At 35.5% G+C, this 72,089-nt stretch overlaps 1 protein-coding gene across 1 annotated transcript; it reads right to left on the reverse strand.

Moving 5' to 3' along the window:
* Positions 1-1,333: 1,333 nt before the first annotated feature.
* On the reverse strand, positions 1,334-50,473 carry LOC148952238 (uncharacterized). The gene is made up of 3 exons (XM_089088885.1): positions 50,328-50,473; positions 10,058-11,552; positions 1,334-1,560 (listed from the first exon to the last, which is right to left on the reverse strand). Exons 1-3 carry the CDS (start codon positions 50,342-50,344, stop codon positions 1,405-1,407), a joined length of 1,668 nt encoding a protein of 555 aa, XP_088945011.1. The 5' UTR covers positions 50,345-50,473; the 3' UTR covers positions 1,334-1,404.
* Between the last annotated feature and the right edge of the window lie 21,616 nt (positions 50,474-72,089).

Consider the following 72,089-nt stretch of genomic DNA (forward strand, 5'->3'; position numbering starts at 1 on the left):
AGGACAAATCACGGCCCATTGTAATAAAAAATTAGACAAGACTGGCTATTGAAAAAAATGCCGCTTTTTATTCAGGAATGGTAAGTATTATCTAAATCAGTCTTAATAGTTCAATATTATTTTGATACCAAATTATAGGAATTTTAAAAAATAGCCTGAAAAAATAGCCTAGAAAATGACGTCAGATCGAAACAAAAAGTACATCATTGGAATTGCCGACAACCAGAGTACAGGAGGCTTACAGCCCTTTGGCTTGAACAAAAAGGAAGACAACTTTTTTGCACGGCTATCACTGATGTGTTCTCTTTTTTCCTTTTTCTTTACTGCGCCGCTTGCGGATAATTGGAACAACATAAAAAAAACTGTTTATGGGTTCATTTGAAAGTAAGTTGCAATATCTACGTGTTCTTCTATTAAATAAAACGTTATATTTAGAAAAAACGTAATTTTTGATAAAAAAAGAAGAAATGACTGTATCTTTATGTATACGATGATATAAGACATTTATCTTCTGAAGATTAATTTTCCGGGATATGATGTCATGTTTGAGTGACTCTACTGCCTATCTCCCTTTCGTTTGTTCTCTACTAGATTCCAAAAAAGAAAAAGCCGAGGGATTTATCCTGTGCTATATAGACAATCTAAAAAATTATATTCAAACATTATTTACCCTAAGCAGTTCCTGGGAAAATTACTTTAATATGTATATAGGACACTGTCTAAACAATAGGTTAATATTTGAAATATGCCTAGAGGACGGCCCAAAAATAGCTATTAAACAGTTGCTGAAAATGATTCATCGTTGGAAGAACAGCAGCTTGGACTGGGTTTTGGAGTTATAACAACGGCTAGTTTGCATAAATCAGGATAGTTTCTTAGAAAGTGCAAAAGAATTTATTTTTTAAGAAAATATGTATTGGGTTAGGCTTGTTAGTTTCAAGAGTGGCTTGGGTAAATTTTTTTTCAGTGTGTGATATATATTTAAATGAATTCATTAAAATTGTGCCCGAGCAGAGTAAAGTGCAGCTTCACATAGTGCAGTATGGCAAAAACCTATAAACAATGTAAATAGAAATTACGTTTTTGCTATATTTTTATCTGCTTCCTGTTGCTCAAATGTCATTGATCTGCTTCAAGTTGCTCAAATGTCAGAACTTTTTGTTACTTAATCCATATGTGAAATAACAGAACGGAGAAATGATATTTTACTCAACAGTGAAAGACGTTGGTGTTAATATTTTTTCTGGTAAAACAAAAGAGGCAATTAAGGAAACTCTTATAACGCTATGAACAACTCTGTAAACTTGTATCTTCCAAAAATGTAAAAAATAAACTGTATAAAAATATATTTTTTCGCAAAACTAACAACATTGTCAATTATTAAAAATAGTTAAAAAGGCTATGTTATGACTTTTCTCCTTCTACTGGATAATACTTTTCTGAATCAAAACATTTCACATTGCTCTTCCAGTCACATACGTGGTGTCTTTGATTGAACCTTGTGCCGTCAGGACACGTAAAAGTGAATTTTCTGTCTCCTGGTGTACACCAATGCCATGCCTATAAGAAATATACTTTTTGATATTTATCTTACTTTGGCTTTCCTGATTAGAATAAAGACTTGTCAAATGGAAAAATCATTAGGAAGAGCATTGAATTGTTTCAATGGGTTCACCTTGCTCGAGTGTTTGGTGTTTGGGGTTTCTTTTATTATTTCAAGCAGAAGTGGGCCCTTGGCAGCTCTCTTCTATCCCTCCCCTCCCACCGCCAGCGTCTCAACAATAAATTTCTAATTTTTGTGTTTCTAATTTAGACATTTTTCAAGGAATTTTTGGCCAAAAAGACAGAGTGAAGCGATTTTCAGAAGCCTGTGCCACTTCTGAAACCTACCTATCTTTTCTATTGAAGTGCATGCATTCTTAAGAATTTTAGTTTTTCTTCAAGACAAATCATTTTAAATAATTTTTAATAATAAATTTTTAATAATAAAATATTGATAGAGGGGCTAGCTAACAAAAAATTTTAAGTTCTAGTACCCATTTTATGTATAGAAAAGAGATCGCACCACAGCAAAATGTCCTATTTTTCCTTTTAATGCACTAAAAAAATTTCTTTTTTTGCCCGAATAGAATTAGAAGATTTTAAAACGTATACAAAGTTCTTTCAGTCTCATGGTTTCCTTAAACATGCACAGAAATTGAACAGTCATTAGAGTAAAGCAGTAATACAAACACTTATATAGTATTTCATAGCAACAAACAAACTATTACGAGGGAAATTATTGGATACTTTTTTAAAGAAAAGGGTATACGGAGCATATTTGCACTCTTTAACGTAATTATTTACTTTCATTGGAAACCACTCTTTTTTATTTAGTTGCTAATCGCTTTTACTATTGAAAGAAAATTTATAATTTTTTAAAGGGGGGTGTAATTTTTTCAAATTCAGGATTGTAAATTTACAACTTTATGACACGAGTTGTGACACGGTTGTTAATTAAGGTGATAGAACTTAAGACTTCCACCTGAAAAAGCCCTTTCTTAACATTTAAAGGCCAATGATTTGATACATTAGCCCGTGGGGGAAAAGTAACAACATACAAACAAACGATTACGTATCTCTGACTATCCATCACGGAATAAAAACCATATTCCATTTTTATTCTAGATAGTGGTTTATAGATCTACTCTAAGCTCACAGAAATAATAGATTTTACAGAGCACTTTTTATCAAAATTAAAATTCCTCAGGGGTATTTCCGATTTATTTAAAATTAAATAAGTTTTCCAGCTCTTATAATATTCGAGGATTAAACTCAATGAATTTTACGTATTTTGAATCAACGTAAAAAGTAAATTCCTTTGATACACGCATTTTATTCAAAACCTAAGTTATTAAGAATTGGAAAACTATAGAAATTGGTTGTTCTGTACTTACTCTTCCTCATCATGAACATAATAATTTCACTTGTATGACGGCATGTTCGCTTAGATATGAATGCACCACCGCGCGGAAGTAGTGCCTCTGTGTCAGGAAGAATTAGTTGTTGAATAGAATTAAATTAATTGGCTATTGTAGATTTTTTTTTTTTTCTGTTCGACGCAAATTTCGCTCTTTTTGTCAAATTTTTTATTTTGACAAAAATTGGCGGAATTAATTCCTTTGCTACGGTGTCTTCTATTTTTTTTACTTTATGCTTTCATTTTGTTATAAATAGCCGTTTTTCTAATCCCCCTCACATTATTTTACATTATCAGTTCGATGCAGTCACTCTTTCGGAAAAAAAGAAGCAAAAACGAAAAAACAATGAATGCTGTTTGATCGTCCTTTTCGGGGACAATACGAAATTTTAAGACAGTGTGAAAACTTAAGCCCTCCTCCGCTAATAAATAAATAATCCTCAGCTATAAAGTCCTAAAGACTGGTAAAACCCAAGGTCCGGATAACATTCAATCAGAGCGGTTAAAATCAGGTCCAGAAGAACTGGTAGATATCTACCACAAGATCATAACAAATGTCTAGGAAATGGGAATTTTTCCCGGGTCCTAAGTGAAAGCCACCATTGTTCCCCTTTTAAAAAGAGGTTAGAAGCTGATTGTAATACTTATAGACCAATAAGCCTGACAAGTCAACCGGCAAAGATCCTTACGAAAGTACTCCTTGATCGACTGAAATCTCACCTAAATAATCAAACAGTTCGTGATAACGAACTGTAAGGAGCGACCCGGTTCAATGGTAACCGAAACTCTAGAAAACGGGTTTTTGATACCAAAAGATACATCAAAAGAATCAGATTTCAATCCTGATTTCAAATATATAACTATCGTCAAGTTTAATAATACCCATCAATAGTTATGCGCCTGAGAAAATTTGGCGGATTTTCAAAAAGAGGGGGAAAGACCCCCTAAAAGTTATAGAACCTTAATGAAAATCACACCATAATATTCAGCGTATTAGAGAACCCTACTATAGAAGTTTCAAGCTCCTATCTACAAAAATGTGGAATTTTGAATTTTTCGCCAGAAGAAAGATCACGGATGCGTGTTTATTTGTTGTTTTTTTTCCCCAGGGGTTATCCTATCGACCCAGTGGTCCTAGAATATCTTGGGAGGGCTCATTGGAACGGACACTAAAAGTTTTAGTGCACTTTTTAAGTGACAAAAAAAATGGAGGGCAACTAGGCCCCCTCCCACGCTCATTTTTTTTCCAAAGTCACCCGATTAAAATTTTGAGATAGCCATTTTGTTCAGCATGGTTGAAAATATGGTAACTATGTCTTTTAAGATGATTTAATCCCCCAAAGTCCCCAGGAGGAGGGCTAAAAGACTTTACCCAATGTTAACATATAGTATTGGTTATTGGGAAGTATACAGAAGTTTTAATGAGGGTTTTTCTGGTTGTGGGGGGGGGTCGGGGGTCGGGGGTTATGTTGGAGGATCTGTCCATGAAGGAAGTTTTCATGGGGGAAGGGAAATTGCCATGAAGGGGGCGCCGGACTTGCCAGCATTATTTATTGGTTATTGGGAAGTACACAGACATTTTCAGGAAGGATTTTTTCTGGAGGGGGGCTGGAGGAGGGGGTTACTCGGGAGAATATTTTTGTGGAGGATGTTTCTTTGGGCTAAGGGACATTTCTATGAAGGGGGCGCCGGATTTCCAGGCATTATTTAAAAAACGATCAGAAATTAAATTTAAAAAAATAAGTTTTTTCAACTGAAAGTAAGAAGCAACATTAGAACTTAAAACGAACAGAAATTATAACGTATATGAGGGGTTTCTCCCCCAAGTCAATACCTCGCTCTTTACGCTACAGTTTTTTTTAGTGCTTTCAAAAGAGCTATCTATTCTAATTAAACGACCTTTGTGATTCAGGGGTTTGTGAACTAAATTTTTTTTAACTTTTAAAGTAAAGAGCGCGGTATTGATGAAGGGGAGAACCCCCTCATATACGTAATAACATATACGTAATAAAAAAAACAATAAAAAAACAAGCGATACGGCTCAAAAGTAATCGAAACTTTTTAAAACGGAATTTTGATGTCAATAAATGTATCAAAAGAATGGGTCTATAATGCTGATTCTAAATATATAAATTTTATTAAGTTTAGTATTATTCATCAAAGGCTACGAGCCTGAGAAAATTTACCCAATTTTTTAAAGAGGGGGAAAACATCCCCTACAAGCGAAAGAATTTTAATGAAAATCACACCGTCAGATTCAGCGTATCAGAAAACCCTATTACATAGGTTTCAAGCTCATATATGCAAAAATCTGCAACTTTGTATTTTTTGCCAGAAGAAAAATACACGAATATAGAAGTTAGTTACGTAAATTAATTTGTAAATTACGTCATAACCAAATTTAGAGACATCCATTTAGCAAAAGAAAAGTAAAATTTTTATGCAAATTTTGTTTACTTATTCAATGACGGCTAAAAAACGATCAGAAATTAAATTAAAAAAAAACAAGTTTTTTAAACTGAAAGTAAGGAGCGACATACAAACTTAAAACGAACAGAAATTGTTCCGTATATGAAAGGGGCTGTCCCCTCCTGAACGCCTCGCTCTTTACGCTAAAGTTTGATTCTGTCTCACAACTTTATTTTTCAAAATAAAAAAAACTTTAGCATAAAGAGCGAAGTGTAGGAGGGGACAGCCCCTTTCATATACGGAATAATTTCTGTTCGTTTTCAGTGTTAATGTCGCTCCTTACTTTCAGTTTAAAAAACTTGTTTTTTTTATTTAATAACATAGAGGAATAACAGGTCGGTTTTCGAAAAAAGTATGTTAGACGACCAGGAGATTCAGAATTGGCAGCGTGAAGTCGCAGCCTCGAGGTCCCTTAGAGTTTATCGGCAGCGGAACGAGGTCTGGGGTTATGATATATATTTTGAAGCAGGTTTGAGTACTCATGAAATTAACTGATACATGTCAGGGAGGGGTAATTTCTTTAGCACTTGAAGAATGAAGGATATATTTAGGGAGGGTAATTTATATCCTGTTTGTAAAGAAGTTGACGAGAATCTGCTGCACTTACGTCCCTTTGTTCCAAATTACTGGATTTAAGAAATAATTTATTTTCAAGCAAATTGGGGTTAAATGTGTCGTTTTTTCACTATTCCTAATGAGTTCGAATGATTTTGGGACAAATTAATTGCAAAAAATTTAAATTGGGAATGACACAGAGAAAAATATTATAGAAAAAGTGAGGGGGAATGGTTAAAATGTTGTTGTATGGATGTAAGTTTTTTTCCCCCTCTATTGTATTTTGTATGCGTTGTTGAATTGCTGTTATGAGTGTTAAGAGTGGTATTTTGTGTGTTGCCATAGCCCTGTGGCTATTCAGAGACAATGCTCTAGCGTTGCATATAGTAAAGAGCCTTAAGGCCTTGATGAAAAACATCAAGGTTTTCAAAAGGTTGCATTTGCAATATCTTGGCGAAGTTGGCTAAGCTTGAAATTAAGTTGGCTAAAGTTGGCACTACTTCTTCTACTGCTGCAACTGCAACTGTGACTACTTGCAATTGCTTCTTTGATTGCTTGCTACTTTGACTACAACTACTTGTGACTGCGGATACTTGTGATCATGGATACTTGAGACAATAGCTTTGACTACTGGCTCTGACTATAGGTATATTAATGGAGATTTTAAACAAAATCCAAATATTCTATGTGCATACTGGTTGTCAAAATCTCAGGAACTTCTAAGATTTTTAACTTTCAGGAAATGTGGATCGGGATGTTGAATTAAATCAACAGACACCATAACCATCCAGCTTGTCAAAATGGAATGTAATATCTCTGGAACTGCTATGGGTACTGATTCAGAACTTTTAGAGAATGTGAGGGGAATGTTGAACTTGATCAAAACACAATTTTGTGCATCCCGCTTTTCGAAAGATAATATCTGAAATATCACAGGAGCAGCTTATGGCATTTAGTTGGAACTTTCAGGGAACATTGAGGGGGGATGTTGAACTAAATTGAAAGATAATATGTATATCCAGGCTATTAAAATGGCGTGTGCAATATCTCAGGAACATTTAGGGATATTAAGTGGAAACTTTTGGAGAATGTTGAGAGGTGTTTTAAATTTAACCAAAAGAGATAATGCGCATCCCAGTTTGCCAAAAGGGCTTATCTGCAATATGTCAAGAAGGGTTAATGGTATTTAGGTGAAACTTTCAAGCAATGTGGAGGGGATATTTTAAAATAAATCAACAGACATTACTTGGATCCATGCTGTCAAAAGGGTGAATGTGAAATATCTAATAAACGACTAGGATATTAAGCTTGAACTTCGAAAGAATGTTAAGAGCGATATAGAACTGAATCAAAAGACATTTTTTTGCATCCAGGCTATCCGAATGATATTTTTCCGCACCACACCCTGCCAGCGCTAATGTCAAAGTCACAAACGAAAGAGTTTAAAGCGTCAGAAATAAAGATAGTTGAGTGTGTTTCTGATATATAAATCATTAATGTGTCATAAGCATTTCTTTTTATATTTATTACATCGAAAAGAGTTACAGTTAGACAGAATCTTAAATCGAGGACATTTCCAGGAATTAGTGTCATTATATATCATACTTTCAGTTTATTTTGGCTGGTTCTTCTCAGTGATTATTATAATGATTATTTTTCATGTTTCGTTGATGTTTTAGAGAATTTTAGCACACTGTTCAAAATACATATAGTTTTCAATATAGCACAAATGACGCAATAGACTTTAAAACTTTTACGGCTATCAGAGGGAGGGTGAGTTGCAGTACTCAAAATCTAACTGACTGAATTAAATCTTTGCTCATTTTTGGGTTTATTTGTTCATCTTTTATCTTTATGTTTAGTGTGATTGTTTATTAAAGTTTTGTTCATTTCGGGCACAGTTTTGTTCATTTATTCTTTGACAGTTATTTCTGGTAGTTTTAAGGGTTCTAGGCGTTTAACCCCTTGGCGATTACCCCCCCCCCCCCACCGAAAAATACCTTCCGGAAAATACCCCCTGGAAAATACCCCATGGGAAATACCCCCCCCCCTACCACGGAAAATCACCCCGGTAAATACCCCTCCCCCCAGAAAATACTCCCAGTGGAAAATAAGGCTTTCCAAATTTGAGAATTCTATTTGATTTTTTTTTTCCGTTGGGTGAAGGAATTTTGGTACTTGTGTATTACGCGCCACTCACTCAAGTCACCGCTGTGTAGAATTCCAGAACACACCAGTTCTTTCATTAGTTTCTTTGTTACCTTAGAAACAAATTTGGGCTATAGATTTGCATATTAGGGGGGCGGGGGCTAAAGTTTAGCGGGTCTGCATACAAAATTTTCTTGGTACAATTAATCTGCATATTGGATAGATAGACAGAGAAGTGTATTTGAAAGCCAAATATACGGCCATGAACATAGTAAAATAACATAAATTGGAAGGCACAAATAACATAAACTTTGATCAGCGATCATCATAAAACACTTAAATGAAACACTACATTAACCTAATATTAGTACTTAACTCTTGAAAAAACGGTCATTGAAAAAAAAAACACTGAACACTTGGAAAAGACACTTAAATGAAACATTACATTTACTCTATACTGGGACTTTTTTTTTTTTACAAAATTTCCAGATACCTCGTTATTCTTCTGTAACATTTTAGTGGCCATACCTAGAAAGAATTGTTTTCCGACTTCAAACTTCCAAATACTTTACCCCCCCCCCCACCTTCCCAGTTATGTGCAAATATATAGCCCAAATTATATATTTCCCATATATTCTGTCACTTGTCTTTGTCTTGTCTCGTGCTAAGCTGAAAAAAAAAACTAACGAAGAAACCGTTTTGTTCTCGAGTTTTATACACCGTAAACTTGAGTGAGTGGCGCATAATACACAAGCACCAAAATTCCTTCCCTTTTGGGAATAAAAAAATAAAACTCAATTAAAATTCTCAAATTTGGAAAGCCTTATTTTCCACGGGGGGGGGGAGGGAATTTTCTGGGGGCTATTTTCTGCGTGGGGTATTCTATCAAAAATAACGAATTTCACGTTTTTGTATCAAGCACAAACCAGTTTGTTTAGGTTTTAAATAAAAATAAACTGTTTCTTTCAACTGAAATTAAAGGGTAACATTAAAATTTAAAACAAAACAAAAGAATTTTTTCCAATTGTGATGGAGGCTTCCCCTCCCCTGAGCCCCCACTCTCTACGCCAAAACTATATATTACTTTAAAAATACTTTCAATTCAAATTCAACGGGCCTTGTCTTTGAGCAGTCGTTCTTAAAAAATCCGACCAAATGTCAACTTCAGCGTTAAGATCGGGCGGTTGAGGAGGGAGCAGCTCCCCACATATACGGAATAATATCTGCCTGTTTTAAGTTTAAACGTTGGTCTTTACTTTCATCTGAAAAAGTTTACAATTTTTAGTATTTAATTGGAGTTGATTTTTAACAAAGTGCCCGTAGTTGCCCTTAGGAAGCTACCGCTCCGTTAAACACAGTTCCTTAAATCAAAAGGTAACTTTTGCACAGCATGCACAGCAAGGCTTCGAGAAAAATAGCTCGTTTGGTGCATTTGCTTTTCAAAACAAAGTATAACCGTCAAGGATAAGCGATTGTCTCAGTAACAAGAAGGTGTCTTTGTCCCTTCAACATTCATAATGCACGTTTCATTCTGTTATCCTATTTTAAACCCCATGTAAATGTTTTTTTAAGACCAGTTTACGAGTCGATGAGTTTTTTTTTGTTGGGGGGGATGGGGGGGGGGTTGAAGTCTGGTAACTTCACCAACCTCTGGGAACACCCCTGAGCAGATTCTTATTTATTTTTGATTAACTCTAAAATCATGAGATCTCATGGAAACAGTTCCCAAAGGTCCCACCCACAGTAGAGGTCTGTTGTTCGATCACTACATTTTTTTCAGTACTGTAGAAACTTGTTCCATTCTAATTCGAACTTTTACCCAGTGATGAGCTGCAAAAATTCCTTATAGTTAAGTAAGTTTTAATCTTTTAAAAGCGGTTCTTTACACGCAATTCGTAGGTCATTACATACGTAGTTAAATATTACCTTGCATTCTGAATTGACATCTGCATAATAACCTTCAATTCGACCTTGACAAGAAAATTTTGCTGCCAGCAAAATTAAGTCCAACGGTTTTTCATTTGGATGATTTCCAATACCAGTTATAGGACGAATATCGTTGCTTAAGGGGTCAAAAGCAGCTGTTGAGGCTAAAACGAGAGAAGGTGCTTTTTGTGTTGTTCGAGCTTCATCAATTTTGTTTTCAATAGCTGTTTCCAGCTCAACTATAGCTCCAAGGGGCTCTTCTGAAAACGGTTCAAAGAATACAGGAATATTTTCCTCTGTAGTACTTGCTAAAAGGGATTGCAGTATGACGCTCTTAGTGGTTGGAAATGATTGTGACACAGCATTTTGTGTGTTGGTAGTCGCTAGTTCCGTTTGGTGTTCTAGATTTGATCCTATTTCAATTGCCTGAGAATCTAATAATGTTTGAGAAGTTGTTTGTGTCCCATCAGTGAAAGCTTTAGTAGTATAAATTAAATGTTCAGTCTCTGAGATATCTCCATCAGTTTGATGTAAGGAAACAGATGTTGGCATGACAGAATTAATTGCCGTAGTTAAGTTATTAGTAGTAATTTGAGAATCTGAAACTGGGTGGTGTAAAGTTTCATGTCCATTGTCGTCACCAAAAATTGTTTCAAGATTATTTGCAGGCCGTGTATTATCTGATGACAAAGAAAAAGATTCAGGAGGTTTTTCAAAGACGAGTACTTGATGTGATAGTCTTGGCTCGCCTTCTTCTTGGTGACTATGTGTGGTATTTTTGTTGATTGGTTGATGATTTTCTTCGATTTTATTAACAGATTCTACTATTTCCTTTGGTTGAATTCCTGTTTGATCCAAGTGTTCAAATGTGAGATCTTTTTGAATTTCGGTCACTAGTTCTTTGTCTTTAAGGTCAACTTCTTTTTCTTCATCGATTTTCTGGTGAACGATAGGTTTTATCTGCACTTCCTCAGATTTTACTTTTTTGTTTTTTCTCGATTTTTTCTTATTTTTTCTGGAAGTTTTTCGCGGTTGCGTTGTTGGTGCAACGCTAGTAGATTCTGACAATTCTTCTAATTTCTCGAGCTGCTCAAGTGAACGTGCTTCATCTGCTGGCTTAAGCAGTTTAACACTTTGATTTATTGTAGACGTAATTGAGCTTAAAGGCTGTTCCGGTGGCAAGGACATAGTTTTGTTACTAATAACGGGTTCAAGAGTCTTTGATGTGACAGTCCTGAACGAATCTGTCGTACTGTGAGCAGAAGTTTCATCCTTTCTCTTTTTCTGTAATAGTTTCTTAAAGGAAAGAAGATCATTGTCTTTTGACTTAGGCCTTATTCTCTGACCAAACTTGGGAGTTAATATTTCCTTTGCCTCCCTATTTTGAGCTTGTTGCTCTTCATTACTTCCACCCTTTGGACGAATCTTCACAACTTTGATTATTTTCCTACCGTCTGGCTCCGCTGTTGTTAGTGAAACGATCATAAACATTATCCTAAAATAAAAGGCTATGAATTATAGAATATATTTGAGAGTAATAATAACTTATCTTTGACAAATTTATACATTTAAAAACAACGAGTAAGCTTTTGCTTAGTCCGTAAAACTATACGTGACATTCGAAAGCATTAATAAATTTTAATTTATCGTCTATCGTGGCATTATGAGTCATGATTTAATAATAAAATAAACGTTGTCAATAAAGCTGCACAGTTTTTAAAATTGCTCATGCAAATAAGCTATACTATTGGAAGAAAACTGCACCAGCTGTGGCAATTTTAACTCTTGCTGTAACTATTTTAATATAGGTACTACTCATTCACGTTTGCAAGATGGCCAAACGGACCCCCCACCCTCTATCGCTCTCCCCCAAATTTAAACAAGCTGCGAGTTTCCCATTATTAAAAAAATCTTTTTTTTTTAATTTTATTTTTCTACCTATGGAAGTTCTTGTAAAAAAAAAATAAAGACTTTATCCTTCCCCCCTATACCCACCATGGGAAAATGTACGCAAATACCCAAAGGTTGCTTGCAAAAATTAAAGAAATTTAAAAACTGGAATGCTTAAAAAAAAAATCAAAGCCTGACAGTATTGAGGCTATTCTTGCTGACACATTCCGCCGTTTCCCTTTTTCTTAATCAGTTGTTCCCATGCAAAAAAACTCATTTCTTTTGTCGTTCAAGGTGGAGGGCTGTAATTCTCTAGTATATGGCTTTTGACAATACCAATAGTGGGATTTTCATCTTGATCCCGCACACCTTTCGAAAGGTTTCATCCTCCTTTACAAAATTATTTTTACAATAAACAAATGCCAGAAATAAGAACTATCTTAAATATCTATATAACTTTTCGTGGTTTAGTGGTTGCGCCCCCTGAACCATGGGTGCCCATAAGCTGAATTCCAGGGGGGGGGCAAACTTCGTCTAATTGGTACTTTTATTGCTATATAATATAAATCTCAGAACAAAAATATAAAAATAAGGCAGCATCATTCAGCCAGGGGGGGGGGAGCCCCCCCCCCTCCTGGCCCCACCATATGGGCGTCCATGCCCTGAACCCCTCCCATTCTTTACGATAAAGTCTTACAGTTTTTTATGGTGTAAGGTAGTGTTTAAGTAGTAGTTTTTAAAGAATTTAGTGTCGGGCAATATTCGATATCGATATAATACATATATATATATATATATATATATATATATATATATATATATATATATATATATATATATATATATATATATATATATATATATATATATATATATATATATATATATATATATATATATATATATATATATGCGTCTTGAAAAGTCTTCGAAAGTATAAACAAAATCAAACTGAATATTTGATATATAATGACATTAATTCTTGAAAGATAGTGATTATGGTGTAAGGTAGTGTTTAAGTAGTAGTTTTTAAAGAATTTAGTGTCGGGCGATATTCGATATCGATATAATACATGTATATATATATATATATATATATATATATATATATATATATATATATATATATATATATATATATATATATATATATATATATATATATATATATATATATATATATATATATATATATATATATATATATATATATATATATATATATATGCGTCTTGAACAGTCTTCGAAAGTATAAACAAAATTAAACTGAATATTTGATATATAATGATATTAATTCTTGAAAGATCCATAAGTTCAAGATTTTATTTCACTGTAATTTTGTTTTCATTTTCAATGCTGTAAGAACTGGAAAAAAAAAATTTGTAATATAATTAGGTTTCAGTGAAGCGCCAATGACGTAGTAGCCTTTAGGTTTTTACAGTTAAGGAAGGTGGCAGTATCTAAACCCTTGTTTGTAGTGAAACTATATTCGTCTTGAACAATTTGAGAAAGAACTAATAAATTAGACTGAATATTTGATTATAAAGATAGTAATTGCTGAAAGCTCATCAATTCAAAATTTTACTGTAATTTTAATGTTTATTTTCAATATTAAGTACAAAAAAAAATATTTGTAATATAATTCGTTTTCAGTAAAGCGCCAATGACGCAGTAGGTTTTAGACTTCTACAGTGAGAGAAGGAGGCGACACCCAAACTCTTGTTTGTAGTGATTTTTTTTTTTTTTTTGCTTCAAGCTTGATTTGGATATTCAATTTAAGTTTCACTCTTTTTAAGATTTATTTATTCATTTACATTAGTATCTATTGTACGTTTTTTGCATTGATTGTTTATTTAATTTCTGTTTGTTTTGGGCTTCGTTTATACTTCAATAGCAAAATAATTTTTTTCGCTTTAAGCTTGATTTACATATTCAATTTAAGTATTACTCACTTTAAGATTTATTTATTCATTTATATTATTATTTGTTGTATTTTCTTTGCTATGATTGTTTATTTAATATCTGTTCGTTTTGGGTTTCATTTATTCATTAATAGTAATTTCTGGTCGTTTTGAGTTTTAATTTTAACAGTTATTTGTATCTGCTGATCCTAAGTTTAAAATGCCCTTTACTTTTCTTTGAAAAAAATCTTTTTCGGAAAGTTTTTTTTTCACTAATTGTACGAAAAAGGTGGTTCAATCCCCCTTTCTAGGGCTATAATAAAAGAAAGGTTGTGATGGCCAGAGCATGTCTTATGTATAAAGGATGAGACATTACTAAAGATCTTCCTTGTGCCAACTAGCTACCGTTGCAACCCGGATTATCTCAACAATTACTATGGGCTTGAGTTCGTTCTTTATTATAACTTTCAAAGAGGATTTTCAATTGCAATTTTGAATATTTTTTGTAATCCTGGTAAAATATTCGTAAAATATCTCTCAATTTACGAAGATAAGCTTGGATTTTTGCCAACTTCTTAGACTTCTGAATGTAATTTTTAACTTTGTTCTTATGCGTTCTTTGGTACAGCCTCGCAGAGATTTTAATTTTTCATTATAGATTTTGTTACCATAGTATCTACCCATCATTCTGCTAGCTTTTTTTTCTTATTTTGGTGTAGTTGTACCCGCAGCGAATGGCTTAGTTTTAATTGCAACTGCTGTCCTAATTAATTGCAGCTGTTGGCTTAGTTTTAGATGCAACTGTTGGCTTAATTGTCTGCAGCTATTGGCTTGGTTTTAGATGCAACTGTTGGCTTAATTTTTTGCATTGTTTGGTTTAGTTGTCCCCACAGCTAAAGGCTTAGTTTTACTTTCAACTGTTGGCTTAATTGTCTGCAGCTGTTGGCTTAGTTGTAGATGCAACTGTTGGCTTAATTGTCTGCACCTTTTTGTTTAATTGCACCAGCAGCTATTGGCTTAGTTTTACTTGCAACTGTTTTCTTAATTGTCTGCAGCTGTTGGCCTAGTTTTAGATGTAGCTGTTGGCTTAATTGTCTGCAGCTATTGGCTTAGTTTTAGACGCAACTGTTGGATTAATTGTCCGCAGCTTTTGGTTCACTTGTACACGCAGCTAATGGCTTAGTTTTACTTGTAACTGTTGGTTTGATTGTCTGCAGCTGTTGGCTTGATTTTAGATGCAATTTTGGGTTAGTTGTCTACAGCTTTTGGTTTAGTTGTACCGGCAGCTAATGCCTTAGTTTTACTTGCAACTGTTGGCTAAAATGTCTGCAGTGGTTGGCTTAGTTTTAGATGCAAATGTTGGCTGAATTGTCTGCAGTTTTTGATTTGGCTATACCCGTAGCTAATGGCTTAGTTTTACTTGCAACTGTTGGCTTAATTGTCTGCAGATGTTGGCTTAGTTTTAGATGCAATTGTTGGTTTAATTGCCCGTAGCTGTTGACGTAGTTTTAGTATAACAGAAACTATTTTACACTATCTTAAAATTGTGTCCTTGAAAGCCTGCGTGGTGCAGCGTATAGCGTGTTAAAATTCTACTCCGAAGGTTTCAGGTTCAATTCCCGCCACGGGCAGTTTTTACATACTTGTCAATTTAAAGTCTAAACAAAACTTGTGTTAATAAATACTGCCTGAGATTCTCTTGACTGACATCATCTATGATAAACTGTATAGATCCTGTATGTGCTACCGCTGCCATCGGGATACAGCTGCAACTATTAATCAATATTTCAGTTAATATGAGCTAGCATTCGTTCTTCATTATAAATTATAACAAAATCTATTTTAATAATGGTTTGTTCAAAACCTGCGTGATGAAGTGCATAGCGTGTTGGAATTTTACTCGTATACTGGGAATTTAGCATATTGGAATGTTGCAGGTTCAATTCTTACCGCTGGCAATTTTGCTATGGGCTATAGTTAATACTTCCAGTGTTACGGGATAGAGTTCATTCTTCAATATGAAATTTGAAAGCCTGTAGAGTGCAGTGGATAGTGTGTTGGTGTTCTAGTCATAAAGCCGCAGGTTCAATCACTGCCACAGACAATTTGTACACGTTTGTCAAGTTAAAGTCTAAACAAAACTTCTATCAATAACTAATTGACTAACACCATTTATGATGAACTATATCGATCTTTAAGTAACTACCGCTGCAACCTGGATTACAAACAGGAAAAAGCCTAAGTCTTTTTCTTCTTTAGAACAGTAAGAGACGAACCTCCAAGATTCAGACAGCTAACTAAGTCCATAATTTGTCCTTTAACATAAACTTCATTATCAGATATTTTAATATATCTTCCATAGTCTAGTGGTTGGGATAGCTGGCCGTCACCCAGTTGGTTCGAGTTCAATTCCTGGTATGCGAAATTTTTACTAATGAGGATTAATGAGGGATACAGTACGTTCCTCAATGTAGATTGACCATGAAAATACAGTTTCTTGTAGAAAAATAATTTTATATTAAAAATAACTTTTTACTTACAAAAGGTTTTTAACCCCATCAATTTCCTTTAAAATGAACCATTAAATAGCTCTCTGTTATTTTTCGGCGCCGAGCTAGCTGAGGAGAAAAAAAGAAAAAAGAGGATGCTCTCGATGCAGAATATCCTGGTCTCACCCAATTTTCTTGATTTTCAAACCGATATATTTCCCTTGTTGTTCAAGCCAAGGGACGGTAAGTTTCCTATATAAGGGTTTTAGACAAGACGGTTCTAATGGTGTACTTTTTGTTTTGATCTGACTCTAGTTTTAGGAGTTATGGGTTATTATATTTTTAGTATTGGACGTGATAGTCTCTTACTAGGTTGCTAGCTACCGCTGCAAGCCGGATGTTGAAAAGTAGGTCGTCCCTGAATGGGATGGAGAATGTTGTAAGGAAAGATTTAAGGAAAATTGGAAATTATTAGGAGGATGTAAAGTGGGAAGCTTTGACTATTTCGATTTGGAAAAGGATACTTAGGTTTTCTATACGGTCGAGATAAGAAAGCAACTAGAATTCTTTGCCTTGACACCCTTATGTCAAACCTACGAATTAGCTATGCTAAACTGGCCCCCCTGAAGTATTCATACAATCGGCAAATTCTGGCGAGGCTATATAGAGCGGTGGCACTCCCACATATTCTTTACCTGTCCCCTGTATGGGAATGGTTTACGGAAACAGAGCGACTAAAGAATAGATCTGCGTTCTGCAAATATTTAAAATTTCTGTTACGAGTACCGCTGTTCGAGAGAAATACACTTCTCTTGGACAAGTATCTTATTCCAGAGCCTCGTGAAGTTGTGGTAATGCAGGAAACCAATGCTAGAAAAGGTGCACTGGAGCACCTTTACGATATCCTTCCGTTGCACGTCATGTAAGAGCTGTGAATGTATATAGTGTATATAATCTAATCGTTTATTTTTGAAGTAATGTTTTTTTTTGTTTTTCCCTTACTCCGCCATGTTTTTGTTATTGGTGGGCTAAAATAAACTATCTATCTATCTATCTATCTATCTATTGTGTCCAAAAGTGCGGCTTGGTGCTGCAGTGAATTGTTACTAGAGGTAGTAATATACAAAAATGTTTGAAAATGGCCGAGAAGAAGAAGAATAACGTATTGAATCCATTTACTTATATCTACAGATACGTATCATGCATATCTATATCCATAAGTTGGCATAGCCTGGTTTTACACTAAAACTAGGTTTAGTCAGTGAGGACTCTCAAATGCTGCTGAGGAAATACAAAAGGCTTTGCTGGACAAAATACCTTCCCTACAGAGTATATTGTCCAACAAAACACCCTCCTTTGACCTTCGATACGGTCGAACCCGTTACTATTGATCCACGCTTAAAGAAAATGCACATCTATAGCAAGATAGCAGGAGCAAGTGCCATGAGAGTCCACGTGTTTCAGCCACAACAGAATAAAGCCAGTTTGTGGGGTTCACACGACGAAGTTTCTAGAAGTCAAACCCAGGCATGCTTCACCAGCTGCTGAATCTTTCATAGCTCCACAGATTTTTTATATAGTCTACAGTTAAAAAAGGAACTGATTGATTCAAGTCCCGTAATATGGGATTTCAAAGATACCCATACGAGATTACCAAGAAACTAATGTCCGTCCCGCCGCCAGTTTTCCCTCTTAGAGTGTTTTCCAAGGTTCTTAAGTTAATCATTAAAAAACGGAACTGGCCCTCAGAGAAAAATTGACATGTTGCTTTTTTAATAGCCAAAAGCAGCCAGTAGTTTATTTTCCTTTGTCCTGGGTCCTTAATTTCATATCTGGGTTTCTGTGATATCCATTTATCTGATCAAAGTTTCTTTTTATTGTTTCAATTTATATCACTCGGAGTTTGAAAAAAAGGATGCAAAATACTCTTTAAATCCAATTTTTGTTATTGAACTTTGGCAAAGTAAAGAGTTAATCTGAGCAGAAAGTTAATCTGAGCTGATTGAAAATTGTAATAAGATATATCGAACATTAAATATCAAAAGTAAAACTATCGATATATCGATTTATGGGTTAATAAAATTATCACCAAACGCTAAAAGAAGTGAGATCAAAAGTTAAACCTTAGCGTAGAGAGCAGGGGATTATTTTTGCTCGTTTTAAGTGTTAATATTGATCCTTGCTTATTTTTAGTACAAGTAACACTACAAAAAAGTGAAACCGGACTTAAAATGAACATAAATTACAATAGAAAAACCTAGTATTATAACATTTCAAACTCCCAATAGACTGGATTGTCATTTGAGTTAAAAAGATTATTTGGACTGAAGATTTTATTTAGACATTTTCATGCTGTGCATTTGAGTAAAAGGGATTGAACAGAAGAAAACAGTAATAAAATAAGATCTTTTTAGAATCGCAAAACTGAGTTATCTTATAGAGAAGTTTTATCAGTCAGGTAAATAGTCATTGTGATACAATAAAAATAAAAAGATAGAACACCAATTAAAGGACACAAATCAAGTTTTTACCCCATGAGCAAACTTGTGTAGGGTGAAGTAAACCAACCAATTCAAAGTTCTAAATTTATCTTCGTTTATTCTTCTCTTCCTATTCGTTAAAAAAAATTTCAGTTGCAAAAACAAGTACGCCAGTAGAAAGGGGGGTAAAGGTCCCACGATAACACCATATATGGGCATAGAGTCCCTAGGGGAAATGGATTTCTGGGAAATTGATTGCGTAATCGATTGGGAATTTGGAACACCTGTGCTGTCAGTCATTAATCAAATTGTTTCCAGGCAAATTTTAATAATGTCTGACAGGTACTGTCAACATTTCTCCAGGAATAGATCCAAGTCATTAATGTCTTTGTCTCGGAAACAACTCTTTTGGTCGAACTCCAAAGATATTAATAACCAAACGCCATGGAAACAATTCTCCAAGAAACATCTTAGCGATGAATTGTTTTAGCGCGGGAATCAGGTTTCTTATTAATTTGAAATGCGTTAGCGCAGAGATGCCAAAAACAAAAGGAACACGCTGAATTAAGTTTAGAGATTATTTGGGCGAAACTGTTTTAGACAGGTTATGGGATTATTTCGGCGAAACAGTTAGAGACATTTTAAAAGATGATTTTTGAAGAGATTTTGGAAGAGGATTTGAGGGTGAAACTCTGTGGTCGTTATAATACACAAGTTCCATTTGAACAGTGTTGTGAGGTCCTCTACCACAACCCCAAAGGGTTCCGACCCCCTACCCCAACCCCAAAGGAAGCCCCCGGTCCTCAAAGGTCCACCGGGCTCCCAAAGGACCACCCAGCCCTCAAAGTTCCCCCAGACCCCCCCCCCCCGAGGCCCAAAGGGCCCCTCCCCGCTTTGACCCCCAAAGGGGGCCCCTCTCCCTCAATCTCCTCCCTCCTCCTCCCCTCCTCCCCTCCTCTTCCTCCCTCCTCCCCCTCCTCCCTCCTCCTCCCTCCTCCTCCCTCCTCCTCCCCTCCCCTCCCCCTTCCCTCCCCCATTTTTTTTACTTTTTTTGTGCATTGAGACACAGAACGACCCCCTCCCCCCGGCCCCTCCCCCCCCATCCAAAGGTCAGATTTTTCAAAGTTCATTTTGAATTTCTTTCGTTGAAATGCAAGAGTTGGAATATTTCAGTAGTGTTTTGTCGTGGTTTACCTTGTCACAGTTACATTTTCTTGTTTTTTCAAAGTTCATTTTGAATTTCTTTCGTTGAAATGCAAGAGTTGGAATATTTCAGTAGTGTTTTGTCAGTGTTCAGTTACCTTGTCACAGTTACATTTTCTTGATTTTTCAAAGTGCATTTCGGTTTTCTTTCATTGAAATGCAAGAGTTGGAATATTTCAGTAGTGTTTTGTCGTGGTTTTCCTTGTCACAGTTACATTTTCTTGATTTTTCAAAGTTCATTTCGGTTTTCTTTCAGTGAAATGCAAGAGTTGGAATATTTCAGTAGTGTTTTGTCGTGTTTTACCTTGTCACAGTTACATTCGCTTGATTTTTCAAAGTTCATTCTGGATTTCTTTAGTTGAAATGCAAGAGTTGGAATATTTCAGAAGCGTTTTGTCGTGGTTTACCTTGTCACAGTTAAAATAACTTGATTTTACAAAGTTCATTTTGAATTTCCTTAGTTTAAATTCAAGAGTTGGAATATATCATAAGTGTTTTGTCGTGGTTTACCTTGTCACAGTTAAATTTTCTGGATTTTTCAAAGTTCATTTCGGTTTTCTTTCATTGAAATGCAAGAGTTGGAATATTTCAGTAGTGTTTTGTCGTGGTTTACCTTGTCACAGTTACATTCTCTTGATTTTTCAAAGTCCATTTTGAATTTCTTTCATTGAAATGCAAGAGTGAGAATATTTCAGTAGAGTTTTGTCGTGGTTTACCTTGTCACAGTTACATTCCCTTGATTTTTCAAAGTTCATTTTCGATTTCATTCGTTGAAATGCAAGAGTTGGAATATTTCAGTAGTGTTTTCTCGTGGTTTACCATGTCACAGTTACATTCCCTTGATTTTTCAAAGTTCATTTTCAATTTCATTCGTTGAAATGCAAGAGTTGGAATATTTCAGTAGTGTTCTGCTGTGGTTTACCTTGTCACAGTTACATTCTATTAATTTTTCAAGGTTCATTTTGAATTTCTTTCGTTGAAATTCAAGAGTTGGAATATTTCAGTAGTGTTTTGTCGTGTTTTACCTTGTCACAGTTACATTCTCTTGATTTTTCAAAGTTCATTTTGTATTTCTTTACTTGAAATGCTAGAGTTGGAATATTTCATAAGCATTTTGTCATGGTTTACAATGTCACAGTTACATTCCCTTGATTTTTCAAAGTTCATTTTGAATTTCTTTCATTGAAATGCAAGAGTTGGAATATTTCAGTAGTGTTTTGTCGTGGTTTACCTTGTCACAGTTACATTTTCTGGATTTTTCAAAGTTCATTTCGGTTTTCTTTCATTGAAAACCAAGAGTTGGAATATTTCTGTAGTGTTTTGTCGTGGTTTACCTTGTCACAGTTACATTCTCTTGATTTTTCAAAGTTCATTTTGAATTTCTTTCATTGAAATGCAAGAGTGAGAATATTTCAGTAGAGTTTTGTCGTGGTTTACCTTGTCACAGTTACATTCCCTTGATTTTTCAAAGTTCATTTTCGATTTCCTTCGTTGAAATGCAAGAGTTGGAATATTTCAGTAGTGTTTTCTCGTGGTTTACCATGTCACAGTTACATTATCTTGATTTTTTAAAGTTCATTTTCGATTTCATTCGTTGAAATGCAAGAGTTGGAATATTTCAGTAGTGTTATGTTGTGGTTTACCTTGTCACAGTTACATTCTATTAATTTTTCAATGTTCATTTTGGATTTCTTTCCTTGAAATGCAAGAGTTAGAATATTTCAATAGTGTTTTGTCGTGGTTTACCTTGTCACACTTACATTCTCTATGTTTTTTCAAAGTTCATTTTGGATTTCTTTCATTGAAATGTAAGAGTTGGAATATTTCAGTAGTGTTTTGTCGTGGTTTACCTTGTCACAGTTACATTCTCTTGTTTTTTCAAAGTTCATTTTGAATTTCTCTCATTGAAATGCAAGAGTTGGAATATTTCAGTAGTGTTTTGTCGTGGTTCACCTTGTAACAGTTACATTTTCTTGATTTTTCATAGTTCATTTCGTTTTTATTTAATTGAAATGAAAGAGATTGATTATTTCAGTAGTGTTTTGTCATGGTTTACATTGTCACAGTTACATTTTCTTTATTTTTTAAAGCTCATTGTTTATTTCTATCGGTGAAATGTAAGAGATAGAATATTTCAGTAGTGTTTTGTCGTGGTTTACTATGTTAGAGTTACATTATCTTGATTTTACAAAGTTCGTTTCTATTTTATTTCTTTGTAATGCACGAGTTAGATTATTTCAGTAGAGTTTTGTCGTGGTTTAACTTGTCACAGTTACATTCTCTTGATTTTTCAAAGTTCATTTTGAATTTCTTTCATTGAAATGCAAGAGTGGGAATATTTCAGTAGTGTTTTGTCATGATTTACCTTGTCACAGTTACATTCTCTTAATTTTACAAAGTTAATTTTGAATTTCTATCGTTGAAATGCAAGAGTTGGAATACTTCAGTAGTGTTTTATCATGATTTACCTTGTCACAGTTACATTCTCTTGATTTTTCAAAGTTCATTTTGAATTTCTATCGTTGAAATGCAAGAGTTGGAATATTTCAGTAGTGTTCTGTCGTGGTTTACCTTGTCACAGTTACATTTTCATGATTTTTCAAAGTTCATTTTGAATTTCTTCCATTGAAATGCAAGAGTTGGAATATTTCAGTAGTGTTTTGTCGTGGTTTACCTTGTCACAGTTACATTTTCTTTATTTTTTAAAGTCCATTTTGAATTTCTTTCGTTGAAATGCAAGAGCTGGAATATTTCAGTAGTGTTTTGTTGTGGTTTAACTTGTCAAAGTTACAGTGTCATGATTTTTCAAAGTTCATTTCGGTGTACTTTCATAGAAATGCAATAGTTGGAATATATAAGAAGTGTTTTTTCGTGTTTTACCTTGTAACAGTTACATTCGCTTGATTTTTCAAAGTTCATTTTGGATTTATTTAGTTGAAATGCAAGAGTTGGAATATTTCAGAAGCGTTTTGTCGTGGTTTACAATGTCACAGTTACATTCCCTTGATTTTTCAAAGTTCATTTTGAATTTCTTTCATTGAAATGCAAGAGTTGGAATATTTCAGTAGTGTTTTGTCGTGGTTTACCTTGTCACAGTTACATTTTCTGGATTTTTTAAAGTTCATTTTGGTTTTCTTTCATTGAAATGCAAGAGTTGGAATATTTCTGTAGTGTTTTGTCGTGGTTTACCTTGTCACAGTTACATTCTCTTGATTTTTCAAAATTCATTTTGAATTTCTTTCATTGAAATGCAAGAGTGAGAATATTTCAGTATCGTTTTGTCGTGGTTTACCTTGTCACAGTTACATTCACTTAATTTTTCAAAGTTCATTTTCGATTTCATTCGTTGAAATGCAAGAGTTGGAATATTTCAGTAGTGTTTTCTCGTGGTTTACCATGTCACAGTTACATTCTCTTGATTTTTCAAAGTTCATTTTCGATTTCCTTCGTTGAAATGCAAGAGTTGGAATATTTCAGTAGTGTTATGTTGTGGTTTACCTTGTCACAGTTACATTCTATTAATTTTTCAAGGTTCATTTTGGATTTCTTTCATTGAAATGCAAGAGTTGGAATATTTCAGTAGTGTTTTGTTGTGGTTTAACTTCTCACAGTTACATTTTCTTGTTTTTTCAAAGTTCATTTTGAATTTCTTTCGTTGAAATGCAAGAGTTGGAATATTTCAGTAGTGTTTTGTCGTGGTTTACCTTGTCACAGTTACATTTTCTTGTTTTTTCAAAGTTCATTTTGAATTTCTTTCATTGAAATGCAAGAGTTGGAATATTTCAGTAGTGTTTTGTCGTGGTTTACCTTGTCACAGTTACATTTTCTTTATGTTTCAAAGTTAATTTCAGATTTCTTTCATTGAAATGCAAGAGTTGGATTATTTCAGTAGTGTTTTGTCATGGTTTTCCTTGTCACAATTACATTTTCTTGATTTTTCAAAGCTGATTTTTAATTTCTTTTGGTCAAATGCAAGAGATGGAATATTTCAGTAGTGTTATGTCGTGGTTTATCCTGATACAGTTACAATCTCTTGATTTTTCAAAGTTCGTATTGGATTTCTTTAATTGAAATGCACGTTAGACTATTTCAGTAGCGTTTTGTCGTGGTTTACCTTGTCACAGTTACATTCTCTTGATTTTTCAAAGTTCATTTTGAATTTCTTTCATTGAAATGCAAGAGTGGGATTATTACAGTAGTGTTTTGTCATTGTTTACCTTGTCATAGTTACATTCTCTTTATTTTTCAAAGTTCATTTTGAATTTCTATCATTGAAATGCAAGAGTTGGAATATTTCAGTAGTGTTTTGTCATGGTTTACTTTGTCACAGTTACATTCTCTTAATTTTTCAAAGTTCATTTTGAATTTCTATCGTTGAAATGCAAGAGTTGGAATATTTCAGTAGTGTTCTGTCGTGGTTTACCTTGTCACAGTTACATTTTCATGATTTTTCAAAGTTCATTTGGAATTTCTTACATTGAAGTGCAAGAGTTGGGATATTTTAGTAGTGTTTTGTCATGGTTTACCTTATCACAGCTACATTCTCTTGATTTTTCAAATTCATTTTGAATTTCTTTCGTTGAAATGCACGAGCTGGAATATTTCAGTAGTGTTTTGTTGTTGGTTTATATTTTCACAGTTACATTTTCTTGATTTTTCAAAGTTCATTTAGGTTTACTTACATAGAAATGCAAGAGTTGGAATATTTCAGTAGTGTTTTTTCGTGTTTTACCTTGTCACAGTTACATTCGCTTGATTTTTCAAAGTTCATTTTGGATTTCTTTAGTTGAAATGCAAGAGTTGGAATATTTCAGAAGCGTTTTTTCGTGGTTTACCATGTCACAGTTACATTCACTTGATTTTTCAAAGTTCATTTTTAATTTATTTCATTGAAATGCAAGAGTTGGAATATTTCAGTAGTGTTTTGTCGTGTTTTACCTTGTCACAGTTACATTTTCTGGATTTTTCAAAGTTCATTTCGGTTTTCTTTCATTGAAATGCAAGAGTTGGAATATTTCAGTAGTGTTTTGTCGTGGTTTACCTTGTCACAGTTACATTCTCTTGATTTTTCAAAGTTAATTTAGGTTTTCTTTAATTGAAATGCAAGAGTTGGAATATTTCAGTAGTGTTTTGTAGTGTTTTACCGTGTCACAGTTACATTTGCGTGATTTTTCAAAGTTCATTTTGGATTTCTTTAGTTGAAATGCAAGAGTTGGAATATTTCAGAAGCGTTTTGTCGTGGTTTACCATATCACAGTTAAAATCTCTTGATTTTTCAAAGTTAATTTGGAATTTATTTCAATGAAATGCAAGAGTTGGAATATTTCAGTAGTGTTTTGTCGTGGTTTACCTTGTCACAGTTACATTATCTGTATTTTTAAAAGTTCATTTCGGTTTTCTTTAATTTAAATGCAAGAGTTGTAATATTTCTGTAGTGTATTGTCGTGGTTTACCTTGTCACAGTTACAATATCTTGATTTTTCAAAGTTCATTTTGAATTTCTATCGTTGAAATGCAAGAGTGAGAATATTTCAGTAGCGTTTTGTCGTGGTTTACCTTGTCACAGTTACATTCCCTTGATTTTCAAAGCTTATTTTCGATTTCCTTCGTTGAAATGCAAGAGTTGGAATATTTCAGTAGTGTTTTGTCGTGGTTTACCATGTCACAGTTACATTCCCTTGATTTTTCAAAGTTCTTGCATTTCAATGAAAGAAAACCGAAATGAACTTTGAAAAATCAAGAAAATGTAACTGTGACAAGGTAAACCACAACAAAACACTACTGACATATTCCACTTCTTGCATTTCAACGAAAGAAATTCAAAATGAACTTTGAAAAATCAAGAGAATGTAATTGTGACAAGGTACCCCATGACTAAACACTGCTGAAATATTCCAACTCTTGCATTTCAATGAAAGAAATTCAAAATAAACTTTGAAAAATCAAGAGAATGTAACCTTGACAAGGTAAACTACAACAAAACACTACTGAAATATTCCAACTCTTGCATTTCAACGAAAGAAAATCAAAATGAACTTTGAAAAATTAAGAGAATGTAACTGTGACAAAGTAAACTACGACAAAACACTTCTGAAATATTCCAACTCATCCATTTCAATGAAAACAAATTCAAAATGAACTTTGAAAAATCAAGAGAATGTATCTGTGACAAGGTAAACCATGACAAAACACTACTGAAATATTCCAACTCTTACATTTCAACGGAAGATATTCAAAATGAACTTTGAAAAATTAAGAGAATATAACTGTGACAAGTTAACCCACGACAAAACACTACTGAAATATTCCAACTCTTGCATTTCAACTAAAGAAATCCAAAATGAACTTTGAAAATTCAAGCGAATGTAACTGTGACAAGTTAAACCACAACAAAACACTAGTGAAATATTCCAACTCTTGAATTTCAACGAAAAAAATTCAAAATGAACTTTGAAAAATCAAGGGAATGTAACTTTGACAAGGTAAACCACAACAAAACACTACTGAAATTTTCCAACTCTTCCATTTCAAAGAAAGAAATACAAAATGAACTTTGAAAAATCAAGAGAATGTAACTGTGACAAGGTAAACCACGACAACACGCTCCTTAAATATTCCAACTCTGGAATTTCGACGAAAGACATTCAAAATGAACTTTCAACAATCAAGGGAATGTAACTGTGACAAGGTAAACCACCACAAAACACTACTGAAATATTCCAACTCTTGCACTTCAATGAAAGAAATCCAAAATGAACTTTGAAAAATCAAGAGAATGTAACTGTGACAAGGTAAACCACAACAAAACGCTACTGAAATATTCCAACTCTGGCATTTCAACGAAAGAAATTCAAAATGAACTTTGAAAACTAAAGGGAATATAACTGAGACAATGTAAACCACAACAAAACACTACTGAAATATTCCAACTCTTGCATTTCAACGAAGGAAATCAAAAATGAACTTTGAAAAATCAAGGGACTGTAAGTGTGACAAGGTAAACCACGACAAAACACTACTGTAATAATCCAACTCTTGCATTTCAAGGAAAGAAATTCAAAATGAACTTTTAAAAATCAAGAGAATGTAACTGTGACAAAGTAAACCACGACAAAACGCTATTGAAATATTCCAACTCTTGCATTTCAACGAAAGAAATCCAAAATGAACTTTGAAAAATCAAAATAATGTAACTGTGACAAAGTAATCCACGACAAAACACTACTGAAATATTCCAACTCTTGCATTTCGAAGAAAGAAATTCAAAATGAACTTTGAAAAATCAAGAAAATGTAACTGTGACAAGGTAAACCACCACAAAACACTACTGAAATATTCCAACTCTTGCATTTCAAAGAAAGAGATTCAAAATGAACTTTGAAAAAACAATAAAATGTAACTGTGACAAGGTAAACCACTTCAAAACACTACTGAAATATTCCTACTCTTGCATTTCAATGAAACAAATTCAAAATTAACTTTTAAAAATCTAGATAATTTAACTGTGACAAGGAAAACCACTACAAAACACTACTGAAATATTCCAACTCTTGCATTTCAATGAAAGAAATCCAAAATGAACCTTGAAAAATTAATAGAATGTAACTGTGACAAGGTAAACCACAACAGAACACTACTGAAATATTCCAACTCTTTCATTTCAACGAAGGAAATCGAAAATGAACTTTGAAAAATCAAGGGAATGTAACTGTGACATGGTAAACCACTAGAAAACACTACTGAAATATTCCAACTCTTGCATTTCAACGAAGGAAATCGAAAATAAACTTTGAAAAATCAAGGGATTGTAACTGTGACAAGGTAAACCACGACAAAACGCTACTGAAATATTCTCACTCTTGCATTTCAATGAAAGAAATTCAAAATGAACTTTGAAAAATCAATAGAATGTAACTGTGACAGGGTAAACCACGACAAAACACTACTGAAATATTCCAACTCTTGCATTTCAATGAAAGAAAACCGAAATGAACTGTGAAAAATCCAGAAAATGTAACTGTGACAAGGTAAACCACGACAAAACACTACTGAAATAGTCCAACTCTTGCATTTCAATGAAAGAAATTCAAAATGAACTTTGAAAAATCAATCGAATGTAATTGTGACAAGTTAAAACACGACAAAACACTACTTAAATATTCCAACTCTTGCATTTCAATGAAAGAAAACCGAAATGAACTTTGAAAAATCAAGAAAATGTAACTGTGACAAGGTAAACCACGACAAAACACTACTGAAATATTCCAACTCTTGCATTTCAACGAAATAAATACGAAATAAAATTTGAAAAATCAAGAAAATGTAACTGTGACAAAGTAAACCACAACAAAACACTACTAAAATATTCCAACTCTTGCATTTCAACGAAAGAAATTCAAAATGAACTATGTAAAATCAAGAGAATGTAACTGTGACATGGTAAACCACGACAAAACGCTTTTGAAATATTCCAACTCTTGCATTTCAACTAAAGAAATCCAAAATGAACTTTGAAAAATCAAGCGAATGTAACTGTGACAAGGTAAAACACGACAAAACACTACTGAAATATTCCAACTCTTGCATTTCTATGAAAGAAAACCTAAATGAACTTTGAAAAATCAAGAAAATGTAACTGTGACAAGGTAAACCACAACAAAACACTACTGAAATATTCCAGCTCTTGCATTTCAACGAAAGAAATTCAAAATGAACTTTGAAAAATCATGAAAATGAAACTGTGACAAGGTAAACCACGACAAAACACTACTGAAATATTCCAACTCTTGCATTTCAATGGAAGAAATTCCAAATTAACTTTGAAAAATCATGAAAATGTAACTGTGTCAAGGTAAACCCCTACAAAACACTACTGAAATATTCAAGCTCTTTCATTTCAACAAAAGAAATTCAAAATAAACTTTGAAAAATCAAGTGAATGTAACTGTTATAAAGTAAGTCACAACAAAAAACTACTGAAATATTCCAACTCTTACATTTTAACGAAAGAAATTCAAAATGAACTTTGAAAAATTAAGAGAATGTAACTGTGGCAAGGTAAACCATGACAAAACACTACTGTAATAATCCCACTCTTGCATTTCAATGAAAGAAATACAAAATACACTTAGAAAAATAAAGAGAATGTAACTGTGACAAGATAAACCAAGAAAAAACGCTAATGAAATATTTCAAATCTTACATTTCGGCGAAAGAAATTCAATATTAAAATTGAAAAAATAAGAGAATGTAACTATAACATGGTTAACCACTACAAAACACTACTGAAATATTACAGCTCTTGCATTTCAACAAAAGAAATTCAAAATGAACTTTTAAAAATTAAGAAAACGTAACTGTGACAAGGAAAACCATGACAAAACACTACTGAAATATTCCAACTCTTGCATTTCAATGAAAGAAAACCGAAATGAACTTTGAAAAATCCAGAAAATGTAACTGTGACAAGGTAAACCACGACAAAACACTACTAAAATATTCCAACTCTTTCATTTCAATGAAAGAAATTCAAAATAAACTTTGAGAAATCAAGAGAATGTAACTTTGACAAGGTAAACTACCACAAAACACTTCTGAAATATTCCAACTCGTGTATTTCAATGACAGAAATTCGAAATGAACTTTGAAAAAACACGAAAAAGTAACTGTGAGAATGTAAACCACGACAAAACACTACTGAAATAATCCAAATCTTGCATTTCAACGAAAGAAATTCAAAATGAACTTTGAAAAATAAATAGAATGTAACTGAGACAAGGTAAACCACAGCAGAACACTACTGAAATATTCCAACTCTTGCATTTCAACGAAGGAAATCGAAAATGAACTTTGAAAAATCAAGGGAATGTAACTGTGACATGGTAAACCACGAGAAAACACTACTGAAATATTCAAACTCTTGCATTTCAAAGAAGGAAATCGAAAATGAACTTTGAAAAATCAAGTGAATGTAACTGTGACAAGTTAAAACACGACAAAACTATACTGAAATATTCTCACTCTTGCATTTCAATGAAAGAAATTCAAAATGAACTTTGAAAAATCATGTGAATGTAACTGTGACATGGTAAACCACGACAAATCACTACTAAAATATTCCAACTCTTGCATTTCAATTAAAGAAAACCAGAATGAACTTTGAAAAATCAAGAAAATGTAACTGTGACAAGGTAAACCACGACAAAACACTACTGAAATATTCCAACTCTTGCATTTCAATTAAAGAAATTCAAAATGAACTTTGAAAAATCAATGGAGTGTAACTGTGACATGGTAAACCACGACAAAACTCTTCTAAAATATTCCAACTCTTGCATTTCAACTAAAGAAACCCAAAATAAACTTTGAAAAATCAAGCGAATGTAACTGTGACAAGGTAAAACACGACAAAACACTACTGAAATATTCCAACTCTTGCATTTCAATGAAAGAAAACCGAAATTAACTTTGAAAAATCAAGAAAATGTAACTGTGACAAGGTAAACCACGACAAAACACTACTAAAATATTCCAACTCTTGTATTTCAATGAAAGAAAACCGAAATGAACTTTGAAAAATCAAGAAAATGTAACTGTGACAAGGTAAACCACGACAAAACACTACTGAAATATTCCAACTCTTGCATTTCAATGAAAGAAATTCAAAATGAACTTTGAAAAAACAAGAAAATGTAACTGTGACAAGGTAAACCCCGACAAAACACTACTGAAATATTCCAACTCTTGCATTTCAACGAAGGAAATTCAAAATGAACTTTGAAAAATCAGACCTTTGGATGGGGGGGGGAGGGGCCGGGGGGAGGGGCCGGGGGGAGGGGGTCGTTCTGTGTCTCAATGCACAAAAAAAGTATAAAAAATGGGGGAGGGAAGGGGGGAGGGGAGAGGGGGAGAAGGGGAGGAGGGGAGGAGGGGGAGGAGGAGGAGGGAGGAGGAGGAGGGAGGAGGAGGGAAGGGGGAGGGGAGGAGGAGGGAGGGATGGAGGGAGATGGGCCCCCTTTGGGGGTCAAAGGGGGGAGGGGCCCTTTGGGCCTCGGGGGGGGGGGGGTCTGGGGGAACTTTGAGGGCCGGGTGGTCCTTTGGGAGCCCGGTGGACCTTTGAGGACCGGGGGCTTCCTTCGGGGTTGGGGTAGGGGGGTCGGAACCCTTTGGGGTTGTGGTAGAGGACCTCACAACACTGTTCAAATGAAACTTGTGTATTATAACGACCACAGAGTTTCACCCTCAAATCCTCTTCCAAAATCTCTTCAAAAATCATCTTTTAAAATGTCTCTAACTGTTTCGCCGAAATAATTCCATAACCTGTCTAAAACAGTTTCGCCCAAATAATCCCTAAACGTAATTCAGCGTGTTCCTTTTGTTTTTGGCATCTCTGCGCTAATGCATTTCAAATTAATAAGAAACCTGATTCCCGCGCTAAAATAATTCATCGCTAAGATGTTTCTTGGAGAATTGTTTCCATGGCGTTTGGTTATTAATATCTTTGGAGTTCGACCAAAAGAGTTGTTTCCGAGGCAAAGACATTAATGACTTGGATCTATTCCTGGAGAAATGTTGACAGTACCTGTCAGACATTATTAAACTTTGCCTGGAAACAATTTGATTAATGACTGACAGCACAGGTGTTCCAAATTCCCAATCGATTACGCAATCAATTTCCCAGAAATTCATTTCCCCTAGGGACTCTATGCCCATATATGGTGTTATCGTGGGACCTTTACCCCCCTTTCTACTTACGCCTTGGCCATTTTACTTTTTAAAATCTTTACAGCATCCACCATCTTCCAAATAGTTAATTTTAAAAAACTTTTTTTCCGAAAACGGCTAAATTAAACCAACGACAAACAGAAATAAATTCAAATGATAATTCAAGCTTATAATGAAACACAAGGATTTGATGATTGTGGTTAAAATAAGAATAAGACAGGTGATTTTATTCTGGAAGTAAGTTTGCCGGTCGATGAGACAAGGATGTTACCTATGTCTCTTATGATAGACGATCAACTGATCAGAGAAGAAGGCCAAGTGGGTGTTCTGCCAAAGTTTTATGCAGCACTATGGAAAAGACCGCTGATTGTACTTGTTCTCCTTCTGCATCAAAATCTTGATTGCATTTCCTAGATCCTTCTCGCTATAAAACAATTGTTCTCAAACAAATTAGGGAGTATGAATTTGTACCATCTTAAAAATAAAGATTTCAGGTGGATTCGACCAAATTTCTGCTAAAGTAACCAAACAAATCCTTCCGTCAATTAACAACCCCACGATACCACTTGATTAGCGAGTCATTTCAACTAGGAGTATTATCCCAGCCTGTCAGGTTGGCACGATAGATTGTTCTCTTTAAAAGAGCTGATCGTGAGAGCCCTAGGAACCATAGCCTGTTCTCTCTTGTGTCTGTGTTCTCCAAGATATTTGAAAAGCCAAAGCTCAAGCGTCTGGTAAGTTTTCTAGAAGTACTGAACTCTTTCTACCAGTTTGGTCTCCGTGCAAAGTATTCAACAGAACATGCTCGCTAGATTTCTTCGATCCCTAAGTCAATCTATACATTCTGGTCTTTTTCCTGTAGCTATTTTCCTTGATTAATAAAAAAAACTTTCCGAAAAATAAGTTTTTCAAAGAAAAGTAATGGCCATTTTAAACTTAAGCTCAGCATATAAAAATACCTTTTAAAATACAAACTCAAAACGACCAGAAATTACTATTAAAGAATAAATGAAACCCAAAACGAACAGAAATTAAATAAACAATCATAGCAAAAAAAATACAACAAGTAATAATATAAATGAATAAATAGATCTTAAAGCGAGTAATGCTTAGATTGAATATGAATATCAAGCTAAAAAGGAAAAAAATATTTTCCTATTGATGTATAAATGAAACTTAAAACGAACAGAAATTAAATAAACAATCAATGCAAACAAACATACAATAGATATTATGTAAATTAATAAATAAATCTTAAAACGAGTAGAACTTAAATTGAATATGCAAATCAAGCTTGAAACGAACAAAAATCACCACAAACAAGAGCATGGGTATGACCTCCTTCTCTCACTGTAAAAGTCTAAAACCTATTGCGTCATTGACGCTTTACTGAAAACCAATTTTATGACAGATATTTTCTTTTGTAGTGACATTTTAAACTGATGAGGTTTCAGCAATTAATATCGTTATACATCAAATATTCATTTTAATTTATTAGCTCTTTTTAAAGTTGTTAAAGACGAATATAGTTTCCCTACAACCAAGTGTTTTGATACTGCCTCCTTTCCTAACTATAAATAAAAACCAAAAGCCTTCTGCGTCATTGGCGTTTAACTGAAAACGGATTATATTACAAATATTTTCTTTTCCAGTTCTTACAGTAATGAAAATAAAAATAAAATTACAGTGAAATAAATTCTTGAACTGATGGATCTTTCAACAATTAATATGAATATGCATCAAATATTCAATTTGATGTTGTTTATACTATTCAAGACTGTTCAAGACGCATATAGTTTTCAGTAAAGCACCAATGACGCAAGTAGGTTTTAGCCTTTTACAGTGAGAGAAGGAGGTAATTTCTGGTCGTTTTGAGTTTGAATTTTAAAAGGTATTTGTATCTGCTGAGGTTAAGTTTAAAATGGTCTTTACTTTTCTTTGAAAAATTAATTTTTCGCAAAGTTTTTTTAAATAATTTTTGTTCGTTTTTGATTGTAAAAAACTTCAAGGTTCTAAAAATTCCTTATTTCAAAATCAAACTTTAAAAAAAAATCAAATATTCATCAAAGTAACAAAACTGATATCAAGTAAAAATATCAAAGTGAAGAAATGGGTTTGTGTCAACCTCGTAGTTTTTATTAACCTCGTAGTAAAAATAGTTATAACTATTTTTAGCAAAATTACTATCTCACAATTTTTATCGGATGGGTTTGGGAAAAGGGGCGTGGGGGGACTAGATTAAGCTTCGGTCTCTTTTGATTCTTTAAAAGTAAACTAGAACTTTCTATTTTCAATCAAATGAGCCCTCTCTGAAGTTTATACAAATATCACTTATATAAGAATCATATTTATCCCTAGAGTATAACTTACAACGCCTGTCCCTGGGCCCTGGGGGTTGGGTCGACCGTGGAGTTTCAATATCTGATGGTTGAACTATCTTTAACAAAATGGTCACCTGAAATTTTCATCGGATGGGTCTATCCATCCGACACACCCAAAGGCGTGGAGAGCGGGAGGGGCTAGTTGTCCTCAGATCTTTTTCACTCTAAGAAAATGAACTACAACTTTTAATTTCCATTCAAATGAACCCTCTCTGAAGTTTATATGAGCATACCTTCCATAAGAACCATATATGCCCCAAGAGCAATACTTGCAACACCTGCCCCGGCCCTGGGGGAGGGGGGTTTCAACAAAGAAGATTTTCTTTTCTGATCTTTGAACTATTTTTAACGAAATGACCATAGGTAAAGGAGTTTTGTTATATGATCTTTGAAGTATTTTTAACGAAATGGCTACCTCAAATTTTTTATCAGATGTATTTGGGGAAAAGGGGCTTGGGCGGGGGGGGGGGCAGTTGCAAACTGATCATTTTTTACTCTTAAAAAGGGCACTAGAACTCTCGATTTCCAATCGAATGAGCGCCCTTTGAAGTTTATACGACGACCCCTTCATTATGAAGTGCCTCTGGGGAAAAAACAAATGGAGTGTGGGGGGAGGCTAGCTGCCCTCCAATCACTTTTGAATCTTAAAAAGTGAATTACAACTATCAATTTACAATCAAATGAGCCATCTAGGAATTTTATACGAGCATCTCTTCCATAACAACCATATATGCCCCCAGGGCATAACTTACAACGCCTAAGTCTGGGCCCTGGGGGCTGTTTCAATATCGGAGTTTTTTGTTATCAGAACTTTGAACTATTTTTAACAAAATGTCTATCTCAAAAGTTTTATCTGAAGAATTTAGGGCGTGGAGGAAGGGGGGCTAGTTGCCCTCCGATCTCTTTTGACTCTTAAGAAGTGAACAAGAACTTTAACTTTCAAGTCAAATGAGCCCTCTCCGAGGTTTATACGAGCATGCCTTCCATAAGAACTATATATACCCCTAGAGCATTACTCGTAACGCCTGCCTCAGGGCCCTGGCGGGTTCCGTCGACACAGGAATTTTTCTTATCTGACCTTTGAACTATTTTTAATGAAATGGCTATTATAAACATTTTATCGGATGGGCTTGGGGAAAATGGGTGTGTGGGGTAGCTACCCTTGAATATCTTTTGACTCTTGAAAATTGAACTAAAACCTTCAATTTCCAATCAAATGAGCCCCCTCTAGAGTTTATACGAGTATCCCTTTCATAAGAACCATATACTTTCCCAGGACAACACTTCCAACGCCTATCCCCAGGGCTCTGGGGGGAAGTTTTGTTATCTAATTTTCAAACAATTTCAAAAACACTGGCTATCTCAAAATTTGTAGCGGACGGGTTGGGGAAAAAAGAGCGTGGGGGGGGGGGCTAGTTTAACCCTCTTGACTCTTAAAAAGTGAACTAGAACTTTCAATTTCCAATCAAATGAGGTCTCTATGAAGTTTATACGAGCATCCCTTTCATAAGAACCATACATGCCCTTAGGGCATAACTTAGAACGCCATTCCCTGTGCCCTGGGGGGTTGTATTGACACCGGAGTTATTCTTATCCGACCTTTGAACTATTTTTTTTAACAAGATGTCTGTCTCAAAATTTTCATCAGATAGGTTTTGAAAAAGAAAGCGTGGGGGGATAGCTTCCCTCGGATCTTTTTTGGCTATTAAAAAGTCAGCTCAAACTTTTAATATCCAATCAAATGAGCCCTCTCTGAAGTTTATACGAGAATCCCTTTTATACGAACAACATATGCCCAAGGGCATAACTTAAAACGCCTGCCCCCAGACCCTGGGGGGTTGGGACGATAACCTGAGTTTTTGTTATATGGTCTTTGAACTATTTTAAAATATAGCTATCTCAAAGTTCTTATTGGATGGGTTTGAGGAAAAAAGGGCGTGGAGGGGGGCAGCTAGGTGCCCTCCAATATCTTTTGACGCTTAAAAAGTGAACTAGAACTTTCAATTTCCATTTAAATGATCCCTCTCTGAAGTTTATACGAGCATTCCTTCCATAAGAACCATATGCCCAAAGGGCATAACTTATAACCCTTTCCCTGAAGACTGTGGGGGAATGTCCTGCTCAAACATATAGTTTCCAGATATTTAAACTACGTTGAACAAAATGGCTATATCAAAATTTTGATTGGATGTGTTTGGGGAAATGGTGGGCGTGGAAGGGGTGTCAATTGCCTTAGAAACACTTTCGACTATTAAAAAGGGAACTAGTCATTTAAATTTACAATCGAGTGAACCCTTTCTGAAGTTTCTACGACACCGTTGTCTATACAAAACCGTATATGCCCTCAAGGCATAACTTACAACCCTTGCCCTGAGGGCTGTGGCGGAGTTGTCATCCTCAAAGACCTAATTTCCAGAACTTAAAACTACGTTTAATAAAATGGCTGTCTCAAAATTTTGATGGGATGTATTTGGGGGAAAGGCGGGCGAAGGAGGGGGGCTAGTTGCCCTCCAATCACTTTCTACTATTAAGAAGGGCACTAGCCCTTTGAATTTCGAATCGAATGAGCCTTTTTTGTAGTTTCTACAACAAAACCTTCTATAAAAAACCTTATATGCCCCAGGGCATAACTTAAAAACCTTGCCCTGAGTGCTGTGGGGGAGTGTCCTCCTCAAAAAAATATTTGCTATCTGGAAATCAACTACGCTGAACAAAATGGCTATCTCAAAATTTCGATTGGATATGTTTAGGGAAATGATAGGCGTGGTGGGGGGCTAGGTGCCCGCCAATCACTCTCGACAATTAAAATGTGCTTGAGCCATTTTTTCGCCCAATATAATTAACCTTTATTGAAATTTCTAAGACAACTCATGTTATAAAAACACTATATGTACTAAGAGCGTAACTTAAAACCTTTGCTCCAAGCGTTGTGGGGCAGTGTCCTCCTCAAAAACCTATTTTATATCTGGTAAACGACTACGCTGAACAAAATGGCTATCTCAAAATTTTTATTGGATGTGTTTGGAGGAATGATGGGCGTGAGGAGGGGGGCTAGTTGCCCTCAAATCACTTTTGACTATTAAAAAGGGCGCTAGAACTCTCGATTTCCAATCGAATGAACCCCCTTCGAAGTTTCTACGACGACCCCTTCCATATGAAGTGCCTCTGGAAAAAAAAACAATAAATAATAAAACATTGGAGCCGTATGTTCTTTACTAAAGGCAACGCTATAGCGTTGCCTCTAATGTAAAGAAAGCTTTCGAAAACCTCACGCATTAAATTTTTGTCGGTAGGCTGTCTAATCATGTTGTACGTGGGAAAGTATTGCCATGGTTCTATTCATAGCCCGCTGTCAGATTTATGGGTGCTGAAACTGCAGACGAGCGAGTTCCAGTTGAATAAGCAGTTTCCCAAGGCCAGATTGTTAGGACTCCCCTATTACTCATTTATGCAACGATCTCTGCCAGCTTTGTAGTACCCCAATTACCACTGTTTGCTGCAGATTGTGTAAGAAATGTTGCTTTCAGACTGCCTCGACGGCTTTACCTAAGAATCTAGATGAGCTATGTGCATTCGCAGATGACAGTACTCTAGGAGCAGCAGCTTCAGATGAACCGTCCCTTACATTTAAACAACAAACAATGACCAGTGAAATTCACAATTGACTTGACAGAAATCTACTAACACTAAATAAAAAAAAAGTCCTAACTTCTAATTTTCTCGGGCGTTGGTAAGACCTGCCCGGCAATAATGAAACCTCATGCACAAGAGGCTCCACAAGTCTTGCACTTAATCTACATGTACGATTCCTTTGAAGTCTTCTGGATGAAAATCTGTCATTTAAATGGAAAATTCAGTTAAGAAGAGTCGAAGTTTCCCATGGACTGGAAGTCATCCGGAAACAGAAGAGAAGTTTTTTTCCTTTTTTCATCCTCTTTCTTTATAATAATCTTTCATTTTACTTTGTCTGAATTACTCTTCATCTCTGTGTATGCCTACATTTCTATTTATACTTGTATCTGTTTACTACCTCTAAGAGAAAGTGGCTGGAGTCTTACATTCAACTACCCGCACTCCTGTTGATTTCCTGAAGATGAAAGACATTTTTATTTTGTCTTCATTTTCGCTGACATATCAATACCTCCACTGAGAGCTCCCATCATGTTCTTCTAGACTGCTTCAACTACTGAGGGAAGTAAATCCGTACGCAGTTCATAACTGGTGCGGTGTAATGGCTCATACACTCCATCAGTTCTTCCAAACTTTGGTCTTACCGCAAATTTGGGGTGTGCTTAGATCTGTTCACTACCTTCAAGAGAACGTGGCTAGTGTCCTACAGTCAACTACACACTCTTTTGTTGATCTCCTGAAGATGAAGGATATATATATTTTTTCCGTATCTCGGCTGGCTAACCAATGTTTCCACAGAGAGCTCCCATCGTGTTTTTCTAGACTGCTTCAAATCGTGAGGGAAGTTAATCTGTACGTAGTACATAACCGGTTTGATGTAATGATTCCAGACACTCCTTCAGTTCGTTCAGACTTTACTCTGGTCGTGACTGTCGGGAGTGCTTGGAACTCACTTCCTTCTGAGGTCTGTCAGTCCTGAATGCTTGTTTTTTTTTTAGAAACACATGAAAACTTTTTTGTTATGAGTAAAATTCCCCTCAACATTCCCTGATAGTTTCAACTTAGCCATTCCTAAGATATTGCAGATACACTTTTTTGACAACCTGCATACAAATAGCTTCTGTTTATCTAGTTCAACGTCCCCCTCAATATGCCATGAAATTTTACATCTAATACACTTAACTGCTTCTGAGATATTCCACAGACGCCCTTTTGGTAATCTGGATACAAAAAGTGCCTTGTGATTTAGTTTTACATCCTCCTTAACTTTCCCTGAAAGTTTCAGCTTAACAACCTAAGCCATTCCTGAGATATTGTATCAATGCTATTTTGAGGTCTGGATGCACTTAAACTCGTTTGACTTAGTTTATTATCCCCCCCCCCCTTAATATCCTTCATTTAAGCTTAATATCCTTAGCGATTCTAGAGATGTTGCAGATATGCCATAATGCAAATATGTTCTTTTGACAACCTGGATGCATATAGTGCTATTTAATTCAATTCAATATCCCCTCAAATTTCCCATTTAATTCCCTTAGTTGTTTTTTTTTCTTTATTGCATGCACACCGTTTAGAAATTATGAGGTATATAGTGATTTTTGATTGATTTGAACATTCCTCCATAAAATTCCCTGAGATTTTCTCTTTAATACCCTTAAGCAGCGTTCGCATGCATGTGTAGCTAGAATACCATGTCTAGACATGTGTCTGGCCAGACATGAATATCTAGACAACTAGCGTTAACAAGTAAAATTTGGTCCATGGCTAGACAAATTACAACTATACATCTAGACTCAGAGTCTAGTTCTAGACTCTCAAACTCAAAGTCTAGGATTTTAGAATACAGCCAATCAGAATGTGTCCAAGTTCCATTATTTTCATCATCCATGTTAAAATTTATTAAACTGAAATTTAATTTTTATTTTCTCTTTACTTTTTTTTCATTTTAGGCAAATATGCAACACTAGATAGTGAAGCACAATAAGGCAATTCTTTGGCTTGTCTCATCCATTATCTTGTGACAGTAAAAATAAGGAATTACAGTTTTGAAAGTTTCGCCTGTATAAGATCTCTTGATTGGCTAGAAATGACAACTGTAATCTATTTGAAACTAAATTTGTAGTTTAGCTAAGCTTTACAGGTGTAATCTTCTTGAACCACTTTATCGCATCACGATAAATTTACGGTGAGTCTGCAGAGAGAAGACGAAGCATATCGAAATTTATTTCTCTACCATCATCAGAGCCTAGCCCTATTGACATCACATCTAGGGAGCAACATTTTTCCCTATTATAATCTAGTCATCTCTGTTTACTTGAACTTGAGTTCCATGAGATCCTTCAAAGTCATTTTTTAGAGTTATTAATTAAAAAAACCTTTTCCACAAAATAAGTTTTTCAAACATAAGTACTGAACTCCATTAAACAAAAAATGAGCAAAATTAAAATCCAATAATCTACCAAGCGTGAAACTACCACAAATCAGCATCGATAAATAAATGAAACCCAAAACGAACAGAAATTACAGTAAATAACCGAGTCAAACTCAAAACGAACAGAAATTAACATAAGTTGGGCTCAAAGCCCCTATGACTTCCCAAGGCCAAAACATAATTTGCAATTTACTGAAAAAAATATAAATGTTATTACGTTTATAACTTTAATAAGTCAAATAATACTAACATTTTGATTACTAAATATCAGTATATGTATATTAAACTGACAATGCATATTCATTTGTATTTTTTTATTTTGTGGAAAAAGTTTTTTAATTAATTCCTGCTTGTTTTATATTGACATAGTCTTTTCAGAGAAAAAGAAGATAATACTTTAAATCGTTTCGTTTTTTTAAGAATTTCTAGTTTGGTCTGATATTTGTATAATGGAGAAAAATTTTCAGCAATTTTTAACAACATACACCCTCTTAAAAATCTGGACACAAATATTAGTGTTTAATTTAGTTTCATACCTCCTCTAGTTGACCTGAAATGGAAAACTTGATACCATTCGCAAAAAAATGTGTTTACTTTCTTTGATAGCTTGGATACACTTACGCTATTTTGATTTGGTTAAATTTTAAGAGCAGAAGCAGCCCCGAAAATTTGAACATAATACCCTCAGTCGTTCATGGGATACTGCTGAGATGCCTTATTGGGAATTAGCATTAACTCAGTGCATTTTGATTTAACTTATGGCAACATTTAGTTTGGAGCCCTTTTTGAAATTTCTATTACAACTTTTTATATAAACTTTATATGCCCCCAGGCCATAGCTTACAACCCTTGCACTGAGGGCTCTGAGGGGGTTATCGTCCTAACAGACCTTATTTCAAGAACTTTCAACTACGTAGAACAAAATGGATATCACAAAATTTTGATTGGATGGGTTTGGGAAAAATAGTGGGCGTGATAGGGGCGTTAGTCGCTCTCCAATCACTTTCAACTATTAAAAAAGGCACTAGCCCTTTCAATTTCCAATTGAATGAGCACTTTTGAATTTCCTATACTTTCAATAATAACCTTATACGCCCCCAGGGCATAACTTACAACCCTTCCCCTGCGGGCTGTGGGGGGGGGGGTTTGTCATCCTTAAAGACCTAATTTCCAAAACTTTCAACTACGTTGAATAAAATGGCTATCTAAAATATTGATTGGATGTGTTTGGATAAAAGATGGGCGTGAAAGAGGGGTTAGTTGCCTTCAAATCACTTTCGACTATAAAAAAGGGGACAGGTTCTTTGAATTTCCAATCGAATGAGCCCTTTTATCAAGTTTCTATGAAAAAGATTTCAATAAAAACCTTATATGCCCCCAGGGCATAACTTATAACTCTTGCCCTGAAGACTGTGGGGGGGGGGGGCGTGTCCGGCTAAAAGGTATAATTTCCTAAACTTTGAACTGCGTGGAACAAAATGGCTATCTCCGAATCTTTATTGGATGTATTTTTGAAAATGGTGGGCGTTAGTCGCTCTCCAATCACTTTCAACTATTAAAAAAGACACTAGCCCTTTCAATTTCAAATAGAATAAGCCCTTTTGAAGTTTCTATGCTTTCAACAAAAACCTTATACGCCCCCAGGGCATAATTTACAACCCTTGCCCTGACAGCTGTTGGGGGAAGGGGGTTGTCATCCTCAAAGACCTAATTTCCAGAACTTAAAACTACGTTGGATAAAATGGCTATATAAAAGTTTTGATTAGGTGTGTTTGGGGAAAAGGTGGGCGTGAGAGGCGGGTTAGTTGCCCTCTAATCACTCTCGAATATTAAAAAGGGCACAAGCCACTCTAATTTCCAATTGAATGAGCGCTTTTTGAAGTTTCTACGACAACTTCTTCGATACGAAGGGCCCTGCTCTAACAATAAAATAATAAGTAATACATTGTGCCAACATCGTTCTTATATGCCCCCAGGGCATAACTTAAGACCCTTGCCCTGAAGGTTGTGGGGGAGTGTTCTCCTCTTTACTTAGTCCCCATTTCTTGCCCCGCTCTCGAGTGTCCCCGTTCTTTACTTAGGCAGCGCGATCGTGCTGCCTATGATTTATACAACAAATCTCTATATAAACCTTATATGCCCCAAGGGCATAACTTACAACCCTAGCACTGAGGGCTCTGAGGGGGTTATCTTCCTATAATATCTAATTTCCAGAACGTTCAACTACGTTGACCAAAATTTATATCTCATAATTTGATTGGATGTGTTTTGGAAAATGGTGGGCGTGAGAGGGGCGTTTGTCGCTATCCAATCACTTTCGATAATAAAAAAGGCACTAGCCCTTTCAATTTCCAGTTGAATGAGCCTTTTTGAAGTTTCTAGGACAACGCCTTCTATATAAACCGTATATGCCCCCAGGTCTTAACTGACAACCCTTGACGTGAGGGCTGTGGGGGGAAGGGCTTTCATCTTTAAAGAGCTAATTTCCGAACCTTTCAACTACGTTGAATAAAATGACTATCTAAAAAATTTGATTGGATGTGTTTGGAGAAATGATGGGCGTGGGGGGGGGGGGCTAGTCGCCCACCAATCACTTTCGACTATTAAAAAGGGCACTAGAATTTTGAATTTCCAATCGAATGAACGTTTTTTGAAGTTTCTACGACAAAACCTTCTATAAAAACCTTATATGCCCCAAGGGCATAACTTAAAACCCTTTCCCAGAGGGTTGTGGGGGAGTGCCTCCTCAAAAACATATTTTCTATCTGGAAATCAACTATGCTGAACAAAATGGCTATCTCAAAATTTTAATTAGATGTTTTTGGGGGAATAAAGGGCGTAGGGGAGGGGGGGCTAGTTGCCTTCCAATCACTTTCGACTATTAAAAATGGGTACTAGCCCTTCGAATTTCCAATCGAATGAGCCTGTTTTGAAGTTTCTACGACGACCCCTTCCATATGAAGTGCCCTGCTCTAAAGGAAAAAATAATAAATAGTACATTGTGCCAACATCGTTCTTATATACCCTCAGGGCATAACTTAAAACCCTTGCCCCGAGGGTTGTGAGGGAGTGCCCTCTTCAAAGACATATTTTCTATATGGAAATCAACTACGCTGAACAAAATGGCTATCTCAAATTTTGATTGGATTTGTTTGGGGGAATGATGGGCGTGGAGGGGGCTAGTTGCCCTCCAATCACTTTCGACTATTAAAAAGGGTACTAGCCACTCCAATTTCCAATCGAATGAGCCCTTTTCGAAGTTTCTACGACAACTCCTTTGATACGAAGTGCCCGGGTATGGAGAAAAAAAAAACACATTGTGCCCAGATCGTTCTTTACTTCTTTACGTTCTGCCTATGATTATGTCGTTGTTACACTGTCAACTACTGAGGTTCCGAAATTTTTTACTTAAGAGTGGAAGAGCACCGGAAGGCGATGATCTGCAGCCTCAATATTTGCTTCATGAAACTCACAAATTAATCGAACGCCTGACAGTTCTATTCCAGGCCTTTATTGACCAAAAACATTCACCCAAGGCCTTAGGTGAAAACGTAGTTACCTGTGTTCCAAAAAAAGAACAAGGACACAAAGAAAGTTTTTCCAAGAAAAGTAAAGAACTCCATTAAACCAAAAATGAGCAAAAAATAAGATAAAATAATCTACCAAGCGTGAAACGCCGAAATATCATGTTATTCGTATTGCCCAATCATAGTATGCTCAGTTATGGAAAAGAACGTTTTGAAAAGATTCTTCATTCTGAAATTAGTTCAAATTGTGGCTAAATGACAAATCAGTTAGGTTTTCGAGAAGTTATTGGCGTCCAAAATACACAGGCTACCTTTTTTAGCTATTATTCATCGCCAAAAATAATCAAAGATAAATTTTTACATTTACACTATTAATATTGCTAAGGCTTTTGACTCTATTTTTCATTCGCAGGCCAATTTATCTTAAGGAGTGCAGTGAACACCTTTATTTGTGCATGTTTATTGAATTGGTAGCAGGGTGCATCGATTCGTGTAAGGTTCGGGATTCAGATCAGTAATTATAATCCTGTTCGTCTTGGCATAAAACAGGGCTCGGTTTCGAATCCTGCCACTTTAATAATACCATTCCAGTTGACCAAACACCAAAGTGTTTTTTGAATTTGTAAAAAGCTTATTATTCTAATCAAACGGTCGTTGTGCATCAGGAGTCATTCTTAAATAATTAGAACAAAACGTCGAATTTTAGCGTAAAGAGCGAGGCACTGAGAAGGGGACAACCCCTTCATATACGTAATAATTTCTGTTCGTTTTAAGTTTTAATGTTGCTCCTTACTTTCAGTTGAAAAAAACTTGTTTTTTTTATTCAATTTCTTACGGTATTCATTAATGCTGGGAAATCCAGCTCCCCCTCGCATGGAAAATTCCCTTCTCCCATGAAAACTCCTCCATGGAAAGATCCTCGCACGTAAGCACCCCCGCCATAAAATCCCCCTGAAAATATCTTTATACTTCCCAATAGCCAATACTGTATGTAAGCAACGGGCAAAGTTCATAACTCGCAGTCCTTTTCCTGAAGGCTTTGGAGCATCAAGTCATCCTCAAAAACCTAGTTATCAGATCTTTTGATCATGTTGATGAAAAAGGCTATCTCAAAATTTTTATCGGACAATTTTGGATAAAAACGGGGGTGGGAGGGGAGTAGCTGCCCTCCAGTAATTTTGGTCACTTAGAATATGCACTAGAACTTTTGATTTCCGATCAAATGAGCCTTCTTCCGATCTTCTAGGATTACTGGTTTGATACTACTACCCCTGGAAAAAAAAAGATTGAGCCACATCGCTCCTTACTTATAGTTCGTTACCACGAACTGTTTGATGCAAGTCACCTTTCCTACGCTGATCACATTCTCTTTGTCTAATTTCCTTTAGATGTTACAATTTGCTGTAGAGATATTGTTTTCACTAGCTTAAGCAAAAATGAACTCTCTGTGGCCCCTTTGAAAACAGAATTTCTTGTTTTTTGGGACAAATGATCTCCCAATGTCACCATTCAGGTCGGTGCCGTTGCAATCCCTGCTTCCGTTTCACTAAATTAGCTTGGTCTTCCGTTCGGTGTCTCAATTAAAGCGGCAAGAACACTCATTGTTAGCGCCATAAAGTCTAAGCTGAGAAGCACTTTTGGAGTACTTGCTAAGTTCAAGGGTTAATCTGACAAAAGAACATTGGGTTCGATTTGTTTTTTGTGCCTCTCGTGTTTTCTCTGATTCCAGTTTTACGGTTTCGCTCCACGAAGGAACCCCATCATATCCGCTCATGTCTCTAGGCAGTTGATATTGCATTTATTTTAATTTTCTTGTGAAGTGCGTGTGTTATTTTTATTTATTTTTTTCTCTCTTTTCCCATAGTGTATATCTCTAGCGTGAATTTTACTTGTACGTACAAATAAACTATTATTATTGTTAAAACAAATACTAGGAACATTTATGTCTTTACATGTTATGCTTTTTTTATATCTGTGAATTGATGAAAAAGTTTTTTATCTGTTTTTGTAATCAATCTGATAAAATTGTTCATTTCCCTGTAAGTGGTGTAAATTCAAGTTAATATAATGTCTGTGTGTATAGGTACGATTTTATTTAATGCCACTGCTGCCAAGCGAATACTCTCAATGTCTTGGATGCCAGCAGATATTTTTTTTATGATGAGTGTCTTTTTTCTGATTTGTTCGAATGTTCTCCCCTAGTGTGTTTTGTTTTATTGTGTGTACAGAGAGATCAAATAAATAATAATAATAATTATTATTTTCATTCTTAAGCCCAAAGTTTCCCTCATAAAATATTGTAAGATACAGCGATGACAGTAGTCAAACATGGTTCTAAAGCATGGGCGCTCCGAAAACCAAAGGAAGATTTGCTAGATGTTTTCCAGAGAAATTGCCTACGGACTGTTTTGGGTACCCGACTGACTGACCGTATTTCAAACATTAGGCTATACGAAAAGTGTGGTTCAGTCCCCCTTTCTAGGGCTATAATAAGCAAAAAGTTTAAAATGGCTAGAGCACGTTCTGCGGATGAAGGATGACAGATTGCCAAAGATCGTTCTTTTGGGCGAACCGTCTAGGGCTAAATGGAAATATTATTATTTAATTATTATTTTAATAATAATTAATTATTATAAAATAATTAATTACTATTTTAAATTATTATTTTCATTCTTAAGCCCAAAGTTTCCCTCATAAAATATTGTAAGATACAGCGATGACAGTAGTCAAACATGGTTCTAAAGCATGGGCGCTCCGAAAACCAAAGGAAGATTTGCTAGATGTTTTCCAGAGAAATTGCCTACGGACTGTTTTGGGTACCCGACTGACTGACCGTATTTCAAACATTAGGCTATACGAAAAGTGTGGTTCAGTCCCCCTTTCTAGGGCTATAATAAGCAAAAGGTTAAAATGGCTAAAGCACGTTCTGCGGATGAAGGATGACAGATTGCCAAAGATCGTTCTTTTCGGCGAACCGTCTAGGGCTAGACGGAAAGCATGTCGTCCTCGGTTGGGTTTGGATGGGAAGAAGTCATAAGAAAATATTTAAGGGAAATTGGAACTTCCTGGGAGGGTCTAAAGAAGGAGGTTTTGAATGTATTGGGATGGAGAATGAGCGTGCGTAGCTGTGTTTGCCTCAGGCGGCTTAGTGCTACGCTGAGTTGTTGTTAGTAGTAGCAGTAGTAGTAGTTTCCCTCGTTAATATTTGGAGAATTATCCATTATTGAAGAAACAGCTGTGTTTTTTAAATTAGCTCCGTTGGTTTTTCTTTAACATTTTGGTTTTGAATTAGGCAAAACAACTATTCATAGAATTAATAATACCTATTTAGCTGTTAACATTATTCTTTAATTTTTTTTTTTAACTTCATTTTCATTCAGTACGTTTTTTGGGGATTTATATTGAATCCTTAAATTGTATTCGATAGTATTCTACACACCATCTTAGAAAAAACAACTTTACGCTAGCGAACAAAGCATTGTCAATTAAAAAACAACCACAACGTAAACACAAAATATTGTAGCGTATTATTTTGTTTAATATGAATGTTCAACTTCCATATGTAGCCTAGTAGTAGTTCGAAACTTACTAGTAAAAACCCTAGGAAATTACATAACACACTTAGTTCATTAGCGAGTGACACAACCAATCAACCGTCGCTACATTTTAAAATTGGAGCCTTTGTTGAGTAGCATGGCTGCATGTAGAAGCACTATTACTTTTCAATTAGCTGGTACCCACGCTAGAATTCATGTTTGGTTAATGTTAATGAAATAAAACAAAATATGATGAAAATATAATAGTTTAGAAACAAATTTGGGCTATATATTTGTACATTAGGGGGGGGGGGGGTTGGGCTAAAGCAGAGCATATATTAAATACATAACCTAACCTAGGTACCTTTTTTCCTCCTAAACCCCAAAACACATTAGTTTAAATATTGTAAACGCAATAACAAATCACGGTTTGCTATCCAATTCTCTATTGAAAGATACCCGTTTGACTAGCTTCCTTTAGCATCTTCCCTATAAAATATATCGCGTAGGTACCAGGTAATTGAAGAGTACCGAAGTACCAAACGGAGTCCAGTATTCCGTATTTCCCCACTCTTCCGTTAAAACCCTCCTTTCCTCTACCACCTTTAACTCTTCCGCTTCGGGGAAAAATGCATCTTCCTTCACTTCCAAACCGTCGGATTTTTTTTCATTCTTTCATTTCTAATTAGACTAATAAAATAAATTAATTATTTTAAATACTGAATAAATAATACCGAAACATAGTAAAATCAAGGACTGTTAAACCCTTTCATTACTTCGCTCTATCATTGTTTATACATTGTGTATTCTAGAAATTATCATTTTTAAGGTCAATTGGCTTCAACATCTGTTTGAATTTTGACGGAATGTTTTAATTTGACTAAAATATTCGTTGTGATAGTGAAATAGCAACATAAGGTGGATTCGAAAGGACTTAATTAAGATATGCTTTTAGATCCAATTTGAAAAGGGTTCTTGCTAAAAATCGAATCTTCAGTACCAAGGCACATGCCCTTTGGGGTCTGCAACTGAGATATAGCAGTTATTTAATTTTGGGACGTAAGGCATCTAAAGTTGGAATAGCACCTGGCTAATCCTGGTAACCCCGGAAAAAAAAATAGATGATACGATAGTATTCCTGTATATAAGATAGCAGTCAGATTACTGCTAATTTCAGGACCCAAAAGACCTTTAGAAACTTGAGTATAAAAATGAGCTTCAAACGGCCTATTATGAACTTCAATTTTCGTTAGTTAATATGGTTTTACATTTTTGATATTGGTGGGAGGGGTCAGTGTAGTAAATCAACAAAGGTTTATCCTGTTTTCTTCCAGATTGATATCTGACAATCTCTTCAGCTACTACCCCTCTCACCCAGACACCCTCCCTCCCCTCCCCCCCCCCATTAAAATATAAAACTAGCTGACTTCTCGGAAAATTTGATTTAAATCAAATACTCTTTTGTTATTGTGAAGACAAACATTCAGGTAGCCCCTTATCTCCCCTTCCTTAGAGGTTAGAATACCGGTGGTCAAAATGCAAAACTAGGATATTTATTTTCCTTCCCATATAGTCCAGTTGAGACCTTGCGACCACATTTTTGTATATGTCGTGGTGATTGGGATTGATCGATCCCCTCTTATAATTTTATTTTATTTTGGAAAAGCTCTGGTAATTCAACAAAAATTAGTAGAACTTTATTTCATTGTTTCCTCGTCTTTTTGTTCAGAAAATGTTTATTTCCATCCCTCGACGTTATAGGGCTGTAAACCGCTGATCCGTTTCTTGAAATACAGTTCGAACTATTTTCAGTCTCAAATTACTTGTACAAACAGAAAGCATTATATAATACCGTTTTGCTTTTACCAGGATGCAAATAATTTCAAAGATTGCACTGACCAAGTTCAGGAAAATGAAAAAAAAATGTAACGAAGAAACTTACCCTTTTTTACTCTTTATTCCCTTTTGTTGCACTGAGGACAGTTGAGCGGAGGTCTCTACCGAAATATTTGCATTCTATTTTTCGTTTTATTATTAAGTGGAAATTCCGCGTTACGCTTCGTCACAAATTTTTTTACATTTAGTTACCAGGAACTATTAAATATCTTGAGAATCATACTGTATACAGAAAAATTGATCTTGCAGAACAATCAAGTGAACTGAGTTTAAGTTAAAATTCTCAGTTTGATAAGACTCACTTATGGCCTACTCCAATACTCCAGTTCCAGAAAGAAGTCGCTCCTTTCACACTTACCCCACGAATTTACCCTTTTCGTTGTATCCTCTGAAATCACATTTAAGTTCTTCAACAAATTGTTGGGCTTTCAAGTGTTGATTTAAAAACAAAACGACAACAATTTCCTTTCACATTCATTTAAGGTTTAAGATAACAAACTAACATTGCAGATTGGATCCTTCAAATAGTAATTTGACCAGGTTTGTTGATGTGAATGGTCGAGAACATCCAAAACAAAAATTAATTGCTGGTTTTGATTTCAATGAACCGATTTTCTCTTGAAAGAAACCGTTCAGGGCTTAACCCCCTCCCCTGGAAAATACCCCATCCCGTGGAAAATATCCCCAGGAAAACACCCCCCTCGGAAAATACCCCCCGCAGAAAATACCCCCTGAGGAAAATTCCCCCCAGAAAATACGCCTCCTCCGCGGAAAATAGGGTTTTCCAAATTTGAGAATTTTATTAAAGTTGTGTTTTTTTTTTAGTTTTGTTGAGAAGTTCTAAGAAAAGAGAAAAAGAGGAGTTTACAAACCATAAGTAGGTTAAAAACTTGGGAAAAAAACGCAAGAAAAGTGGTCATTTTAAGCCAGTTTGGCAGCGTTGTGTGGAGGCTCATACGCGGGTTCGTGGGGGAAGGTTTTGCAAGCCCAAGTTTCCTTTGAAATTTAGTAATTTTGACCGATCTTCCTGTATTTTCTATGGTTTTTCTATTTTGTATTATTTCAGTTGCTTTCTCTAGATCCCCCCCCCTCCAATAAAAAATCATTTGTGCGTGCCTAGGTGAACAGTTTTGATCGCAGTTCCAGAAACATAGTGAGATATGAATGAAATACTAAGCTCACCATATTAGTAAATGCATAATCCAAATTATATTTGTTGCAGCCGAGCACTACGAAGTAAATAAAAGAAGATCTACGGAACTACGTCAATATGAAGATGGATAATATTGCGCATTCAAGCATGTGCTCTATAAGTTCCTGAAGATGCGCTATTCCAGGGGCAGGATCACGATGAATCACGGGTACATCAGCCTCCACCCACATTCGAGCAAGGTTTCAAATATATTATTTTTCTTTTTTTTATGTACTTGCAAAGGTGCTATTAAAAATCGCTGGTGACTGGCACGATAATTGGGCCAGCCTGCACTATATAATTATTTTTTATTAGCACTTGAACCGATCTTGGCAAGTTTATCTAAATATGTTACCTCAGTTCAGGACTTATTAGTATCTGCGGGAACTAAAACTTGTCAACTTAAGCCCAAGGGCATAGCTGCTAGAGAAATAATTATTTTCAGTGGGTATCAAACCGAAAATGATAAAAGGCAAGTAATTAAGAGCGACCTTCCTGGCTCGAGGGCCATGACACTAAGATCAGCACCACGGGTTTTGACAATGAATTCTAGTGCCGTTTCCTTACCTTTCGTTCTCTACCTTCCTCCATAGTTAGTGCAAATTTAAAACAAAAAGGAATTTAAAAACAAAATACATCAAAAGAATCTAATTTTTATTCTTCTTCTAGAAATTCAAAAAAAAAAGTCCAAACAGTCATGATTTGGGTGATAAATTGAAAAGCGAGTAGCATAAGAAAATTGGCAAAATTTAAGAAAATACTGGAAACCATTCCAAAAAAAGGCGCAAGGTGGTGAAAATTGCATTTTAATGTATGCGATACAGAATATCAAGTCATTCTCCAGACGGACGTTTTCGGGCGCATTTTCATTATTATTATCATTTTTGGGGAAATCGGTTTTGGGAGTCATAGTGATACGTAGGTAATAAAAATCAACTCCAGAGGTAGTCCAACCAGTACTCAAATACTACTGGGAGAAAGCAGGTTCGAATGGAAAATGTTCAGTTCTTGCAAGGCCGTATCTATGATTTTTTCCGGGGGGGGGGTTACTCACAGATTTTTTTCGGGGGGGGGAGGGTTACACAAAAAAAACGCATACAAAATTTGTTTATAGCAATTTTTGTTACGTTTTTACGAGTCAAAAAAACTTTTCGGGGGGGGGGGGGGGTGGGGTCAAACTCCCCTAGACCCCCTCTGGGTACCGCCTTGAGTTCTAGCAACCATTTCAGAGGCAACGCTGTAGAGTTGCCTATAGGAAAAGCCATACGGCTCCAATGTTTTATTTTTTTTTTTTCCCAGAGGCACTTCATACGGAAGGGGTCATCGTGGAAACTTCAAAGGGGGCTCATTCGATTGGAAATCAAGAGTTCTAGTGCCCTTTTTAATAGCCAAAAATGATTGGAGGGCAACTAGCCCCCCCCCCCCCCACGACATCATTCCCCCAAACACATCCAATCAAAATTTTGAGATAGCCATTTTGTTCAGCGTAGTTGATTTCCGGATAGAAAATATATCTTTGAGGAGGACACTCCCCCACAACCCTCAGGGCAAGTGTTTCAAGCTATGCACTGGGGGCATATAAGGTTTTTATAGAAGGCGTTGTCGTAGAAACTTCAAAACCATTTTGCCATTTTGTTGATTTCCAGATAGAAAATATGGTTTTGAGGAGGACACTCCCCCTCAACCCTAAGGGCAAGGGTTTTAAGTTATGCCCTGGGGGCATATAAGGTTTTTATAGAAAGTGTTGTCGTAGAAACTTCAAAAGGGGCTCATTCGATTGGAAATCGAGAGTTCTAGTGCTTTTTTTAATCGTCGAAAATGATTGAAGGACAACTAGCTCCCCCCCCCCACGCCCATCATTCCCCCAAACACATCCAATCGAAATTTTGAGATAGCCATTTTGTTCAGCGTAGTTGATTTTCGGATAGAAAATATATTTTTGAGGAGGACACTCCCCCACAACCCTCAGGTCAAGAGTTTTAAGTTATGCCCTGGGGGCACATAAGGTTTTTATAGAAGAAGTTGTCGTAGAAACTTCAAAACAGGCTCATTCGATTGGAAACTCAAAGGGCTAGTGCCCTTTTTAATAGTCGAAAGTGATTGGTGGGCAACTAGCCCCCCCAGACCATCATTTCCCCAAACACATACCATAAAAATTTTGAGATAGCCATTTTGTTCAGCGTAGGTGATTTCCAGATAGAAAATATGTTTTTGAGGAGGACACTCCCCCACATCCTTCAGGGCAAGGGTTTTACGTTATGCCCTGGGGGCATATAAGTTTTTTATAGAAGGCGTTGTCGTAGAAACTTCAAAAAATGCTCATTCGATTGGAAATTCAAAGAGACAGGGCCCTTTTTAATAGTCGAAAGTGATTGGAGGGCAACTAGCTCCCCCCATCATTACCCAAAACAAATCCAATCAAAATTTTGAGATAGCCATTGTGTTCAGCGTAGTCGATTTCCACATAGAAAATATGTTTTTGAGGAGGACACTCCCCCAAGACCCTCAGGGCAAGGGTTTTAAGTTATGTCCTTGGGGCATATAAGGTTTTTATAAAAGGCGTTGTGGTAGAAACTTCAAAAAAGGCTCATTCGATTCCAAATTCAAAGGGCTAGTGCCCTTTTTAATAGTCGAAAGTGATTGGAGGGCAACTAGCCCCCCTCCCCCCTCCCGCCCCTCCTTCTGCCAAACACATCCAATCAAAATTTTGAGATAGCAATTTTGTTCAGCGTAGTTGATTTCCAGATAGAAAACATGTTTTTGAGGACAACACTCCCCCACAACCCTTAAGGCAAGGGTTTTAAGTTATACCCTGGGGGCATATAAGGTTTTTATAGAAGGCGGTGTCGTAGAAGCTTCAAAAAAGGCTCAATCGATTGGAAATTCAAAGGGCTAGTGCCCTTTATAATAGCCGAAAGTGATTTGAGGGCAAATGACCCCCCTCTCACGCCTACCTTTTCCCCAAACACATCCAATCAAAATTTTGAGGCAGCCATTTTATGAAACGTGGTTTTAAGTTCTGGAAATTAGGTCTTTGAGGATGACAACTCCCCCACAGCCCTCAGGGCAAGGGTTGTAATTCAAGGATTCTCTGAATCATTCCCATTATTTCTTATGGAAAGGATGCTCGTATAAACTTTAGAGAGGGTTCATTTGACTGAAAATTGAAAGTTCTTGTTCACTTTTTAAGATTCTAAAAAGATTGGATTGTAACTACCCCCCCCCCCCTTCTCCGGGCCCTAAATGCATTAGATAAAAATTAAATTTTGAGATAGACATTTTGTTAAAATAGATCAAAGTTCTGATAACAAAAACTCCGGTGTCGACACAGCCCACCAGGGCCCAGGGGTAGGCGTTTTAAGTTATGCCCTGGGGGCATATAAACAATCAAACAAGTATTAAATAAACAATCAATGCAAACAAACATACAATAGATATTAATGTAAATTAATATATAAATTTAGTGCTGATATTAATGTAAATTAATAAATACATTTCTACTGGGTGGAATTTAACGCGGGGGAATTATCAGCAGGAAAACAAATATTCTTTGAGGGGGGAGGAATTTCCCAGGGGTGGGTTTTCCAAATCTTAATTATTGAGGGAGGGGACGACTAAAACCATTCGATAATATTTTAAATTTTATATCTGAAAGTAACGGGAATAAAGAATCAATGGAAATGTCAGAGATAGCACTTCAGGTTCCTTTCGACGATTTTGTTCATGTCTTTTGAAAAAAGACATTTTCAAAAGACAGATTATTTTCATTTGTATTACTTTTTCTGTGGCTGCTCAATTATACATGTGAGGGGGGAGACTTCCCCCCACCTCTGTCTACGCTAAGGTTTCAGTTTTTATCTCAAGGCTTAAAAATGAAGGCAATGCGATAAAAGTATAACTCAAAATAACATATATAGAATAATATATGCAAATAACACGGAACAATTAATCAAAATTGCATATTATGAGTTGAGGCTCACCCAAATGATGGCCCAGGAGGCTCACCATTCCACAATCTATTGAATTCAATCCTGCAATAACTGAAAACAAAGTATTTTTGAGTATTTTAACGCATTCCACAACTCAAATGGTCCAACATTCTACAGCCCAATGAGTCTGTCTAATGTCCTAAATCGGGAACGGAGGAGATAAGTAAAGTTCCGCCTCGTATTGGATGAGTCTCCAACCACACCCTCCCACTCTCCTTCTGTCTACGCTAAAGTTTTCTTCTTTATGCCAAGTACGCCGCCCCCACCCCATACACATTAATAAAGTAAAGTTGTGTATGGGAAAAACACATAGTAAATCTATTATAATTATCCAATTATAAGGTTAAAATACATACTCTGTGATAGATGCAAAATTGCTTTGGTACACAAAATCTTATTAAGGTAAATTCCAAACAGTCGTGATCCCTTTGTGTCAGCAAGTGAAATGATCTAAATCTCCTTATTGGAGCTATTTTTTCAATCCATTCATTGTTGTCAATCGTTCTCCACAAGTTATGCAAGCTGTCTATTGTTCATATATAAGGTTTTTATCAAAGAGGTAATCGTACAGACTTTGAAAAAAGCCTCATTCAATTGAAACTGAAAGTTCTAGATCCGTTTTTAAAAGTCAAGAATAATCGGACAGTAAGCACTCCCCCCATGCGATAAAAACTTGAAACTTTTTGCAATAAAAAAAGAACAAAAATTAATTAAAAAAAAACTTTCTGAAAAATATGTTTTTAAAAGAAAATTAAAGGCCATTTTAAACTTAAGCTCAGGAGATACAAATACCTTTTAAAATTCAAACTAAAAACGACCAGAAATTACTATTAAAGAATAAATGAAACCCAAAACGAACAGAAATTAAATAAACAATCATAGCAAAAACATACAACAAGTAATAATATAAATGAATAAATATATTTTAAAGCGAGTAATGCTTAGATTGAATATGAAAATCAAGCTTAAAACAAAAAAAATATTTTGCTATTAAAGTATAAATGAAACTTAAAACGAACAGAAATTAAATAAACAATCAATGCGAACAAACATACAATAGATATTAATGTAGATGAATAAATACACCTTAAAACGAGTGAAACTAAGATTGAATATGCAAATGAAGTTTGAATCGAATAAAAATAACTACAAACAAGAGTTTGGGTATCGCCTCACTGCAGAAGCTTAAAACCTACTGCGTCATTGGCGCTTTACTGAAAACGAATTATATTATAAATATTTCCTTTTGTACTTAATATTGAAAATAAATATTAAAATTACAATAAAATTTTGAACTGATGAGCTTTCAGCATTATACATCAAATATCCAGTTTGATTTATTAGTTCTTTTCAAGATTGGTCAAGACAAATATAGTTTCACTACAAACAAAATTTGGATAATGCCCCCTTCTTTAACTGTAAAAACCTAAAGCCTTCTGCGTCATTGGCGCTTCACTGAAAACGAATTACTCGTATATTACAAATTTATTCTTTTCCAATTCTTACAGCATTGAAAATGAAAATAAAAATTACAGTGAAATTTTTTTTTGAACTGATGAATCTTTAAACAATTAATATCATTATATATATCTAATATTCAATTTGATTTTGTTTATACTTTCCAAGACTGTTCAAACTCATATAGTTTTCAGTAAGACACCATTGACGCAGTAGGTTTTAGGCTTCTGCAGTGAGGCGATACCCAAACTCTTGTTTGTAGTTATTTTTATTCGATTCAAACTTGATTTGCATATTCAATTTAATTTCACTCGTGTTAAGATTTATTTATTCATTTACATTAATATCTATTGTATGTTTTTTTGCACTGATTGTTTATTCAATCTATGTTCGTTTTAAATTTCATTTATGTTTTAATACCAAAATATTTTTTTTTTTCTTTTTAAGAATGATTTTCATAGTCAATTTAAGCATTGCTCACTTTAAGATCTATTTATTCATTTATACTATTACCTGTTGTATGTTTTTCCTATGATTGTTTGTTTAATTTCTGCTCGTTTTGGGTTTCATTGATTCTTTAATATTAATTTCTGGTCTTGTTCAGTTTGAATTTAACAGATAATTGTATTTGCTGTGCTTAAGTTTAAAATGGCCTTGAATTTTTTTGAAAAACTAATTTCTCGGAAAGTTTTTTTTTAATTTATTACTTGAAAAAAGAGCAGGTCAGAACTGTTTTTGGCTGTTTTTTACCGTAAATTTTACAGATTTGGAAAATTTGGCAAATTCGGGCACTATTATTGGAAGAACCTTCAGATTAAGTTAATTATTTTTAACCTACGTAAGTAAAGCTCATTAATAAAAGTTGTTAGTCTTACGTAAAATCTTACGTTGAGAAGATTTATCACCTAAATAAATTACAAGAAAGAAAAAAGAAGGTTATCCGATTGAACTACAGAGCAAAAATTGCAAACACACAAAATTATCCAAGGTAAGAAATGTTTAATTGTGCCCAATGTTGAACTAGATTTACTGTTTCAGTAAAATCATAGAACCACATGTTAGAAAAAAAAACAGAAGAAAGCCTTTTCTGATAGCAAACACATTAGTATTTCACAAACATATGGCCAGGCAATAACAGGGCACAGGGGTTATTAGGTCAATCTGAAAAGGGCACAACAGAGGATTTTTTCAACGAAACGGGCTAATATGTGAAAATAATACTTGCTTGGACAATTATTTACAATTTATGATGGGGTTTTGGATCCGTCCTAGGAGGAATTCCCCTATCCCAATACAATGGGGATAGCTATACTAATGCAAATATTTTATCTAGAGGACCTAGGGCTAAGAATCCATATTTTTTAGGTCTTAATACTGAGCTTTAGTCTTCTGTGTTATCAGAAGTGTTAGACTACCCTATATAAAGAAGAAAAATTTATGCACGAACACCTACTCTATTTACAACTCTATCAACCTCTATTTACATTGCTTAAAGCACATGGGCTTTCAAGTTTCTTTTCATTCTCTTCACCGATGTGCTTCCGAGGCTGTGGAAGAGTTGCCGAGCAACCTAGAACTTTTGCACGCAGACACTTTAATGGTTTAGCGTAAGTCCATTGCGAAGAGAAGCCTATGGCCGAACATATAAGCTAATAAATAATGAAAAGTCACCCTTTAAAATTGTTGCCCCTTCTAATGTGATAGGGTTGCTGCGGTACTCTGCAGTCTGCAGAGTTGACGAGCAATACCTTGAGCTCAACACAGACTTTGGTATCGCTAAAGAAAAAGAGTCGTACTACAATGCAAGAACGCTACACGACATGTGCAGTGACAAGAACAACAGGTTATATATTATCTTTTTGAAAACGCCAGTTTTAAAGATTTGAGGGCCTTGTCGTTGCTTAGTTTGCCTATTAGTAATGCAGTTGGTGTAAGAGCTTTTTCTATGGTGAGCTTCAACAAGTCAAAGCTTCGGGAATAAAATGCTTTTACCAATGGTAGATGCAATTTTGACCTTTTGATTGGGGATTTCAGTCAGTGGCCAATGCTGTTTGGCATTTGTACCATCGGCCAAAATTATTTCGTTTAACAGTAAGTAAATAAAAACAACTTTTCCCACAAAATAAATTTTTCAAAGAAAAGTAAAGAACTCCATTAAAAAAAAAATGAGCAAAAATAAAATCAAATAATCTACCAAGCGTGAAACTACCGCAAATCAGCATCGATAAGCAAATGAAACCCAAAACTAACAGAAATTGCAATAAATAACCGAGTCAAACTCGAAACGAGCAGAAATTAACATAAGTTGGGCTCAAAAGCCATATGGCTTCCCAAGGCCAGAACCTAATTTGAACTTTACTGAAAAAGTATAAATGATTTTACTTTTTTAACTTTAATTAAATAAAAATAAACAAGTTTATTTAACTGAAAGTAAGGAACGACGTTAAAACTTAAAACGAACAGAAATTATTCCGTATATGAAAGGGGCTGTCCCCGCCTCAACGACTCGCTCTTTACGCTAAAGTTTTTTATTTAAAAAAAAATATAGAGTTGTGAGAAAGTCACACTTTAGCGTAAAGAGCGAAGCGTTGAGGAGGGGACAGCCCCAATCATATACGGAATAATTTCTGTTCGTTTTAAGTTTTAATGTCACTCCTTACTTTCAGTTAAAAAAATCTTGTTTTTTTTATGTATTTGAACGTTTTTGAATAAATGCAGATTTTGATTTTGGCTCACCGTACATGAATAATTAAAACAAAATGTACATATTAATTTTACTTTTATTTGGTTAAATGGCTTTCTCGAAACTTGCTTAATTTTATTTACGAACGTTTTTATTAGTAATAAATATACGTAACTTACGAATTAACTTACGCAACGAACTTCTAAATTCATATATTTTTAATACGTATATTAGGGGGTTCGACCCCTAGTCAATACCTCGCTCTTTAAGCGAAAGTTCGAATTTTGTTCCAATTCTTTAAAAATGACCGCTTAATCACAAAGGCCGTTAATTAGAATAAATAGCTCTTATGAAAGTACTAGAAAATCTTTGGCTTAAAGAGCGAGGTATTGAATAGGGGGTGAACCCAATCATATACGTAATATTTTCTGTTCGTTTTAAGTTTTCATGTTGCTCCTTACTTTCAGCTGAAAAACTTTTTTTTTTATTTAATTTCTGATCTTTTTTTTAAATAATGCTGGGAAATCCCGCGTCCCCTTCATAGCAATGTCCATTCCCCCATGAGAACTTCCTTCATGGAAAGATCCTCCCATATAACCCCCGACCCACCCCCCACCCCCACTACCAGAAAAACTTTCCTCTGAAAACGTCTGTATACTTCCCAATAACCAATACTATATGTTAACATTGGGTAAAGTTCATAACTTTCAGCCCTCCCCCCAAGGACTTCGGGGGATTAAGTCATCCGAAAAGACATAGTTATCATATTTTCGACCATGCTGAACAAAATCCCCCCTGAAAACGTCTGTATACTTCCCAATAACCAATACTATATGTTAACATTGGGTAAAGTTCATAACTTTCAGCCCTCCCCCCAAGGACTTCAGCGGATAAGTCATCCTAAAAGACATAGTTATTATATTTTCAACCATGCTGAACAAAATGGCTATCTCAAAATTTTGATCGGGTAACTTTCGGAAAAAAAGAGCGTGGGAGGGGGCCTAGTTGCCCTCCATTTTTTTGATCACTTAAAAAAGGCACTAGAACTTTTAATTTCCGTTCCGATGAGCCCTCCCAAGATATTCTGGGACCACTGGGTCGATACGATCGCCCCTGGGAAAAAACAAAAAAACAAAAAACAAACAAACACGCATCCGTGATCTTTCTTCGGGCAAACAATGCAAAATTCCACATTTTTGTAAATAGGAGCTTGAAACTTCTACAGCAGGGTTTTCTGATATGCTGAACATGATAGTGTGATTTTCATTAAGCTTCTATAACTTTTAGGGGGTGTTTCCCCCTTTTTTTTAAAATCAGCCAAATTTTCTCAGGTAAGTAACTTTTGGTGGGTACGACTAAACTTGATGAAACTTACATATTTGAAATCAGCATTAAAATCTGATTCTTTTGATGTATCTATTGATATTAAAATCCCTTTATCTAGAGTTTCGGTTACCATTGAGCCGGGTCGCTCCTTACTTACAGTTCATTACCACGAACTGTTTGATAAATCAAATAATATTAAAATTTTGATTACTAAATATCAGTATATGTATATTAAACTGACAATGCGCATTCATTTTTATTTTTTCCAGTAAAATGCAAATTATGTTCTGGCCTTGGGAAGGCATAGAGGTTTTGAGCCCAACTTATGTTAATTTCTGTTCGTTTTGGGTTTCATTTATTTATCGATGCTGATTTGCGTTAGTTTCACGCTTGGTAGATTATTTTATTTTATTTTTGCCCATTTTTTGTTTAATAGAGTTCTTGATCTTTCTTTGAAAAACTTATTTTGTGGAAAAAGTTTTTTTTAATTAGTTTCTGTTCGTTTTATATTGACATAGTCTTTTCAGGGAAAAACAAAATAATACTTTAAATCTTTTCGTTCTTTTAAGACTTTATTGTTTGGCCTGCTATTTGCATGCTGGAGAAAAATTTTCAGCAATTTTTAACAACATACACCCTTTTAAAAATCTGGACACAAATAGTAGTGTTTACTTTCGTTTCTTACCTCCTCTAGTTGACAAGAAATGGAAAATTTGATACCATTCGCAAAAAAATCTGCTTACTTTCTTTGATAGCTTTGATACACTTACGCTATTTTGACTTGGTTAAATTTTAAAAGCAGAAGTAGCCCTGAAAGTTTGAACATAATGCTCTCAGTCATTCTTGGGATACTCCTCAGATGCCTTATGTGAAATTGGCATTAACACGATGCATTTTGATTTAATCATAAGGCAACATTTAGTTTTTAAACATAAAGGCGAATGGGAAGATCCAATCACTTTCGACTATTAAAAAGGGCATCAGTCCTTTCTATTTACAATCGAATGAGCCCTTTTTGTAGCTCTTACGACAACTCTTTCAATACGAAGTACCCTGGTCTTAAAAAATAACAACAACAAAAAAATTATATATTATATCCATATCGATCTTTACTATAAAAATTTCAAGCCTTCCAATCACTTTCGACTACTAAAAAGGGCACTAAGCATTTCGATTTCCAATCGAATGAGCCCTTTTTGAGTTTCTACGACAACGCTTTCTATTAACACCTTATATGCACACAGGGCATAAATTACAACCCTTACCCTAAGGGCTGTGAGGGTGGTTATCATCTTCTAGACATAATTTCCAGAACTTTCAACTACGTTAAACGAAATGGCTATCTCAAAACTTTGATTGGATGTGTTTGGGAAAATGGTGGGCGTGAGAGGGGCGTTAGTCGCTTTTCAACCACGTTCAGGTATTAAAAAGGACCTTGCCCTTTCTATTTCCAATCGAATAAGTGAATGTAACAATTTAAAGACAGCACCATCAATAAAAACCTGATATGCTTCCTGGGCAAAACATGCAACCCTTGCTGTGTGAGCTGGGGTTGCCACTCCTTAAGACCTATATTTCGGTACTTTTAGCTATGTTGAAGACGACTGTTCTCTGAATCGTATGATTAGACGTGTTTGGGGGAATGGTGTGCGTAAGTGGATGGTTAGTTACCCTCCAATCATTTTCGAATATTAAAAAAGGCACCAGCTCTTTCATTTTCCAGTAAAATGAGTTCGTTGGAAGTTCTTAACACAGACCTTTCAATAGAAACCTTATATATCTCCAGGACATACATACAACCCTTACCCTAGAGTCTGGGGTTTTCATCCTCAAAGACCTAATTTCCAGAAATTTTAACAACGTTCAATTAAGTCGATATCTTAAAATTTTGATTCGATTTGTTTGGGGAATGGTGCGCGTGAGAGGGTGGTTAGTTACCCTCCAATCACTTTCGACTATTAAAAAGGGTACTAGCCCTCTCAATTTTCAATTGAATGAGCCCCTTTTGAAGTTGTTATTACAATTCCATCTATAAAAGCCTTGTATGCCTCCAGGGCATAATTTACAACCTTCCCCCTGGGGGCTCTGGTGGGTTTGTCATTCTTAAATACATAATTTACAGAACTTTCAACTACGTTGAACAAAATGGCTATCTCTGAACTTTGATTGAATGTGTTTGGGGTAATGGTTGGCGAGAGAGGGGGGTCAATTACTCTCCACTCAGTTTCGACTATTAAAAAGGGCAATTTCAATTTCCGAACAAATAAGCCCTTTTTGAAAGTTCTACAACAACTTTCTATATAAACCTTATATGCTCCCAGGCCACAACTTACAACCCTTGCACTGAGGGCTTTGAGGGGGTTATCATCCTAAATGAACTAATTTCCAGAACTTTCGACTACTTTGAACAAAATCGATATCTCAAAATTTTGATTGGATGTGTTTGGGGAAATGGTAGGAGTGAGAGGGGGGTTTGTTGCCCTTTAATCATTTTTGACCATTAAAAGTGCACTAGTCTTTTAAACTTCAAATCTAATGAGTCCTTTTTGAAGTTTTTACAGCCTCTCTTTCAATAAAAATCTTACTTGACACCAGAGCATAACTTACAACCCTGGTTTTCAGGGCTGTGTGGGGGGAGAGGTGGTCATCCTTAAGTACCCAATTTCCAAAACTTTCAATTACGTTGAATAAAATGGCTACCTAAACATTTTGATTGGATGTGTTTGGGGAAAAGGTGGGCGTTAGAAGGGGGTTAGTTGCCCTCAAATCAATTCCGACTATTAAAAAAGGGCACTAGCCGTTTGAATTTCCAATCGAAAGAGCTCTTTTTAAAGTTTCTACGACAAAAATTTCAATGGAAATTTATAGGGCATAACTTATAACCCTGAACATTAAACTGCGTGGAACCAAATGGCTATCTCAAAATTTTAATTGGATGTGTTTGGGGAAAACATGGGCGTGAAAGGAGGGATAGTTGCCCTGGAATCACTTTCGACTATATAACTTATAACCCTTGCCCTGAAGACTGTGGGGGGAGTGTCCTTCTCAAATGTATAATTTCATGAACTTTAAACTGCGTGGAACAAAATGGCTGTCTTAAAATTTTGATTGGATGTGTTTGGGGAAATGGTGCGCTTATAATGGGTGTTAGTTGCCTTCCAATCACTTTCGACTGTTAAAAAGGGCACTAGCCATTTCAATTTCCAATCGAATGAGCCCTTTTTGATGTTTCTAAGACAACACATTCAATAAAAACCTTATATTCCCCCAGGGCATAACTTACAACCCTTGCCCTGAGGGCTGTGGGGGGTTTGTTATCCTCAAAGACCTAATTCCCAGAACTTAAAACTACGTTGAATAAAATGGCTATCTCAAAATTTTGATTGGATGTGTTTGGGGTAAAGGTGGGTGTCAGAGGAGGGTTAGTTGCCGTCCAATCACTTCCGACTATTAAAAAGGACACTAGCCCTTTGAATTTCCATTGAAATGAGTCTTTTTTGAAATTTATATGACAGCAAAATTTCTATAAAAACTTTATAATCCCCCAGGGCATAACTTACAACCCCTGCCCTGAGGGCTGTGGGAGAGTGTCCTCCTCAAAAACATAATTTCTATCTGGAAATCAACAACGCTGAACAAAATGGCTATCTCAAAATTTTGTTGGATGTGTTTCGGGAAATGGAGGGCGTGGAAGGGGTGTTATTCGCCTTCTAATCACTTTCGGCTATTAAAAACGGCACAAGGCACTCCAATTTCCAATTGAATGAGCCCTTTTCGAATTTTCTACGGTAATTCTTCGATACGAAGGGCCCTGCCCTAAAGGAAAAAATTAACAAATAATACATTGTGCCAATATCATCCTTATATGCCCCCAGGGCAAAACTTAAAACCCTTGCCCTGATGATTGTGGGGGATTGGCCTCCTCAAAAATATATTTTCTATCTGGAAATAAACTACGCTGAACAAAATGGCTATCTCGAAATTTTTATTGGATGTGTTTGGGGGAAGGATGGGCGTAGGGGGGGGGGCTAGTTGCCCTTCAATCACTTTTGACTATTAAAGAGGGCACTAGCCACTCCAATGTCAAATCGAATGAGCCCTTTTCGAAGTTTCTAAGACAACTCCTTTGATACAAAGTGCCCTGGTATGGGAAAAAAAAATGCATTGTGCCAACATCGTTCTACGACAACTTTGAAAGTTTTTACGAGACAACTCCTCCGATACGAAGTGCCTGGTATGGAAAAAAATTAATGCATTGTGCTACCATCGTTCTTTACTTAGGCACCACGATTGCGCTGCCTATGAAAAAGGGCAATTTTCAATAAAAACCTTATATGCCCCAGGGCATAACTTATAACCCTTGCCCTGAAGACTGTGGGGGGAATGTCCTGCTCAAAGGTATAATTTCCTGAACTTCGAACTGCGTGGGACAAAATGGCTGTCTCAAAATTTTTGTTGGGTGTGTTTGGGGAAATGGTGGGCGTGAAAGGGGTCTTAGTTGCCTTCCAATCACTTTCGACTATTAAAAAGGGCACTAAACATTTCAATTTACCAATCGAATGAGCCGTTTTTGAAGTTTTTACGACAACGCGTCCTATAAAAACCTTATTTGCCACCAGGGCATAACTCACAACCCTTGCCCTGAGGGCTCTGCGGGGGATGTCATCCTCAAAGACCAAATTTCCAGAACCTAAAACTACGTTTAATAAAATGGTTATCTCAAAATTTTGATTGGGTGTGTTTGAGGAAAAGGTGGGCGTGATAGTGGGGTTAGGTGCCTTCCAATCACATTCGAATAAGAAAAAGAACCCTAGCACTTTGAATTCCCAATCAAATGAGCCCTTTTCGAAGTTTTTATGACAAAGCTTTCTATAAAAACCGTATATGCTCTCAGGGCATAACTTACAACAGTTGCCCTGAGGGCTGTGAGGGAGTGTCCTCCTCAAAAACATAATTTCTATGTGGAAATCAACTACGCTGGAAAAAAATGGCTATCTCAAAATTTTGATTGGCTACGTTTAAGGAAATAGTGGGCGCGAAATGGGTGTTAGTCACCTTCCAATCACTTTTGACTATTAAAAAAGCACAAGCCACTCCAATTTCCAAATGAATAAGTCCTTTTCGAAGTTTCTACGACAACTTCTTCAATACGAAGTGTCCTGGTCTAAAGAAAAGAAAATATAAATAATACATTGTGCTAACATCGTTCTTATATGCCCCCAGGGCATAACTTAAAACCCTTGCCATGAGAGTTGTGGGGGAGTGTCCTCCTCAAAATTGTATTTTCTATCTGAGAAGCAACAACGCTGAACAAAATGGCTATCTCAAAATTATGATTGGATGTGTTTTGGGAAATGGTGGGCGTGGAAGGGGTGTTAGTTGCCTTCCAATCTCTTTCGACTATTAAAAAGGGCACAAGCCACTCCAATTTCCAATCGAATGAGCCCTTTTTGAAGTTTTTACGACAACTCCTTTGATACCCTGGTATGGAAAAAAAATAATAATACCTTGTGCCAACAAGGTTCTTTACTTAGGCAGCGCGATTGCGCTGCCTATGATATTTATTTGGAAATTGCAGTTGAAAATGTTTCCGACAGCGGATGACATAATACCAAGACTGATTTTCGTCACCCTGATGGGTAAAAGATGGAATAAAACAGATCTTAGAGACGCATTCAGTCTATACTAATATTGGGAACCAGTGTTTACCCTCAAAATTTTCCCCTGGATAATTTTTCCCCATGGAAAATACTCCCGCAGAAAATACCTCCCCCTTTGGAAAATAGCCCCTCCCCCGCAAAATATCCTCTGCGGAAAATCCCGCTCCCGGAAAATAAACCCCCGCGGAAAATATCTCCTCTCTGCTGGTTGGTCTCCAATCACTATTGACTTATAAAAAAGGACCAGAACTCTCAATTTCTGACGTGACGTGCACCTTCCGAAGTTTTTGTGACCATAAATTGGAGGTGGGGATGAGAAAAAGGGCAGTCCTATACGAATAAAGTCTGCTCATTTTGGGGTGTAATGTTACTCTTTATTTTCATAATAACAGCGTGGACCAGAAATATTCACAGAAATCAAGAGGGATTAAATATAAATTTCCCATTGTTGATGGGAACTTACTCCGGACCCCCCCCCCCCACAAACAAAAGCCCTGGATACCGCACTAGAGATTATTTATAATTTTTATCTCTGCCCTTTCCGCGCCTCTACCTTAAAACTAATTCTGTATTTATCTGACGGCTGAATGAGAACTGGGATGTTTTGGTATTAAAGTACACCCTTTGAGGCATCTTCCTCCCTCCCTAAATACAGAACAGTCAGAGAGCCCCATGGTAAAGGTTTAAAGCCCTTACATGCAAATGTTTGGAATTGTAAAACAACAGGGAATTTACCTCAGACAGTGAAATTTTTTAGACCTTAAAACATCTCGGCTAGTTAGGGAGGAAGGGAGATAGCTCAAAATGTGCATTTTAATGCCAAAACATACCAACTCTCATTGAGCCTTCAGATAAATACAAAATTAGTTCTAAGAGAGAGACGAGTTGAGGGTGGAGGTCGAAATCGACTTATAATCTCCAGAGTCGTTTCCAGGAGTTTTGTTTTGCGGGTTTTTTTTGGGGGGGGAAGGGAGGGGGGTGGTAAATTTTTTTTTTTTTACGAATCAAAATGCGAAATTGATATTTAATTCCTCTTAATTTCCAGGAATGTTTCTTGTCTACGCTGCTATTATGAAAGTAAAGACTAATATCTAACCTGAAAATGAGCAGAATTTATTCCGTATAGGAGTGGGACTGCCCCTTCCCCACTCCCACCCCAACCTCATTGTCATTGAAGTAGAAAGGCCTTATTGACTCCCGTATGAACCACGTGGTTTATGGTCCTAATATGGGCATAGAGTCCCTAGGGGAGATGGATTTCTGAGAAATTGATTGCGTAATCGATTGGGAATTTGGAACACCTGGGCTGTCAGTCATTAATCAAATTGTTTCCAGGCAAAGTTTAATAATGTCTGACAGGTACTGTCAACATTTCTCCAGGAATAGATCCAAGTCATTAATGTCTTTGCCTTGGAAACAACTCTTTTGGTCGAACTCCAAAGATATTAATAACCAAACGCCATGGAAACAGTTCTCCAAGAAACATCTTAGCGATGAATTGTTTTAGCGCGGGAATCAGGTTTCTTATTAATTTGAAATGCGTTAGCGCAGAGATGCCAAAAACAAAAGGAACACGCTGAAATTACGTTTAGGGATTATTTGGGCGAAACTGTTTTAGACAGGTTATGGAATTATTTCAGCGAAACAGTTAGAGACATTCTAAAAGAAGATTATAGAAGAGAATTTGAGGGTGAAACTCTGTGTTCGTTATAATACACAAGTTCCATTGAACAGTGTCATGAGGTCCTCTACCCCAACCCCAAAGGGTTCCGATCCCCCTACCCCAACCCCAAAGGGTTCCAATCCCTCTACCCCAGCCCCGAAGGAAGCCACCAGTCCTCAAAGGTCCACTGGGCTCCCAAAGGGCCCACCGGCCCTCAAGGTTCCCCCAGACCCCCCCCCAGGGGTCCAAAGGACCCCACCCCCCCTTTGGCCCCCAAAGGGGTCCCTCTCCCTCCATCTCATCCCTCCTCCTCCTCCCCCTCCCCCCTCCCCTCCCCCTCCTATCTCCTCCTCCTACCTCCTACCTCCTCCTCCTCCCTCCTCCTCCTCCCTCCTCCTCCTCCCTCCTCCCCACCTCCTCCCCTCCCCTCCTCCCCTTCCCTCCCCCATTTTTTATACTTTTTTTGTGCATTGAGACACAGAACGACCCCCTCCCCCGGCCCCCCCTCCAAAGGTCTGATTTTTCAAAGTTCATTTCGGTTTTCTTTCATTGAAATGCAAGAGTTGGAATATTTCAGTAGCGTTTGGTTGTGGTTTACCTTGTCACAGTTACATTTTCTTGATTTTTCAAAGTTCATTTTGAATTTCTTTCATTGAAATGCAAGAGTGAGAATATTTCAGTAGCGTTTTGTCGTGGTTTACCTTGTCACAGTTACATTCCCTTGATTTTTCAAAGTTCATTTTCGATTTCCTTCGTTGAAATGCAAGAGTTGGAATATTTCAGTAGTGTTTTCTCGTGGTTTACTATGTCACAGTTACATTCCCTTGATTTTTTAAAGTTCATTTTCGATTTCCTTCGTTGAAATGCAAGAGTTGGAATATTTCAATAGTGTTCTGCTGTGGTTTACCTTTTCACAGTTACATTCTATTAATTTTTCAAGGTTCCTTTTGAATTTCTTTCGTTGAAATGCAAGAGTTTGAATATTTCAGTAGTGTTTTTTCGTTGTTTACCTTCTCACAGTTACATTTTCTTGTTTTTTCAAAGTTCATTTTGAATTTCTTTCATTGAAATGCAAGAGCTGGAATATTTCAGAAGTGTTTTGTCGTGGTTTACTTTGTCACAGTTACATTCCCTTGATTTTTCAAAGTTCATTTTGAATTTCTTTCGTTGAAATGCAAGAGTTGGAATATTTCAGTAGTGTTTTGTTGTGGTTTACATTGTCACAGTTACATTATCTTTATTTTTCAAAGTGCATTTCGTATTTCTTTCTTTGAAATGAAAGAGTTGGAATATTTCAGTAGTGTTTTGTCGTGGTTTACCTTGTCACAGTTACATTTTCTTGATTTTTCAAAGCTCATTTTGAATTTCTTTCGTTGAAATGCAAGAGTTGGAATATTTAAGTAGTGTTTTGTCGTGGTTTACTTTGTCACAGTTACATTCTCTTGATTTTTCAAAGTTCATTTTGATTTTCTTTCGTTGAAATGCAAGAGTTGGAATATTTCAGTAGCGTTTTGTCGTGGTTTACCTCGTCACAGTTACATTCCCTTGATTTTTCAAAGTTCATTTTGAATTTCTATCGTTGAAATGCAAGATTGGGATTATTACAGTAGTGTTTTGTCGGGTTTTAACTTGTCACAGTTACATTCTCTTAATTTTTAAAAGTTCATTTTGAATTTCTATCGTTGAAATGCAAGAGTTGGAATATTTTAGTAGTGTTTTTTCATGGTTTACCTTGTCACACTTACATTCTCTTAATTTTCCAAAGTTCATTTTGAATTTCTATCGTTGAAATGCAAGAGTTGGAATATTTCAGTAGTGTTTTGTCGTGGTTTACCTTGTCACAGTTACATTTTCATGATTTTTAAAAGTTCATTTGGAATTTCTTCCATTGAAATGCAAGAGTTGGAATATTTCAGTAGTGTTTCGTTGTGGTTTACCTTGTCACTGTTACATTCTATTGACTTTTCAAAGTTCATTTTGTATTTCTTTCGTTGAAATGAAAGAGATGGAATATTTCAGTAGAGTTTTGTTGTAGTTTTACATGTCACAGTTACATTTTCATTATTTTTCAAAGTTCATCTCGGTTTTCTTTCATTGAAATGCAAGAGTTGGAATATTTCAGTAGTGTTTTGTCGGGTTTTACCTTGTCACAGTTACATTCGCTTGATTTTTCAAAGTTCATTTTGGATTTATTTAGTTGAAATGCAAGAGTTGGAATATTTCAGAATAGTTTAGTCGTGGTTTACCATGTCACAGTTTAATTAACTTGATTTTTAAAAGATAATTTAGAATTTCTTTAATTTAAATGCAAGAGTTGGAATATTTCAGTAGTGTTTTGTCGTGGTTTACCTTGTCACAGTTACATTTTTTGGATTTTTCAAAGTTTATTTCGGTTTTCTTTCATTGAAATGCGAGGGTTGGAATATTTCAGTAGTGTTTTGTCGTGGTTTACCATGTCACAGTTACATTTTCTTGATTTTTCAAAGTTCATTTCGGTGTTCTTTCATTGAAATGCAAGAGCTGGAATATTTCAGTAGTGTTTTGTCGTGTTTTACCTTGACACAGTTACATTTGCTTGATTTTTCAAAGTTCATTTTGTATTTCTTTATTTTAAATGAAAGAGTTGGAATATTTCAGAAGCGTTTTGTCCTGGTTTACCATGTCACAGTTAAATTCCCTTGATTTTTCAAAGTTAATTTTGAATTTATTTCATTGAAATGCAAGAGTTGGAATATTTCAGTAGTGTTTTGTCGTGGTTTACATTGTCAGAGTTACATTTTCTGGATTTTTCAAAGTTCATTTCGGTTTTCTTTCATTGAAATGCTAGAGTTGGAATATTTCTGTAGTGTTTTGTCGTGGTTTACCTTGTCACAGTTACATTCTCTTGATTTTTCAAAGTTCATTTTGAATTTCTTTCATTGAAATGCAAGAAGTGGAATATGTCAGTAGTGTTTCGTTGTGGTTTACCTTGTCACAGTTACATTTTCTTGATTTTTCAAAGTTCATTTCGGTTTTCTTTCATTGAATTACAAGAGCTGGATTATTTCAGTAGTTATGTCGTGGTTTACCTTGTCACAGTTACATTCCATTGATTTTTCAAAGTTCATTTTCGATTTCTTTCGTTGAAATGAAAGATTTGGATTATTTCAGTAATGTTTTCTCGTGGTTTACAATGTCACACTTGCATTCTCTTGATTTTTCAAAGTTCATTTTTGATTTCCGTCATTGAAATGCAAGAGTTGGAATATTTCAGTAGTGTTATGTTGTGGTTTACCTTGTCACAGTTACATTCTATTTATTTTTCAAAGTTCATTTTGGATTTCTTTCATTGAAATGCAAGATTTTGAATATTTCAGTAGTGTTTTGTTGTGGTTTACCTTGTCACAGTTACATTTTCTTGTTTTTTTAAAGTTCATTTTGAATTTCTTTCATTGAAATGCAAGAGTTGGAATATTTCAGTAGTGTTTTGTTGTGGTTTACCTTGTCACAGTTAGATTTTCTTGATTTTTCAAAGTGCATTTCGGTTTTCTTTCATTGAAATGCAAGAGTTTGAATATTTCAGTAGTGTTTTGTCGTGGTTTTCCTTGTCACAGTTACATTTTCTTGATTTTTCAAAGTTCATTTTGAATTTCTTTCGTAGAAATGCAAGAGTTGGAATATTTCAGTAGTGTTTTGTCGTGGTTTACGTTGTCACAGTTACATTCTCTTGATTTTTCAAAGTTCATTTTGAATTTCTTTCGTTGAAATGCAAGAGTTTGAAGATTTCAGTAGCGTTTTGTCGTGGTTTACCTTGTCACAGTTACATTCTCTTGATTTTTCAAAGTTCATTTTGAATTTCTTTCCTTGAAATGCAAGAGTGGGATTATTACAGTAGTGTTTTGTCGTGGCTTACCTTGTCACACTTACAGCCACTTGATTTTTCAAAGTTCATTTTTTAGGTCCTTCATTGAAATGCAAGAGTTGGAATATTTCAGTAGTGTTTTGTTATGGTTTACATTGTCACAGTTACATTCTATGTTGTTTTCAATGTTCATTTTGAATTTATTTCTTTGAAATGCCAGAGTTGGTATATTTCAGTAGCCTTTTTTTGTGGTTTACCTTGTCACAGTTACCTTCTCTTGATTTTTCAAAGTTCATTTTGGATTTCTTTCATTGAAGTGCAAGAGTTGGAATATTTCAGTAGTGTTTTGTCGTGGTTTACCTTGTCACAATTACATTCCCTTGATTTTTCAAAGTTCATTTTGAATTTCTTTCGTTGAAATGCAAGAGTTGGAATATTTCAGTAGTGTTTTGTTGTGGTCTACCTTGTCACAGTTACATTCGCTTGATTTTTCAAAGTTCATTTTGGATTTCTTTAGTTGAAATGCAAGAGTTGGAATATTTCAGTAGTGTTTTGTCGTGGGTTACCTTGTCACAGTTATATTCTCTTAATTTTTCAAAGTTCATTTTGAATTTCTTCCGTTGAAATGTAAGAGTTGGAATATTTCAGTAGTGTTTTGTCATGGTTTACCTTGTCACAGATACATTCTCTTGATTTTTCAAATTTCATTTTGAATTTTTTTCTTTGAAATTAAAGAGTTGGAATTTTTCAGAAGTGTTCTGCCATAGTTTATTTTGTCACAGTTACATTCTCTTAATTTTTCAAATTTCATTTTTAATTAATATCTTTGAAATGAAAGAGTTGGAATATTTCAGTAGTGTTTTGTTGTAGTTTACCCTGTCAATGTTACATTCACTTGATTTTTCAAAGTTTATTTTGAATTTCTTTCATTGAAATGCAAGAGTTGGAATATTTCAGCAGTGTTTAGTCATGGGTTACCTTGTCACAATTACATTCTCTTGATTTTTCAAAGTTCATTTTGAATTTCTTTCGTTGAAATGCAAGAAGTGGAATATGTCAGTAGTGTTTTGTTGTGGTTTACCTTGTCACAGTTACATTTTCTTGATTTTTCAAAGTTCATTTCGGTTTTCTT

Source organism: Artemia sp. Qi Xiang Cuo, chromosome 5 (assembly GCF_049724085.1).
Source record: "Artemia sp. Qi Xiang Cuo chromosome 5, ASM4972408v1, whole genome shotgun sequence".
In the NCBI taxonomy this organism is placed as follows: Eukaryota; Metazoa; Arthropoda; class Branchiopoda; order Anostraca; family Artemiidae; genus Artemia; species Artemia sp. Qi Xiang Cuo.

Coding starts and splice junctions, on each gene's coding strand:
- LOC148952238 (XM_089088885.1), bottom strand. Junction 1,561..10,057: donor ATGTCAATTCAGAATGCAAG/GTAATATTTAAC, acceptor TATTTCTTATAG/GCATGGCATTGGTGTACACC.